The sequence below is a fragment of the Nicotiana tomentosiformis genome, unplaced genomic scaffold, assembly GCF_000390325.3.
Source record: "Nicotiana tomentosiformis unplaced genomic scaffold, ASM39032v3 Un00060, whole genome shotgun sequence".
Taxonomy (NCBI): domain Eukaryota; kingdom Viridiplantae; phylum Streptophyta; class Magnoliopsida; order Solanales; family Solanaceae; genus Nicotiana; species Nicotiana tomentosiformis.
In genome coordinates, this window is record NW_027174619.1 from 1,352 (window position 1) to 73,440 (window position 72,089).

Here is a 72,089-nt window from a genome sequence, read left to right on the forward strand (position 1 = left end):
TTTGATATCAGAGTCAGAATGCGATTCCGAGAGTTGGAACAACTCCGTTATGTTATTTGGGACTTTCCTGCACAATTTGACGCCATTCCGGGTTGGTTTGATAGGTCTCGGCACGAGTTTTAGGAGTTGGAAGATTTTGAAGTTCATAAGTTTGATTTATGGTGCGATTTGTATTTTTGTTGTAATTTGATGTTATTTGGAACCTCGAGCGTGTCCGTGTTATGATATGGGACTGGTTAGCAGGATTGGATGGGGTCCCGAGGGGCTCGGATGTGTTTCAGACCAAATTAGAGCTGTTTGGACTGCTGTTGCTGAAGTCTAGCTTCCTTTTTCGCGAACATGAAGAAAGTCTCGCGTTCGCGAAGAGGAGTTTAAGGGGATGATGATTTGTCCTTTGCGAACGTGAAGCTATGAACACGAACGTGAAGAAGGAGTAGGGAAAGCCATTGCGAACGCGACCCAGGTGACGCGAACGCGAAGAAGAAAAAGGAAGATAGTGGCCTCGAGTCATTTAGCGTTCGCGAACGCGAAGGAGTTTGTCAGCTGGTCATCGCGAACACGATGAGGAATTCACGAACGCGAAGAGGAAATTATGGGGCAGAAGTAGTTGACCTTCGCAAACGCGACACTTGTCACGTGAACGCGAAGAAAGATTTGAGGCAGCTGGATTTTGGCCTTCGCGAACGCGAAGAAAGTGTATCTGGGCAGAATTAAAAGTCCCAAATATGGTGGTTTGAGTTCATAACTCAAAATCAAATTGGGAGCTCGGTAGAAGGCGATTTTTGGAGAGATTCTTGCGTGGGTGTTTGGGGTAAGTGATTCTTATCCAGTTTTGATTAATTTCCATGATTATATCTTTGAATCAATCATTTAATTCGGATTTAATGGGAGAAAAAATCTTTAAAAAACGAAAATTTAAGATTTGGAGGTCGATTTGTTATTGGAATTCGATAATATTGGTATGGTTGAACTCGTATCGGAATGGGTGTTCGTATTTCATGAAAATGTTTTCGGGTTCCGAGAGGCGGGCCCGCGTTGACTTTTGTTGACTATTTGGAATTAATTTTTAAGTCGATGTATTATTATCTGGAATTTCTTTCGATGAATTTTAATGAAGTTATATAATTAATTTGGATAGATTTGAATGACCCGGAGGTCAATTCAAACAATAAGCCTATTTTGGAATATCGGCCTAACTTCAAAAAGGTAAGTGTCTTGCTTAACCTCGAGAGAGGGAAATTCCCTTTAGGCATTGAGTCTTATATGCCACTTGGGTAATTAAAATCTTGAGCATATTGTTTAGTAAATTGGATAATTGTTGGCACATATTTAATCATCTACTTGTCGTGCTTAAACCCTTGTTGTTGATTCTGTTGTTATATGACGATGTGATGTGATTGTTATTTGATAATTTATGAAGTTTCGTGAATTTGCTGGCTTGATAATTATTGAAATTTAATTTCATTTGAATTTTCCCCCTTTGCAAATAATTAATTAAATGAGCTTAAGAGGAGGTGTTTATATAATTATTGAAAATTTGATCTTTTATGAAGACTTTGCCTTATGTGGAGTAATTTCTATCTCTATTGATTATTTTTGGGTGTTGTACACATTGTGTGGATCATTTGGCTATTTGCTATGAAATTAATTGACTTGGTTGTAGCTTTGAAATTTGGTTGTGGCCATTGGGCAAATTGTGATATGAATTGATTTTTGTTATGTTATGATAAGTTCCCATGTAAATTGTTGTGTTGTGTGAGTTGTTATTTTGGGGAGATAAGGGTGGCATTTCACCGTGATATTATGTGGTTATAAGGGTGGCATTTCATTGTTGTGTTTGTTGGCTATTGATATTGTCTGGGCGGAGCGATAAGGGTGGCTATATGAGCGATAAGGGTGGCAATAAGAGCGATAAAGGTGGCTATTGATATTGTCTGGGCGGAGCGATAAGGGTGGCTAAAGGAGCGATAAGGGTGGAAATAAGAACGATAATGGTGGCTATTGTCAGGGACGATATGTGATGATGTGGGGTTGTGGTGTTGAAAATTTTCATGTGTTGTTGTAATTTTCTTGTGTTTATGTTTATACCTTGTTCAACTTGTCTTGTTGTTAGTAAATTGATAATAATCTGATTTATTTTGAAATTGGGAGCCTGTGGCTATTGCCAAGCGGTTTATAAAATGAAGTGTGTGCATGAGGTGCCTTGAATTTTTATATGAAATGTGGATATTTGGCACGTGAATTGTCCGTGCAGTTGTGATATGAAATGAGGGCACGAGGTGCTGGGCAAAAATGATGATTTAATTATGGGCACGAGGTGCCGTTAAAATATGAAAATGGGCCGAGACCCGTATTTACGAAAAATATGAAAATGTGCTGAGACCCGTATTTTGATGATTTTGAAAGGAGGTGTCACATGGTGACTTTTTAATTGAAAGAATTATATTCAAAATATTTATTTGGATGGATTTTTACTTAGAAAGTATTATATAAAAGAATTGTATTTTTAAAGATATTTATTTGAGGAAATTGTATTTGAAAAGATTTATATTTCAAAAATAATTACTTGAGAAAATTATATTTGAAAGAGAGTTATCTGGAAGAACTATGTGAAAGACATTTATTTGAAGGGCTTGATTTAATTGGGTGTAATTGTGTTTATTATTTGATGAGTGATATTAATGGTATTCCTATTGTCTGTTGTGCATATCACTGGTTGTTTTATCTTGCTTTTATTATTATTTGTTTCATATTATTTTTGTATATTATATTGCACAGGTTATTAGACTAGTGAGTGTCTTGACTGTACCTCGTCTCTACTTCATTGAGGTTAGTCTTGATACTTACTAGGCACTGCTGTGGTGTGCGCACTCTACACTTCTACACATTTGTTTGTGCAGAGCCAGGTATTGGAGTTATTGGACTTGAGAAGAATTAAAGCGGGATCGTAAGGATTCAAGGTAGAGCTGCTTAGTCATCGCAATCCCTTGGAATCTTTCCACTTCATTGTACTATTAATGTTTAATCAAACAGTATTGTATATTTGGTCCTCGTGATCATTTTATGTATTCGGTTAGAGTTCGTGACTCAGTACTACCAGTCTTCGGCGGTTATATATTGTAATTATTTTCGTTGTTAGTTTTGGTTACTTAATTAATTCAATAAATAAAATGGCTTCAAAAATGCAATGGAAATCAGCTTACCTAGTCTTAGAGACTAGGTGCCATCACAACTCCTGTGGTGAGATTTTGGGTCGTGACAAGTTGGTATCAGAGCTCTAGGTTCATAGTTTCTATGAGTCACGAATGAGTCTAGTAGAGTCTTGAGAATCGGTACGAAGACGTTTGTACTTATCTTCGAGAGGCTACAGAACTGTTAGGAAAATTTCATTTCTTTCATTCCTGTCGTGCAGAATTTGTTGAATTTGAAATTTGAACCTTTGTATCTCCATTCTCTCATAGATGGTGGTATTTTGGGTCGTGACAATGTATCATCGTATTTTGCTCAGTATCTGGATATGCCCCATGAGTCCTTAGTTTCATCTGTTCATGTATCTACACCAGTGGGCGATACTATTATTGTGGACCGTGTATATCGGTCGTGTGTAGTGACTATTGGGGGAATTGAGCCTAGATTTGTTATCTTATTGCTTAGTATGGTGGACTTTGATGTGATATTGGGTATGGATTGGCGGTCTCCATGACATTTTGTTCTAGATTGTCACGTTAAGACTATGACATTGGCGATGTCGGGGTTGCCAAGGATCGAGTGGAGGGGTTCTCTAGAATATATTCCCAGCAGAGTGATTTCATATTTGAAGGCCCATCGAAAGGTTGGGAAGGGTTATTTATCTTAGTTGGCCTCTGTGAGGGATGTTGGTGCTGATACTCCTGTTATTGATTCTGTTCCGGTGGTGTGAGAATTTGTAGATGTGTTTCATGCAGACCTGCCGGGCATGCCGCCCGACTGGGATATTGATTTTGGTATTGACTTGGTGCTGGGTACTCAGCCTATTTCTATTCCACCGTATCGTATGGCACCAATTGAGTTGAAGGAACTGAAGGAGCTGCTTCAAGAACTCCTTGATAAGTGTTTATTAGGCCTAGTGTATCACCTTGGGGTGCACCATCAAGAACAAGTATCATTTGACGCGTATTGATGATCTATTCAACCAGCTTCAGGGAGCGAGGGTGTTCACTAAGAATGACTTGAGGTCTGGGTATCACCAGTTGAATATTTGGGATGCGGATATTCTAAAGATAGCATTCAGGACCCGTTATGGTCATTATGAGTTCCTTGTGATGTCTTTTAGGATAACCAACGCCCCAACATCATTGATGCACCTGATGAACAACGTATTTCAGCCTTATCTTGACTCGTTTGTCATAGTGTTCATTGATGATATCCTGGTGTACTCTCGTAGCCAGGAGGAGCATGCCCAGCACTTGAGGCTTATGTTGCAGCGGTTGAGGGATGAGAAGCTTTATGCTAAGTTCTCCAAATGTGAGTTTTGGCTTAATTCAGTGGCATTGTTGGGGCACGTGGTGTCCAGTGAGGGGATTCAGGTGGATCCGAGGAAGATAGAGGTGGTTCAGAGTTGGTCCAGACCGTCTTCAGCTACGGAGATTCAGAGCTTTCTAGGCTTGTACGGTTACTATCGTCGCATCATGGAGGGTTTCTCGTCTGCTGCATCGCCTTTGACCAAATTGACCTAGAAGGGTGCTATTTTTAGATGGTCGGGTGAGTGTGAGGAGAGCTTTCAGAAGCTCGAGACTTCCTTAACCACAGCTCCAGTTCTAGTTCTACCTTCATCTTTTGGTTCTTATACAGTATATTGTGATGCTTCTTAAATCGGTATTGGTTGTATATTTATGCAGGGAGGTAGAGTAATTGCCTATGCTTCGCGTTAGTTGAAGCCTCATGAGAAGAACTACCTTGTCCATGATTTGGAGTTAGCTTCCATTGTTCATGCATTGAAGATTTGGAGGAATTATCTCTACGGTGTGTCTTATAAGGTGTTTATAAATCATCAGAGTCTCCAGCATTTGTTCAAATAGAAGGATCTGAATTTAAGGCAGCGGAGATGGTTGGATCTGCTAAAGAACTATGATATCACTATTCTGTATAATCCCGAGAAGGTCAATGTGGTGGCCGATGCCTTGAGTAGAAAGATAGTGATTATGTGTATCCTTTCTTTAATTCCTATTGGTGAGAGACCTCTTGCAATTGATGTTCAAGCCTTGGCCAACGAGTTCATGAGATTAGATGTCTCGGAGCCTAGACGGGTTCTAGCTCGTGTGGTTTCTTGGTCTTCTTTATATGATTGCATCAGAGAGCGCCAATATGATGACCCTCATTTGTTGTCCTTAAGGAAACGGTTCATCATGGTGATGCCAGAGATGTTACTATTGGGGATAATGGAGTATTGAGGATACAGGGTCGGATTTGTGTGCCTAATGTAGATGGGCTACGTTAGTTGATTTTTCAAAAGGCCCACAGTTCGCGATATTCCATTCATACGGGTGCCGCGAAGATATATCATGACACGGGGCAACATTATTGGTGGAGAAGAATGAAGAAGGATATAGTAGGGTTTGTAGCTCGGTGCCTCAACTGTCAGCATGTGAAGTATGAGCAGATCACCATGGATTTGGTAGTTGGACTCCCACGTACTTCGAGGAAGTTCGATGATATTAGGGTGATTATGGATCGGCTGACCAACTCCGCACACTTCATTGTAGTTGGGACTACTTATACTTCGGAGCGGTTGACTGAGATTTACATCCGAGAAATTGTTCTACTCCACGGTGATCCAGTGTCCATCATTTCAGATCGGGGCACGCAGTTCACATCACAGTTTTGGAGAGCCGTGCAGCGAGTGTTGGGTACCCAGGTAGAGTTGAGCACATCGTTTCACCCTCAGACGGACGGACAGTCCGAGCGCACTATTCGGATTTTGAAGGATATGCTACACGCTTGTGTCATTGTGTTTGGGGGTTCTTTGGATCAGTTTTTGCTACTCGGGGAGTTTGCCTACAACAACATCTACTAGTCGAGCATTCAGTGTCTCCTTCTGAGGCTTTGTATTGGAGACGATGTAGATCTCTGGTGGGTTGGTTTGAGCCCGGTAAGGCTAGGCTGTTGGGCACTGACTTGGTCTAGGATACTTTGGACAAGGTTAAGATGATTCAGGAGTGGCTTCGTACGATGCAGTCTAGATAGAAAATTTATACCGACAGGAAGGTCTGTGATGTTGCTTACATGGTCAGGGAGAAGGTACTGCTCAAGGTTTCACCCATGAAGTGTGTTGTGAGGTTCAAAAAGAAGGTCAAGTTAAGCCCTCGGTATATTGGGACGTTTGAGTTACTTTAGAGGATTAGGGAGGTGGATTACAAGCTTTCCTTGCCACCTAGTTTGTCGAGTGTGCATCCAGTATTTCATGTTTCTATGCTCTTAAAGTATATCAGCGATCCGTCTCATGTTTTGGATTTCAACAAGGTTTAGTTGGATGGCGATCTGACTTATGATGTAGAGCCGACCGTTATTTTGGAGTGGCAGGTTCGGATGTTGAAGGTGTAGTGGAGAGGTCAGCCAGATGAGGAGGCTACTTGGGATACCGAGCGAGATATATAGAGCATATACCCACACCAATTTGAGACTCTAGGTACATTTCTAGACCCGTTCGAGGACGAACGTTATTTTAATAGAGAGAGGATGTAACGACCCCACCGGTCATGTTGATCTTTGAGTAAACGATTCCGGAATGGAGTTTTGATGGTTATTTTAGATCCGTTAGGTGATTTTGGACTTAGGAGCGTGTCCGTATTGTGATTTGGTGGTATGTAGTGGAATTAGGCTTGAAATGGCAAAAATTAGAATTTTTGGAAAGTTTGAACAAGAGTGGACTTTGTGATATCAGGGTCGGATTCCGATCCCGGAAGTTGGAGTAGGTCTGTAATGTCAAATGTGACTTGTGTACAAAAGTTGGAGTCAATCGGATGTGATTTGATAGGTTTCGGCATCGTTTTTAGATATTGGAAGTGCAAAATACATTAGGCTTGAATCTATGTGTGATTCGTATTTTTGATATTGTTCTAGGTGATTTGAGGGATCGACTACGTTCGTATAATGTTTTAGGACTTATTGGTATGTTCATTTGAGATCTTGTGGGCCTCAGGTTGATTTCAGATGGTTATCGGATCAATTTGAAGTTAGAGGGAATGTTGAAGCTCACCAGCTTCTGGTGTAATCGCACATGCGGATTGGGGATTGCAGGTGTGTTCTCGCATAAGCTGCCAAGGAGGAAGTGAGCGTAGGTCACATGTGCGAGGTTATTTCTACACCTGCTTGGTCGCAAATGCGGCGTTAAGGGCGCAGATGCGAAGGGCTTGCAGGTGAGATAGAGAATTCTGCATTTGCAAAGATTCAGAAGCAGAGGCCCAGCTCCAGTGGTTCACCGTAGAAGCAGAATTTTGGTCGCTTCTGCGACACTGCAGTTGCGGTTAAGTGTCTGCAGAAGCGGAAAGGATGGACAAGAAGTTAAATACAAGGGTTCGCGATTTTGGCTTCATTTCAAACATTTCAAGCACGGTTTAGCCGATTTTTGAGAAGGTTTTCGAGGGAATTCTTGAGGTAAGTCCATTAGGCTCATTTTGTATCAATAAACTTGCTTCCCCATTGATTTTCCCACTTAGTTGGTTTGTATTTAAGGTGTAAATTGGGAGTTTGAGGTTAGGGTTTTGGACAGAAAGTTAAATACAAGGGTTCATGATTTTGGCTTCATTTCAAACATTTCTAGCACGGTTTAGCCTATTTTTTATTTTGATTAATTGCTTAGCATTTTCTTATGGAGTTGATTCCTTTAGCCCGTATTGATTTTATCGCATTATTTATGGCTAGATTCGAGGCATTCAGAGGCCATTTCGCGAGGCAAGGGTGTGTTAGAGTAGAGATTTTCTCAGATTGAGGTAAGTAACAGTTCTAAATTTTGTTCTAAGTGTACAAAACAACGTATTACGTTTTATGCATTTGGTTTTAAGGTAAAGAACATGCTAGGTGGCGGGCGTGTGGGGGTGCACCGTAGGAATTGTGACTTGGTCAAATTCCGTGGAACCGTGTAGTTGTTTAATATGTTGTTATCTGTACATTCTCCATGTAGTAGATAAATTGAATCACTAATTATGTTAGAAATCATATTTAGACTATGTGTTGGCACTGTAGGGACCCACAGAGACCGTGCACATGTTGAATTATCTGATAAACTACTATTTGGTACTCAATCACAGTTTTACCTGTTTATTATATCTCAGTCTCTATTGTTCCTTGTTGATACATTATATCATTTCTATTGGGATTGACTTGCATGACTACTGACAGCCCGAGACACTGGAGAGACTTATGACTGAGTGAGGCCGGGGGTCGGATTGTGAGATAGTAATACTATAGCACGTGATTTTTCCGTGTGGATCCAGATATTATATTGTAGCATGTGAGTTGTCCGTCCAGCACGTGAGTTGTCTGTACGGATCTAGATATTATACTATATCACATGTGTTGTCCGTGAAGAATGTAAGTTGTCCGTGTAGATTATAGCGCTTGGGCTGAAGGAGCCCCTCTGGAGTCTGCACACACCCCCAGTGAGCGCATGTACCTACTGAATACGAGTACCGAGTACTGAGTGTTGAGTGAATGGCAAGGCTGTGTGACTGTGGCCTTAAGATGATGCATTTGATTTCATTATTGTTGCACTTAATTACCATGTATCACTGTCTTGAAATTTCTGAAAGATATTACACTCTGTTCTACTTAAACTTGTCATAGAGTAATTGTTTGACCTAATTTATCGAACTTGAGAGTATGCCTACTTTCCTATGTTGAAATCTCTGTAATTGAACAATATTTGTGAATCTCGTCACTACTTTCAATTCCTTATTTAGTCTTGTTACTTACTGAGTTGGTTTTACTCACGCTACACCCTGTACCTTGTGTGCAGACCCAGGTGCATCGGGTCATGGCTGCTGCTGAGTTGTGGAGTTTGGATTCTCGGAGACTATCGAGGTAGCTGCTTGGAGTTTCACAGACCTTGTTTCTCCTTACCTATCTTTCCACTTATTGTATTTACTTTCAGATTATCACAGACAGTATTTTCCAGACTTGTGATGTGTAGATGCTCATGTACTCAGTGACACCCCGATGTTGGAAACTTCCATGTTGTATTTTGGTTTTCTATCCCGTTTATGAAAGCTTTTATTGTTTAAATTGCTTAAATTCGTTTTCTGTTAAAAAATATTGGAATATTTTTAAATATCGGCTTGGCTAGTACCACGATAGGCTCCATCACTATAGGTTAGAATTTAGGGTCGTGACACAACCCCGGGCCCGCTTGGTCAAAAGCCGAGGTTCGGACCTAAACCCAATTACCCATTCACCCCCAAGCTCGATTATGTAATTAGTTTCGAAATCCGACCTCAATTTGAGGTCTAAATCTCAATTTTACAAAGACCACCGTTTCTTCCCATATCCCTAATTTTCTACCATGAAAGAACATAGTTTAAGGTTAGAAATTAATGGGAGTTGATGTAAATGGAAGAAAACAAATAAAGTACACTAACCTATGAAAGGGTGATAAACTTTCTCCTCCAAATCGCCTCTAGGCCGAACCCTAATGAAAAGATGGTGAAGCATGGGTGAAATACCCCATTTTTGGAAGTTTATATGACTGAGCGTCAGATGTTTATCGTGTTCGCGAGACACCTGACGCGTTCACGATGTGCAAATCGCGAAGAAGGATTCATCAGACACTAGCAGAAGTAGAAAAAACCTAAAATTTTTTAGTTCAAATCATCCATAGCCTATCCGAAACTCACCCGAGCCCTCGCGGCTCCAAACCAAACATGCACGCAAGTCCAAAAATATCATACGAACTCGCTCACATTATCAAAATACCAAAATAACACCTAGAACTACGAATCGGACACCAAAACGAATGAAATTTGCATAGAAACTAAAGAACATGCAAATTTACAATAAGAAAACCAACACTGCATTCACATTTAATTCCACATTGGCTTGGGCGTAGTTCATGGAGTTTTGGTCAACCATACCGCAATTTACCAACAACTACATATTGCAAACATTCAATTGCGTTCATGTGCTCAACTTTAGATTCTGTAAACTTGACAAAGGGCTAACCATGTAACATAGTAGCACGTCGCATCCGGATAGGCTCGACAGTAGGATTGGGGTTTGACTGCACGGTACTGTTTTGCACTGCTGGTTGCAATACTTTACTGTAATCTAAGGGCTGTTGAGTGTTGTATGTGATCATATTAGTTGGGGTGATAGAGGGAGGAGGCTGACCAGCCGGAAAAGATGGCTGGCCGCCGGCCGGAACGGCCATGGCAGTGCGTAACGGAAAGATCGCCTTAAAAGTGGCGGTGTCACGACCCAAAGTACCCTCCGTTTGGGTATCGTGATGACAACTAGTCTTAGGGACTAGATAAACCTAACACTAATTGAAACAACAACATTACCTAAATAACATCCAACAATTTGAAATAGAAATCTCTTAAAATTTACAATTCCCAAAACCGGTAGTACAAGTCATAAACTCTACAGAGTTTGCTATAAATTTCTAAATATAACTGTTTAGAAATATAAATAACCAGTGCAAAACAAAAACTTGAAGGTGACTTCGAAGCCTGCGAACACAGCAACAGGTTTACCTTGACCTCCACAGCAACGACCCACATAGCTACTATATAATAAATACCTGGATCTGCACAAATATATGGAGAAGTGTAGAATGAGCACACCACAGCGGTGCCCAGTAAGTATCAAGACTAACCTCGGTGGAGTAGTGACGAGGAACATTCAAGACACCAATTGGTCAAATAAACTGAATAAGTATAAGTATAGGAACAACATAAATATGATATCTACATAAAGACTATGCAATATGGATCACAAAAATAGTAATTGCAATAAGAAAGGAAACAACAAGTATCGGCAGAATACCATAAAAATGACACAAAAAGAGTGAATGGAACACAACCTAGATCTGGAATCACAAATACATCTGGGACAAGTAATAACTCAGCAGCTACAACCGCTTTTACATCAGGTTTTAGTCAACAAACTCTATGAGGTACCGAACCTTGAACAAATCACAACTCACGGGTTTCAATACCAGAACCCTAACACTTGGCATCCTGTGCCCTCATAACAACTCATAACTGCACTGACGACTCACGTGCTAATAGAGCCATTTTCAAATAGAAGGCAAGTAAACAAGGGTGAAATCTATGCTCAACAATATCAAGAACACCTCTTATCCGATAAGAGTGCTTAACTACATGTATGCTTGTGCAAGTATCCTAACATACCAGCAAATAAGCATAAGAAAAAAGAACGGACAACGCGTGGAATATTTTCTCACAGCTTTCACAAGATAAAGTTCACACAGGTAAGTGTACCACTACACAAATATAAAAAAAACAAGAATGCCCCCAGGCCATCACAAATCAATCCCTAACACAACCCATATTGTCTCACCACGTGTGCAATAATAAAGTAACTGCCCGCCTTGTCTCGCCACACGTGCATAACATTGTTCCCACCTTGTCTTGCCACATGCGCAACCCACATATATATATCCCACCTTGACACGTCGCATGTGCAAATATCAATAGTAACAATAGCACGACAGAAACCTCGTGCAACCCCATAACAACAACCGCACGGCAGAAACCTCGTGCATCACAATAACCATAACCGCACAACAGAAACCTCGTGCATCACCACAACAAGTACAACGACAACAATGAAAATAATACAAAGTATGACAAGTAAATCAACTCAAGAACTTTAAATCACAAAGAAACGGTGAAACCAATTCATAAGGGATAACCACAGTAAAGGATGTTAGGCGTAAAGAGAACAGCTCAACAAGGGAAAACTAATATCTAGCAACGATCCCACAATATACATTTTAACAACAACAAAGCTAACATGAGTCAAATAATTCCAAATAAAACAAGTCGACTAAGATGTAGAGTATCTAACTTCTTTTAAGGTTGAGAAATTATGAAGGATATTCAACAATTCAATTAAGGATAAGCAGCGGAAAGATAATCATAACCTCAATTAAGAATGAACAATTATAGGATGAGATAACAATAATTCCAAATAAAGATAAGAGTTATGAAAGGATAGCATGGCAATAGAAGAGGTAAAATCTTCAGTTAAGTCAAATAATAGTCAAATAGGCAATAAGAGTGAATCCTGAAGAAATTAATTCAAATTAAAGCATGCAGAGGTGAAACTAGTAAATAGGAGCTTAATCATATCAAGAACAACTTCATACTTAGTGAATATAAGGGCCTAAGAACCCTTAAAGGACAACTTTCCACAAATAAGTTCGAGTACGCACTCGTCACCTCGCGTACATGAACTACAATCAACATAGAAGACTCAAATCCTAAGGGAAAATCCCCCACACAAGGTAAGGCAAGATACTTACCTCAAATAAGACAGACCGATACTCAAAAATGAACTTCTCGGGTGAAATGAGCTCCAGACGGCTCAAATCTAATCAAAACAACTTCAAAGCACAAATAAAACTCAAAAGAGACTATTCCAGATTATAAAGTCTCAATCTTTATCAAAATCTAAAAATCGGTCCAAACCAAAAGTCGACCCCCGGGCCCGCACCTCGGAACCCGACAAATTTTACAAAATCCGAACACCTATTCTGATGACCATACTAAAATCATCAAATTCCAATACCATTTCGTCCCTCAAATCGTGGTTTTTCATTTTGGAAATGTTCTTCAAAAACCAACATTTTTCTCAACTCAAAACACAAATTAAATGATAAAAACAAAGATAAAATCATGAAATATATTAAATTCTAGGTGAAGAACACTTACCTAGTCGATTTGCTTGATAAATCCACAAAGAATCGCTCAAAATCGAGCTCTACAACTCAAAATATGATGAAAATGGTCTAACCCTCGTTTTGAGAATATATTATGCTTGCCCAGGTGTTTGTACATCGTGATCGCGAAAAAATGATGCGATCGCGTAGAAGGAAAATGGCTACTGTCCAAAATGTGCTACGCGATCGCAGAAGGGCTTATGCAATCGCGTAATGAACGAACTATCTGCTACCCAAAGCGACACTTCGCGATTGCGAATTAGAAGATGCAATCACGTAGAAGGAGTAGACAGCTTCGGCGATCGCAAACAAGGTCCTGCGAACACGAAGAGTAACGAGTACCAGTGCTCAAGGCCAGGTTTCTACTATGCAAATGCGATGGAGGGGATGCGAACGCGAAGAAGAGGAAAGCAGACCTTCGCGATCGTGAATGGAATCACACGAACACGATGAACAATAACACATTCTACCCAAATTGTACTACTCGAACGCGGAAGAAGTGACGCGAACGCGATTAAGGAAACCAGATGGCAGAAAACAGCAGTCGAAAAATAGAAGAAATTGGCTCGTAGCCCATCTGAAACACACCCGAGGCCCCCGGGACCCCGTCTAAACACACAATCAAGTTCCATAACCTAACACGGACTCGCTCGAGGTCTCAACTCACATCAAACAACGTCAAAAATACGTATCGCACCACGAATCGAATTTATGAACTTTCAAAACTTCCAACTTCTAAAACTCACGCCAAAACCTATCAAACCAACCCGGAATGACGTTAAATTTTGCAGGCAAGTCCCAAATAACATAATGGAGCTGTTCCAACTCACTGAATTGTATTTTGATCCGGATATCAAAAAGTCCACTTCTGGTCCAAATTTCCAAAAATTCAACTTTCACCATTTCAAACCTAAATCAGCTACAGACTTCTGGAGTCGTCTTCACACTGTTCCAACTACGGTCAAAATCCTAAGACTTAAGCCTCCGTTTTAGGGACTAAGTATCCCAAATAACTCTGAATCACCTGGTAATTGAATTCAACCACACACACAAGTCAATACACATAATACGAAGCTGATCAGGGCCGTATGTGGCCGGACGAGACTTAAATTCTCAAAATGACCGGCCGGGTCGTTACAGGCGGATTCTGCCCTAGGGTTTCAGTGAGAACAAATTCCAGTGTGTAGTGATTGATGCAGTATTCGTATTTTTTTATATTTTTTTTAATGAAAGCGATAAACTTTGACATTTACAAATCCCCTATTATCAGAATTGAGCACGCTACTCAATAATGATAGTACATGATGTATCGTGGGTAGAATGAGTAAATGCATTTTAAAAACTAGCCAAGCTAAGCCTTCATTGATGAAGCCCATATGTGATCTTTTTTTGTTGCGCAAATGACCATCTTCAATTTGCAGAATTAGCTTCAAGTATAGTACCTTCCATTGTGTGTCCAGTAAGCTTATTACCAGATCTTCCATTGTATCTTCCCAGCTAGTGTAATCCAACAGTTCAGTCGAAAATGGTGTATTCTGCAGCATTTCAATTGATACTGCTTTGCTATATGTTTGGTGGCTCTTCCGTTCTTCGGGTGAGTAGTTGCGTTTGCCCATCCTTTCCCACCCAACTAGCCCTTCCTTTTGATGTAGCAAATTTTGTATAGTAGCTGCTTTGTCATCTTGTAATACCAAAACATACGTAGCCCCTATAGTAATTACTCTCCAGTACCTGTGCAAAAACAATGGAGTGCACTGTTCGCTGTGAATTGGTTGTGGCCTCTAGTAGTTATTTTCATTGACCATATTTTGGCATCCTATCATGATTGTTGTTGTGGAATTTCTTGGATGTGTTCTTTCCTTGCGTGTAATAGCATCAGCTATTCATAACATATTTAGTTCGCCAATAGCTTGTGATTGTACCGCCAGTTGATCGAGCATGTGAATCTGCATTGGGGACATCCTGTAGAGCAGTACAACACTGCAAGCCTAGTGAATTAATATTTCATCACAATGTTCATCCGCGACTGAGCAGAGTCTAAGGAACTTAGACTTCCTGTTACTAGGTAGCGTATTCCTCATAACCAGTTTATTCATTTGATTGCCAACCTATCCTTGTTTCTCTATGCCAAACATTGTTCTGGGTATCTTTGTATTGGAATGAACAATAACTATTAAAACCACCCTTTGATGTCGATACAAAATCAAGGAATGCATATCAGTAGCTTGCCCTACAAACCAGAGAACATGGTTAGTTAAAAAAATCACCAATCTGTTCTCCCTAAGTATTTGTGACTGGTGATGGGATATGTTTCCTCCAGTGACTTTCTACTTCATTATATTCCTTTACTCCTCCCCTCATAAATCCTCGCCACCTTTACGCTTAATTATGGACATTGCGACTTATCGTCATTCACAAACCTTCTTCCTTGTATGTCGAACTGGCAATATCCATGACACTCAATAATGCCAATGTCTAGTGCATAATTAGCCATATGGTCAGCCAGCTTGTTACCCTCTCTATAAATATGTGTGACCTTCCTATTACCAACTTCCAATAATAATAAAATCTCCTTAGAGCCACCACAATTGCCTCTGCCTCTGTTTCAATATTTGTAGTTTCATGGATATCCTTTCCAGCAGCATATATAAGATCTCCACTCTCATGTCTAAGACAAAAACCAATTGCGCTTCTCCCTGGTTTTCCCCTTTATGCACCATCTGTATTTACTTTGACCCATCACTCCATTGGTAGCTCCCATATGACTTTGTCTACCTTCAATCTAGGAGTGTAAATCTCCATCATACGTAACAGATCTGGCCACTTATGAGGAATACATTACAAAGCTGGCTTCCTGACCCTTACCAATGCTTGTAGTATAGAAGACACTTGATATATGACTCTGTTAATTGACACTGCCTCTCCAAACCTATAGTTATTCCTCCTCTTCCATAATTCCCACACTATACAAGCTGGCAAAGCTTGCATGATTGGCTTTAGTCTAGGGATTACCTGTGCATTCCAGCATTTGAGAATAGCTTGATGCAGCGTTAATCCTTCCATATGTATTCCTGCATGCCCAAGGAAATACTTCCACACTTTAGTAGCAGCAACTGACTTAAAGAATACATGAGGTAATGATTCTTTTTGCGGATGAGTGCAACACAACCATTTAGATGGCATAAAATAGCCCAATCTTCGCATAAAATCATCTGGAGGCAGTTTTGATTTCCAGACCATCCATATGAAATGCAACTTTGAAAGGCAGACCCTTCACCCATATCATCTTGTATGCTAAGCTTAGTTCCTTCCTCCTTCTCACATATTCCCAGGCTGTTTTTACAGTAAATTCACCTTGAGTTTCAAGCATTCAGTAAGGAACATGTAATACATCCTGAGTCACTGGAGGTTTAATTTTCTCGACAATATGCATAGCCAAGTCTTCAGGATGTATCTCCAGTAGCTTATCCTATTTCCAAGTTCCATCTTCCACCACATCATACACATTTTGTATCTCGTCATCAATCACAAAATCTGGAGGTGTTACAAAATATAAAGCTCCCAACCCCGTCCAGTTTTATACCAAAAAAGTGATGATCCCATTTTTGGTTGCCATAATATTTGATGCTCGATTATATCCCTACACTCCAACATTTTTCTCCAAATGTGTGACCCTTCTCTGTAAGGAACTACTATTGGATTTAGCTTCTTGCAATATCTCTGGCTTAGAAAGGAGCTCCAAAGGCTAGGAGTTGTTTTAAACTTCCACCATAATTTACAGAATAAGTCTTTAGAGACATCATGTGATGATCTAAATTCCACACCACCTTCTTCATATGGAAAACACAGAGTATGCCGAGAGGCCCAATGCCTACTCTTCCCCCCAACTGAACTGCTCCAAAATAATTGCGCAAAATATTTATGAATCTTCTTAACAACTGAATCAGGAGGATTTACGGTTGATAACAAGTGGATAGGCATACTTTGAAGTACATGTTTTTCCAACACTGCCCTACCCCCCAGTAGATAACAATTTTCCTTTTCAAGCTTGTAATTTGACCAACACCTTATTGATCAAACCATTGTAGAATTCCATCCTCCAACTGGAATGAAAAATTTGGACACCCAAGATAAGTGAAGGGGAAGTCATTCTTGGAAATTCCAGTAATCCTTTCCACCTTAGAAATAACCTCCAAACTAGCAGAATGATGCATGTATATAGCTGACTTTGTTTTGTTCACAAACTGACTAGATGCTATCTCGTATGGACTCAACACCTCCATCATCAATTGTAAAGATGTAGCATCATATGATAAGAAGATAATAGTATCATCTGCATAGGCTAGATGATTGATTTTAGAGTTCCACTTAGGTAATCCAAATCCGTAGATATATAAATTCAAATGAAATCCATTCAGACTTCTAGATAATGTCTCATCGGCAAGAATGAACAGTGTCGGCGATAGTGGATCCCCTTGTTTAACACCTCTTGTAGATTTGAGAAATCCATGAGATTGGCTATTGACGAGAACTGAGTACCAGTTGTTAGAAACAATTCCAAACACCAATCTAATGAATCTCTCACAAAACCCTATCTTCCGTAATACCGTAGTCAAGAATAACCATGAGAGCATATCATAAGCTTTCATCATATTAAGCTTAATGACTACATTAGGTCTTGCCTTTGATCGTAGCATGATGGCAGTGATGATATCTTGAATTAGAAGCACATTTTCAATAATACTTCTCCCTTTTACGAAGCCAGCTTATTCATCTGATATTAAGTTAGGAAGTAATCCAACCATTCTCGCATGAATCACTCTAGAGAAGATTTTGTTAATGAAGTTACTAAGGCTTATAAGCCTCGTATTTGAAAATATTATCACTTCCTTTTTCTTAGGTAAAAGCACCAAATTGGTATGTGTGATACATTTTGGTAAATCTTGACCATTAAAGAATGCCCTAACAATGTCAAAAATATCATCACCAATTATATCGCAGCATGACTGATAAAAAACACTTGTGAATCCATCCTGGCCTCCAGCACTCTGTCCATTTAGTCCAAGAACTGCTTGTTTTACCTCCTCCTTTGTAGGATATTTTATTAAGCATGAATTCTGCCCCATATTAACCATGTAAGGAACATGGTCAATAATGCCAAATGCTGAAGGAATAATATCTTCTCGAAACTATTCTGTGAAATAGTTGACAGCTTCTGCTATAATTTCGGCATCCTCCTCAATCCAGTTGCCAAGAATGTTTTGGATCCTTCTAATCTGCAATCTTTTCCTTCGACCAATGACTTGATCATGGAATAACTTAGTGTTCCTATCACCATCTTTAAACCATGTCATACCTAATTTTTGTTTCCAAAACACTTCCTCAAGTGCAAGATATCTAATCAAATCTGCTTGAACCTTGTTTAACCTCTCCCTATTCTGCTTTGTAGGATTAGCCTCAAATTGGGATTCATGCACCATAACTACTTCCTCTAAACTTTCAATCTTTTGAAATATATCTCCTTAAGTTGCTTTACTCCAAGTAGAGAAAGCTTTTTTCAACTTCTTTAGCTTGTAGTTGAACAAACTAAATGGATTTGCATTGAAATATGCGTGCCAATTCTCTCTTACTACCTCTTTGAACGACTCATCCTTGACCAAAAAATTAAGAAAACTAAAAGTCTTCTTTACTGGAATAGCCTCAATATCACACTCTAATAACATAGGGCTATAGTCTAGTCCAATCTTTAGAATCGGATCTCGAGGAGCATTTCGGATGTTGGAACCTAGTTCTATGGCTTGATGGATAAGAAAAAAGAAAGATCTTGAGTATAGCTCGAGATAATGTGCTCACGTGGGTTGTGGTGTAACAGATAGGTGCACGAGGTGTTAAACAGTGATTTTGGGAAACTCCGGAATGGTTCTTGGCACGTTCGAGGATGAATGTATGTTTAAGTGGTGGAGAAAGTAACGATTAGACCGATCATTTTGAGCTCTAGCACGTTGTTCAGCGGTTAGAGGTCTTGAGTAGCTTCATTTCATGTTTCATGACTTATATGCGTGGTCAGAATTGAATTTCGGGAAGTTCGAAGTTCGTTTTGAAAGAAAATTCTAAATTCGGAAACTTTAAGTTGGAAGAGTTGACCAATGTTTGAATTTTGAGTAAATGACCTCAGAATCAGGATTTGAAGGTTCCAAGAGGTTCGTATGATGATTTTGGACTTGGGCGTATGTCTGGGTTAAGTATCAGGTAGTACGGGATCATTTTGGCACGTTTTACGGAAAGTTGGCATTTTGAAAGTGTAAGTATTTCTTAAGTTTGATTTGAAGTGGACTTTGGTGTTATTGATGTCCATTTGAGGTTCTGAGCCTTGGAAAAGGTTCGTATCATGAGTTATAATTTGTACGTAAAGTTTGGAATCATTCCAGAATATTTAGGTATGAATCAGATGCGTTCGTCGATGTTTGAATGTTTGCAGTTTTAAAGAAAGGTTTCGATCATCGATTTGTAGTTTTGATGTTGTTTAGTGTAATTTGAGGCCTCGAGCAGGTTCGTGTCATGTTTTGGGACTGGTTGGTGTGATTGGACGGGCTCCCAGGGGCCTTGGGTCTGTTTCAGGATGGTTTCACACAAAGTTTGGGTGACTTGCAGCTGCTGGTTTCTGGTATCCTTGGCATGCTTCATGATCGCGAAGAGGGAGACGCGATCACGGAAGGTAAGTGGGAGCATATAATGATTTGTTATTCGCATTCACGAGCGAAGTAATGCGATCGTGTAGTGTCCTGGGCTTGAGCACCGCATTCGCGATTGAAGTTATGCATTTGCATAGTGTTGAAGTGGGGGTTGATGGAATTGGTCTTCGCGAAAGCAAAGTTATACCGCGTTCGCGATTGATGCATCGGTCGTGCCTTCAGACGCCATCGCGTAGGGCATTTTTGGCGGCAGATGTGGTATTGTTTTGCGATCGTGAGACTTTAGACCGCGATTGCGAAAGGAAACGTCTGGGTAGAATATATGTCACTCAATCGGGATTTTTGCTCATTTCACTCATTCCTCTCTTTCTTGGGCGATTTTTGGGGTGATTTGGAGCACTACTTGCTCAAGAGAATGAGGAAGGAAAGGAACAAGCCTTGTACTACCTCAGTCGAACTCTTATAGGAGCTGAATTGAACTATACACCTATTGAGAAAATGTGCTTAGCATTACTTTATGCAATAAAGAAGCTAAGGAATTATTTTGAAGCATACACCATCAAACTCATCTCTCGAGGAGATCCCGTGAAGTTCGTGATGACTCGACCTATTCTTTTTGGACGCCTAGCAAGATGGTCCATATTGTTTAACCTATATGAGATCACATACACACCTCAAAAGTCTGTGAAAGGACAAGCACTAGCCAATTTTCTAGCTGATCACCCTCTTCCGATAGAATGGGAGCTTTCTGATGAGTTTCTAGATAAAGACATTTTGTTCATTAAACAATTTCCACCATGGACAGTATTCTTTGATGGATTTGCATGTCGTAACGGTGCGGGGAAGGTGTTGTGTCTATCTCTCTAGAAAGAGAAGTCTTGCCATTCTTCTTTATTTTAGGTGAAACATGCTCCAACAACGCTGCATAGTACCAAGCTTTGATCGTCGCATAGTACCAAACTTTGATCTATGTAGATGTAGTGGAATAAATTCATTCTATTTTGGAGCTTTGAAGTCTGATTAAAAGCCCAAGGATTAAGTTGGAATCATGTTCGAGGATCAACGGATGATAGTGCACTTTAAGAATGAAATGAAGAATCAAGCAGGCATACTGCACCTTGTCCAATCAAATGCACATAACCTTTAGCTCATAAATCCGTTTGGAAAGCTATTTAAAAGGGAAAAAACTTTCATGTTTTATACTTTCCCAAATTCCCAACTGATACCACCCAGGTGTGCGACCAAGTGCGCGGCCGTGCATTGGGCATAATTTAAATGTGTGTTTTGCGCTCGTTAAATTTTGGCGTCGTTGTCGCGGATTGGAAATCAATGGTGTTTGAAGTAGTTTGTAGTGCTAATTCAAAAATTAGCTTTTTATTCTTCTATTTTATTTTTAGTTTGCTTGGTTAATTTCTCTTCAAGATGTTTTTTTGTTGAAAAAAACATGAAGAGCATATTGTTGTTATTGAACTCTAAATAATTTGAAGATGGAGTACAACCAGCCTAAGAAAACGGTTGAACAGTTAGCAGCTGAATATTATCAACGGTGTGCTACATGTTTTAAATGCGATGGAAATCATCTTTGGGTTTATTGTCAAGAAGGTAGGTTTTCTTTCTATGGTTCATCTTTTGAACACTCTCACTTTGTCTCTAGTCCGTACAGGCATGAGGATTCATATGGGTACAATTCTGACTCTGGCTGGGATGAATACCTTGATTATGATTGGACTGAAAGCGAAGTGAGACAACCACCTCCAGAGAAGAATGGTAGTTTAGAATAGCTTATGTATAAGTTCATAAATAAGGTGAAAGAGAAATTTATACACGATGATGAAGCCACTAACAACCTAACAATGCAAGTGAATCAATTAGTAAATAGATTTAGCTCGTTGCATTGTGATGGTGAATATATGGAGGAGATACCCGGTGAGAATGAGGTTACACGAGATGATGAACATCTACAAAGAGAGTTGTCCACTCTGCAAGAGGACTCTATTTCAACTGAAATGATTGAAAATGAGGCTTTGGTTGATTATAAAGCAATACAAGAAGACTTCAATTCCCCATACACGTATCCACAATTGCAATTTTTAGTAGAAGAAACTGAGGAACAAATGGTATTGGACTTACCAAAGGAATACTCACATGACCTTTCCTCTTCAGTTCTTACTCTAACCTTGATCATGTGGATTTTGTTTTTTGGGATCTACAGGAATATGCAGGGATTGATCTTGTAAATGAATGCAGAAACAAGTTAAGGATAATCCTACAAGAACAATCCTCCGCTCAAAATGAGGCCAAGAAAGAAAGAAAAAAGTGGTTTTTTCAAAAATTACTAAAGGACTTTGTCCTGACGAGCTCCATAAAGAACACCGAGGAGCAAAATCGAAAGATGCATTCAGAATTAGGGGTAGAGTTCACAAGTTCTCAGAAGCGGAAAACGTCCAGGATAGTTTGCTTTACCTCTTGCTTTTTATTTGTGTGTCATGGGGACCTGTCACAATTTAAAGTGTGTGGTTGGGGTGTAAATATATAAAGAATTATTTGTTTTTATTTCTTTTAATTGAAATTTTTAAAGTCGAATATATATACATATTCTTTTTTTTTCTTCGACTTAATCCCTCAAGAAACCTGTCGAATGACATCCATCGTCGGAAAAAATCAAAAATTTAAAATTTTCAATCAAATGAATTAGATAAACACACATAAAAATTTATACATTCTATACATATATACATCCCTACCCCACATTTTAAATTGTGTCATGTCCTTATGACACACAAATAAAAAGAAAAAGATAAGGACAACTTCCCTGAACATCTAGTCGGGGTTTGAATCAAAGTTAGGCTTTATCACTTGCGCCCGAACTAATGCACACATCCATGTAGACAGCTTCTTCTTGTCCTTCCTTGTATACACCCCACACTTATCTTGTTCACTCGCCGCAGTCTTCTCTTTCTCGCCCTTCACTTTCCACACAACACTAGCAGCTAGCTTCTCCCTCTTTACCCCAGTTTCTACATCCATCTCCAAAATCACAGTCTCCTCGCCTACTCTAAGCATGATTTTTCTCTCATGTATATCTAATATTGCTCTACCCGTTGTTAGGAATGGTCTTCCTAGGATGAGGGGGACCTCATTCTTCTCTTCCATATTAACCACTATGAAATCCAAAGGCAATACAAACTTATCTACCCGAACTAAGACAACTTTAACTATTCCCTGGGGTATTAGAGTCGTTTCGTCTGCCAGCTGCAAAGATATTGGTGCAGACCTTATCTCTCCAATCTCCTTCTCCAATTTCCTGTAAATTGATAGAGGCATTAAATGAATTGAGGCACCAGAATCACATAGAGACTTATCAAAATTAGTAGGCCTAAATACTAAGGTATGGTAACACTCCCTGGATCTCCACACTTTTGTAGGAGTTTGTTTTGAAATATTGCACTGCAATGCTTTGTGAGCTTGACAACTGAGGTCTCTTCTATTTTCCTCTTCTTTGTCAGTATCTCCTTCAATGACTTGGTATAAGCCGACATTTGTGAGAGCATTTTTGTGAATGGTAGGTTTACATTGACTTGTTTCAACACATCTAGAAATCTCTCAAACTGCTTGTCTAACTTTCCTCGACTCAACTTTTGGGGAAAAAGCAGCACACACATATGCTTGCTCTCATCATGTTCCGCTCTTCATCATTTTTCTTCCTTATTTTTCTCAGTTTTCATCGAGCCTTTATTCTTTTTATCAACATCACCCTTCAGCTACTTCTCACTTTGTTTTTCAAAGTTCATCTCATTTTGGATCGGGATGGGATCTTTTAACACTTGCCCACTTCTCAGAGTTATAGCCATCACAGTTTCTTTTGGATTTCTCTCAGTATCAGCGGGAAGTGTTCTTGGGCCTCTCTCCGACATTAGCCATCACAGTTTCTTTAATTAAGGGTCGATTTAGATTGAATTTTTGACCCCTATTGTCTTCGATAGTTTCCTCAGTAGCTCTATGGGCTGCCTCAGCAGCTATTCTTGTAGCTGTCTCTACCTCATTGTCATTGTTATTAGCCATGTGTTCTTGGGTTGTAGGTTGCCCCAAGAACCTTACGGTAAACTCTTTCTCCTTCCTCAGTTGCCGTAAGTGTTTTTTAAATTCCGGTTTGTAGGGTATTACTCTCAAGAAGATCGTGTCATACACCACAGACTTAACCTATTTCCTGTACATAAAGGAGAAACCCGTGAAGAACAAAATAAAAGTAAAAATAAAAATAAATTCCTGAATTAGCACTACATACTATTTCCAACACTATTAATTTCCAATCCCCGACAACAACACCAAAATTTTACGAGCGCAAAACACACACTTAAATTGTGCTCGCTAGTTAAAGATAGTATAGTATAATATCGTGTCCACAAAGATTGGATTTAAACATTATTATTGTAGTTTCTATCTAGATTGCTATTTAGGAGGATAAACAGTTGAGGCTTATATAATTAATAATCTAAAAACTACAGCTATTGACTAATGACAATCGCAACAAAGGTAAGAAAGGGAGTTATCAACGGGAGAAAATATGGGTTGATAGGATAGGTGCAAGATAATTCACTTCTAATGTTCAAGTGAGTCTCTCGAATACACTTAATTATCAGTACAAATGTTTAGTAGAAACTCCTCTCTCGATTAAGTCTCAACTCACAATATGAACCAATTTAAGCTCAGTGAAGATATGCAAGAATTCATAATGGTTGGTCTTTAGGAGAACCTCTTTCGATTATCCTCCTAACTAGTTTTAATCAAGGATTCAACTAGCCTCTTTTGATTACTTGGAAGAATCTATGAACTCAACCAACAATATAGTGCAAATATATCACAAATTATGCCTCTTTCGATTACAAGAACAAGTGAACAAAGATGCAACAATTAAATCTTCAAAAAATGATTCAAATATATAAAAATAGAGTTATAATCAACAAAAAACCATCAATACACCAAATCCGTCAAAACCCAAAAGTTTCTACTCCATAGGCATGGAGAAGTTCTTCACAAATGAAATAAAAGTAGAGAAAAACATAAATACAATCCAAAATCGGATCTTGAGTGAGGAAGGAATGATGAAATCCTTGTGCTTGTATTTTTCAAACTCCTCCTTAGCCTCCTTGGCCTCCCTAGGTCGAAAGCTATCCAAAAGGCCTTCTAAAATGGTATTTTAGGGTATTTAATCCACCCCAAAACAAAAATGGATGAAACTACCCGTTTCTTAGCAAAATAGGACTCTTCACGGATAGGAAATGCACAGTCGTGCACCTAAGGACTTGGTCGCGCACTTGGTCGCGCATTTTGCACACCGTTCTGTGCCAAGTGCGCGCCCAAGCGCGATCGCGCACTTGTCGCGCACCTGGGTGGTATCAGTTGGGAATTTGGGAAACTGTAAAACATGAAAGTTGTAGTGATTTTAAATAGCTTTCCAATGATATATTGTGAGATAAATGTTATGTGCAATTTACTGGACAATGCGCAATATGCCTGCTCGATTCTTCGTTGCGTTCTTAAAGTGCACTATCATCGGTTTATCCCCGAACACTATCCTAACTTACTTGGGCTTTTTTCAGACTTCAAAGCTCCGAAATAGCACGAATTCATTACACAACATCTACATAGATTGGAATCACTCGTACAAGGCATAAAACACACAATTAGTGCAAAATACTAGCCATTAAAGCTCCAACTCAATTAAAGTGCAGTAAACCAGAGTTCAATAAGTGACTAAAACACAAGATTATAGCCGACCATTAACACCCCACACTTAAACCATTGATCGTCCTCGAGCAATCAACCCACACTTTATATAGACACGACCTTTTTAAAAATCTCCCCTAAATCATTACACCAAGAATATTTAAAATAAACTAAGCACAATAGTGTAGCCTTTTCATTTCAAGAATTGACTCACAAGTACTACGCATTATTCAAAACTTACTCACTTACTCTAACATAGAGGTCTATGATATTACATTTTGTTCATGAATCAAGTGCTCTCACACAACAATGAAGAGTAGTTCCACACACAATAGACATCAAGAACAACTAGGAGCTCAAGATAGGCTTTCCCATAGTGTATTACTCAACTAATGGAGCTCATTCAGTCAAGGATCAAATAGTACTTTAATTGGTTGTAATATAGGTTGTGGGACGGGTAGGATAAATTCAGATATAAGAGTAACTACACCTCCCTAAGAACTTTCAATACAAATATTTAACATTTAAACTCCACACGTATGTCAAACCATAACTCCACCTTCACATCCGTATACGTCGACTCCCAACTTCTTTAAGCACAAATACATCAAGAGTTACCACTATTAATGAATATAAACTATTTGTTTTCTTCAATTTCTTTTTCGATTCAAGTGGCTCATACTTTTTCACAACAACGCACCTTTCTCCTTATTTCAATAGTTCCACTCAAAAGCCAAACCAACCACCCCATACTTCAAATTTTACATAGTTCATACCAATTTTAAGTGCTCATGAGAGGTAAATGGTTCAAATAGATGGTCAATTCAAACAAAAGGGTAAGGCTGGTAGTGTGGTTACCAAAGAAATGGGATTGCAGGCTCAACGGGGTTAACTACGATACATAACCATTTGGTGGGTAACATATATACTTGGCTAAAATAATGCCTATATCACTTCCAAGACCGAACAAATCTACTATTTCTCTTTGCAAATACACGGGGCAAGTTCTAGACATCAATTGCACTGCACATAATACACAAATCCTCACATACAAATGGCACATAACTCACTCAGGATCGGACTCATCAAGACAATCTAATCAAAGTAGTTAAGCAAAGATAAGTTCATACAATTTAAGGTACTTATACAAGAGTAAAAAACTGTGCATAAGCGTCAAAACTAAAGTACTTACTATTCTCAAAGCATAATAAAGTCAAGAGATATTGCTTTCATTTAAAATCATAGCATAAGATCTCCTACTCCTAAAAATATGACCAAGTGTTAGACCACCTCTAATCACATCACAAGTTGTACTTGTGCATATTTTTATCAATGGGAGAAAATATGGGTTGATAGGATATGTGCAAGATAATTGTTTGGGATCTAATTCTAGATAATTCACTTCTAATATTCAAGTGAGTCTCTCGAATTCACTTAGTTATCAATACAAATGTTTAGTAGAAACTCCTCTCTTGATTAAGTTTCAACCTCACAATATGAACCAATTTTATCTCGGTGAAGATATGCAAGAATTCGTAATGGATTGTTCTTTAGGAGAACCTCTTTCGATTATCCTCCTAACTAGGTTTAATCAAGGATTCAACTAGCATCTTTTTATTACTTAGAAGAATCTATGAACTCACCCAATAACATAGTGAAAATATATCACAAGTTATGCCTATTTAAATTACAAGAACAAGTGAGCATAGATGCAACAATTAAATCTTCCAAAAATAATTTAAATACATAAACATAGAGTTATAATCCACATACAACTATCAATACACCAAATCCATCAAAACCCAAATGGTTCTACTCCATAGACGTGGGGGATTTCTTCACAAATGAAACAAAAATAGAGGAAAACATAAATACAATCCAAACCTAGATCTTGAGTGAGGAAGGAAGGATGATATCCTTCTGCTCTAGCTTCTCCTTTTTGTCCTTAGCGTCCCTAGGTCGTAGGTATGTCAAAAGTGGTTATAAAATGGTGTTTTGGGGGTATTTAATCCGCCCCCAAAACAAAAAAGGATGAAACTACCCTTTTCTTAGCAAAATAGGACTCTTCTCGGACAGTACCTGCATGGTCGCACATTGTGCACACCGTTCTGTCCCAAGTGCGCGCCCAATGCACGATCACGCACACCTGGGTGGTATCAGTTCGGAATTTGGGAAATTGTAAACCAGAAGTTGTAGCCCTTTTAAATAGCCTTCCAACGATATATTGTGGAGCCCAAATGGATTTCTGAGAAAAACGTTATGTGTATTTCACTGGACAATGCGCAATATGCCTTCTCGATTCTTCGTTGCGTTCTTAAAGTGCACTATCATCCCTTGATCCTCGTACATGCTCCCAACTTAATCTTTGGGCTTTCACTCAGACTTCAAAGATCCAAAATAGCATTAATTCATTTCACAATATCTACATAGACCGGAATCACTCCTACAAGACATAAAACACACAATTAGTGCAAAACACTAGCGATTAAAGCTCCAACTCAATCAAAGTGCAGTAAATTAAAGTGCAATAAGCGACTAAAACAGAAGATTATAGCCTACCATAAACACCCCACACTTAAACCATTGTTCGTCCTCGAGTAATCAAACCACACTTTATATAGACACGACCTTTTTAAACAACTCCCCTAACTCATTATACCAAAAATATTTAAAATAGACTAAGCACAATAGTGTAACATTTTCACCTCAAGAATTGACTCACGAGTGCCACACATTATTCACCACTTAATCACTTACTTTAACATAGAGGTTCATGACATTACCTTTCCTTCACGAAGCAAGTGCTCTCACACAACAATCGAGAGTAGTTCCACACACAATAGACATCAAGAACAACTAGGACCTCAAGATAAAAAGAATTCACTCACTCTCGGAAAAACATTCATATGCCACAAAAGATTAACCATAGCGTATTACTCAACTAATCGAGCTCATTCAGTCAAATATCAAGTAGGACTTTAAATGGTTGAATATAGGTTGCGGGACGGGCATGATACATTTATATATAAGAGTGTATACACCTCCCTAAGCACTTTTAATACATATACTTAACCTTTAAGCCCCACACTTATGTCAAGACATAGCTCCACCTTTACTTCTGTATATGTCGACTCCCTACTTCTTTAAGAACATATACATCAAGAGTTACCACTATTAATGAATATAAACATTTTTTTTATTTTCTTTTTCGATTCAAGTGGCTCATACTTTTTCACAACAGTACACCTTTATCCTTATTTCAATAGTTCCACTCAAAAGACAAATCAACCACCCCACACTTCAACCTTAGCAAACTTCATACCACTTTCAAGTGCTCACGAGAGGTAAATGGTTCAAATAGATGGTCAATTCAAACAAAAGGGTAAGGCTTGTATTGTGGTTACCAAAGAAACATGACTACATGCTCAACGGGTTAACTACAATACATAACCATCTAGTGGGTAACATATATACCTGACTCAAAAAAGAAATGCCTATATCACTTCCAAGACCGAACAAATCTACTATTTCTCTTTGCAAACACACGGGGAAAGTTCTAGACATCAATTGTACGACAGAGAATACACAAAGCCTCGCACACACATGGCACATAACTCACTCAGGATCAGACTCATCAAGACACTGTAACCAAATTAATTAAGCAAAGTTAAGATCATACAATTTAAGGTACTTATACGAGAGTCAAAAACTGAGCATAAGCGTCACAACTAAAGACTAACTATTCTCAAGTCATAATAAAGTCAATAGATATTGCATTCATTTAAAATCACAGCACAAGATCTCCTACTCATAAAAACAAACTAATTACACGCGGTTCAAACAAAACTCTTGAAAAGAACCGCAGCACAAAGAAAAACCAAGAGGAAATTATTATACTACCTAAAGAAAATAATATGTATATATATATATATATTTGCAAGATATATTCCTTGGTAATAGTAAGAGATCTTGCCTTATGTAGACAACATCCTTTGATGCTCCATTGTATTGGAAGATGTCATTGATATTGTCAAAGTCCATCAAGTGAGTGCTAGGGTCTTCAGGATCAATAGATGTAGAATTTATATTATTAATTATATAAATCTCAAGTGTTGATCCTGAAGATCCTAATACTCACTTGATGGACTTCGACGATATCATGATAACCTTCTAATACAATGGAGTATCAAAGGAAGTTGTCTACTTAAGGGCATTTCCTTTTTCTCTGAAGGATGATGCGAAGAAATGGCTTCGCATCTTACCCGCAGGTTCTATAAGTACATAGAAAGATATGACCAAGAATTTTCTTGACAAATATTTTTAGGGTGCAAAACCAGGAAAGTTCATAGGAGAAATTCACAATTTATGTCAGAAGGAGATAGAAACGATTTTTGAAGCTTGGGAACGATTCAAGGAGATAGTCAGGAGTGTCAGTAGAATGGAATTGATTTGTCAGGAGTATCAAGGAGATAGCTAGAGGAGGTTGTCTTAATCCTTTATGAATTATCTGCACTTCGCAGCTTACCCGTAGGTTCTATAAGGACATGGGAAGATATGACCAAGAAGTTTCTTGAAAAATACTTTTCGGCTGCAAAAATAGGAAAGTTCAGAAGGGAAATTCACAATTTCTGCCAGAAGTAGATAAAAACAGTTGTTGAAGCTTGGGAACGATTCAAGGAGATAGTCATGAAGTGTCGGCACAATGCAATTGATTTGTGGATGCAACTCCAGGATGTTTGGGATCGATTGACACCGTATTCGCAACAAACTCTGAATATTGCATGTGGAGGTCCAATAATGAAGAAAACACCAGATGAGGTTGCCTTAATCCTTGATGAATTATCTGAGGATGCTAACCAGTGGCCAACTGAGAGTAATGACAAAAGAAAATCAGTTGGGGTTCACCAGGTGGATTCTAACACATCTATGCATGCCCAGCTAGACACTAAGGCTAAAGAGATAAGAAAGATGACATTATCTAAGGTACAAAGTGGGCCGCAAATAGCATGTGACTTTTATGGATTGGGAAACCTTACACATGAGTGCCAAGCATCGCCTAAGGAAGTCAACGCAGTGGAAAAATTTAATAGAGGAAGCTAGCCAGGTGCGCGGTCGTGCACTTGGGTGCGCAAGTGAAATAACAGAATTCCCAAAGTGCGCAGTCAGTGCGCGGTTGCACACGTGCGCTCGCAAGTGGTGCACGATCACCTGCCCAAGTCTGCGGTCGATCACATCCTGTCCGGAAAATTTCCCAGGCCTATTTTTGTAATTTTGGAGGCGAATCTTTTGGACCTATATGAAGCCCAACTCATCTAAAAAGAGGGGAGCTGAGGATTTTGGGGATTTTTGACCTACAGAAGATTGGAGTGCCACCCAGGGAGAAGACTCAATAATTCTTAAAGATTTCAATCTACAATCGGTGCAATACGAGAGTTTGTATCAAATCTTTATAATTGATGTTTGTTTTTGTTCTTAAACTTAGGGATTCGATTCTTAATACTTGCTAGAATTAATTGATGGACCTTGATTTGTATTGTGGAGTTATTTAGTATTTGCTTAATTGAAAGAGAAGTTTGATATTAAATTTATGCACATCTTATACTCTAGTTAAATTTCATGGTTCAATTAGGTAATCGAAGGAGCCTAATGGATTGTTGAGTGAACGAGAAAATAGGGAATATTTGTGAGAAATTCACCTTTAGATCATAAACATCATTTTTATTCTCGCAATTGTTTACCATGCTTCAATTGGGTTAATTACTGAACTAGTGTATAATTGAAGGAGGAATAGTAGCTTCACATGTAATCTGATAATCGGTTGAATTCGTAAGAATCAATCGTAGAGTGAACTAAATGAAGAATTGGATCTCGAGTGAGTTATCGTGCACCTATCTAGTCAATTACCCACATTTTCCTCATAAATATTTCTTCGTGCTTACATGCTCATTTTAGTGATAAATTATTATTTGCTTGAACTTCAATAGTTAATTGTAGTAATAGTTATCCAATCAAGTGCTAATTTTCCAGGATAGAAATCAATTGGAGATTATTCAAACAATGTTTAATTCCAATCCCTGTGGAGACGATAATTAATCTATATTATCCTTGACTAGCGAGCACAAATTAAGTGTGTATTTTGCGCTCGTCCAATTTTGGTGTTGTTGCCGGGGATTGGCAATCAATGGTCTTTGAAGTAGTTTGTAGTGCTAATTTAGGAATTAGCTTTTTATTTTTTTTCTTTTATTTTTAGTTTGTTTGGTTAACTTCTTTTCAAGATTTGTTTTTCTTGAAGAAATCTTAAAGAGCATATTCTTATTATTGAACTCTAAATGATGTGAAGATGGAGTACAACCAGCCTAAGAAAATGGTTGTAAAGTTAGCAACTGAATATTATCAATGGTGTGCTGCGTGTTTTAAATGTGGTGGAAATCATCTTTGGGTTGATTGTCGAGCAGGTGGCTATTCTTCTTATGGTTTATCTTTTTAACACCCTCACTTTGTCTCCAGTCTGTACAGGTATGAGAATTCATATGGGTATAATTCTGACTCTTGTTGGGATGAATACCCTGATTATGACTGGAATGAAAGCGAAGTGAGACAACCACCTCAAGAAGAGAATGGTAGTTTAGAAGAACTTACGTATAATTTCATAAATAAGGTGGAAGAGAAATTTATACAAGATGATGCAGCCACTAACAACCTAATAATGCAAGTGAATCAATTAGTAAATAGATGTAGCTCGTTGCATTGTGATGGTGAATATATGGAGGAGATACCCGGTGAGAATGAGGTTACCCGAGATGATGAACACCTACAAAGAGAGGTGTCCACTCTACAAGAGGACTCTGTTTCAACCGCAATGTTTGAATTTGTGGCTTTGATTTATTATGAAGCAATTCAAGAAGAGTTCAACCCCACATCCACCTATCCACAATTACAATTTCTAGCAGAAGCAAATGAGGAACAAATGGTCTTGGACTTACCAGAGGCGTACTCACATGACCTTTCCTCTTCATTTTATTACTCTAACCATAATCATATGGATTTTGTTTTTGGGGATCTACCGGAATATGCAGGGATTGATCTTGTAAACGAATGCAGAAAAACGTTAAGGATAATCCTACCAGAATAATCATCCGCTCAAAATGAGGTCAACAAAGAAAGAAAAGAGAGGGTCTTTCAAAAATTCCTAAATGTCTTTGGGCTGATGAGCTCCACAAAGAAATCCGAGGAGCGAAATCAAAAGATGCATTCAGAATTAGGGGTGTAGTTCACAAGTTCTCGGAAGTGGAAAAAGTCCTGGGGAGTTTTCTTTACCTCTTGCTCTTTATTTGTCTGTCATGGGGACATGCCACAATTTAAAGTGTCAGGTGGAGAAGTAAATATGTAAATAATTGTTTGTTTTTATTTGTTTTAATTGAAACTTTTAGAGTCGAATATATGTATATATATATATATATATATATATTCATTTTTTTATGTAGGTAGTATAATAATTCCTCCTTGGGTTTTCTTCGTGTCGCGATTCTTTTTCAAGAGTTTTGTTTGAACTGGATGTAGTTAGTTTTTTTTAAGGAGTAGGAAAACTTGTGCTGTGATTTTAAAGGAAAGCAATATCTCTTGACTTCATTATTCCTTGAGAATAATAAGTGTTTTAGTTGTGACGCTTAGGCTCATTTTTTGACTCTTGTATAAGCACCTTAAATTGTATGATCTTAACTTTGGTTAACTACTTTGCTTAGAGTGTCTTGATGAGTCTGATCCTGAGTGAGTTATGTGCCATGTGTGTGTGTGAGGTTTTCTGTATTATGTGCACTGCATTTGATGTCTATAACATGCTTCGTGTGTCCGCAAAGCGAAATAGTAGATGTTGAAATCGATATAGGCGTTTCTTTGTTGAGCCAGCTATATAGGTTACCCAACAAATTATTATGTATCGTAGTTAACCCCGTTGAGCCTGTAATCCTGTTTCTTTGGCAACCACATTACAAGCCTTATCCTTTTATTTGAATTGACCATCTATTTGAACCATTTACCTCTCGTGAGCACTTCAAATTGGTATGTACTTTGTAGAAGTTGAAGTGTGGGGTGGTTGGCTTGGCTTTTGAGTGAAACTATTGAAATAAGGAGAAAGGTGCACTATTGTGAAAATGTATGAGCCATTTGAATTGAAAAAGAAAATGAAGAAAAACAAATAGTTTATATTCATTGATAGTGTTAACTCTTGATGTATTTGTGCTTAAAGAAGTTGGGAGCTGACATATACAGATGTGAAGGTGGAGTTATGGTTTGACATAAGTGTGGGGTTTAATGGTCAAGTATATGTATTAAAAGTGCTTAGGGAGGTGTAGTTACTCTTATATCTAAATGTATCACATCCGTCCCGCAGCCTACATTACAACCAGTTAAGTCATACTTGATCCTTGATTGAATAAGTTCGATTAGTAGAGTAGTACACTACAGGCAAGCCTATGGTGCATCTTTTGGGGCATATGAATGTTGTTTCTTTTGCGTGAGTGAATTCGTTCTATCTTGAGTTCCTAATTATTCTTAACTTTTATTTTGTGTGGAACTACTCTCTATTGTTGGGTGAGGGCACTTGATTCATGAAGAAAAGGCATTGTCATCAACCTCTGTGTTAGGGTAAGTGAACGAGTTGTGAAAAATGCATGGTGCTGTTGAGTCAAATCTTGATGCTAGGATGTTACACTATTGTGCATAATCTATTTTAAATATTCTTGGTATGATGAATTATGAGAGTTGTTTAAAAAGGTCATATCTATGTGAAGTGTAGTTTGATTGCTCGACGACGAGCAATGGTTTAAGTGTGGGGTGTTGATGGTAGGTTATTATCCCGTATTTTAGTCGCTTATTGCACTCTAATTTGATTGGGGCACTAATACTAGGGAGCTTTAATCCCTAGTATTTTGCACTAATTTTGTGTTTTATGCCTTGTAGGAGTGATTCCGATCTATGTAGATGTAGTGGAATGAATTCATTCTATTTTGGAGCTTTAAAGTCTAAGTAAAAGCCCAAGGATTAAGTTGGGATCATGTTCGGGGATCAACAGATAATAGTGCACTTTAAGAACGAAATGAAGAATCGAGCAGGCATACTGCGCCTTGTCCACTAAAATGAACATACCTTTTAGCTCAGAAATCCGTTTGGGATTCACTATATATCGTTGGAAAGATATTTAAAAGTACTACAACTTTCATGTTTTACCCTTTCCCAAATTTCCAACTGATACCACCCAGGTGCGCGATCAAGTGCGCGTTCGCGCATTGGGCGCACACTTGGGACAGAATAGTGTGCAAAATGCGCGACCAAGTGCGCGAGCAATTCCTGAGGTTCGCGATAGCGCATGTCCAGTCCGGGAACAGTATTATTTTGATAAGTAAAGTGTAGTTTTGTCCATTTTTGTTATGGAGCGGATTAAATATCCCAAAATACCATTTTAGAACCACTTTTGACATACATTAGACATAGGGAAGATAAGGAGAAGAAGGTGAAGCAAGAGCACAATGATTTCATCCTTGGTCCATAGGTTCTCTTAAAGACCAATCCATTACGAATTCTTGCATATCTTCACTGAGCTTAAATTAGTTCATATTGTGAGGTTGAAACTTAATCGAGAGATGAGTTTCTACTACACATTTGTACTGATAACTATGTGAATTCGAGAGACTCACTTGAACATTAGAAGTGAATTATCTAGAGTTAGATCCCGAACAATTACCTTGCACCTATCCTATCAACCCGTATTTTCTCCCTTTGATAACTTTCTTTCTTACTTTTGTTGAGATTGTCATTAGTCAATAGCTTAGTGTAACACCCCATACATTCGGGCTAGGTGTGGATATGTTAAATGGGTATTAATTTGATATTTTAGACATATGAAGTCCTAGCGGGATGAGTGTGGGTGAAAATAGTTGTTTCAGAATCAAGATGGAGAGTGAGGTGCATAAGATTCGACAAAATCGACTAAGTTTACAAAAGCTTCGCCTTGATGTAGGAATTAGTGAAACAGTGTAAGGAATTTGGAAAACTAAAAATATGAAAGTTGTAGCCCTTTGAAATATCTTTCCAACAATATATTGTGGAGCCCGAACGGATCTTTGTGCAAAATGTTATGTGCGTTTTACAGAGTAGTGCGCAATATGCACGCCCAGGTGCGCGGGGGGCGCACCTGGGGGGTCATAGTAAAACCTTACTTCGTCCCCCATACCCCCAAAACACAAAAACTTTCTCTAGAAAGGGGAGCTCTCAAGAACCTAACTCCTCAAAGGTCCCTCCACCATCCAAGGTAAGTTCCAATGGTGATTCTAAGTTAATTCCAATTTCCCAAGACCTTATTAACATGGATAAACACTCCAAATCATTAGTTATTTGATTGGGGCATCATTGTTGAGAGAAGACACCCTAGAACGTGAATTCAAAAGAATTGAACGTCAAAAAGGTAATGTCTTCACCCTCTAATTGATTATACAATTGGATTAATGATTATAGACTCTGTGTTCATGAGATATGAGTTGATGGGTTTGATAGAAAAGCATGAAACATTATAGGTTTGGTTTGTTGATTGTTGATTATTTGTTATGGGTGTTGTTTATCTTTGATGAAGAAGAATGATTTTGATTATAAGAAATTTGAGATTTTAGAATTTATCTAGGAGCAAGAGAATGGCTTGTTGGGGTGTAGAAACACCATTAATAAGGGCTATGACGCTTTATGCCACCAGGGTTATGTCTCACGATGCAGGTAATGATTTACAGGTTGACGATTCAGAGCACTAGGATTCTCGTACCAGCTATTTGGTAATCCCCAAATCTTTCGGGGCATTATCATTACCTTACAGTCTTCAGTATTATCAGACAGTCAGTGTTTTCAGTTCTTCATTAGAGGCTTCATAGACTAGAGTAATAGTTAGACAGAGTCATAGGCATTTAAGGTTATGCAATGTTGCTACATATATGTTTCAGACTTATATTAGTGATTTCGCATTTGATTTATATAATTTACACTTTTAGTATATCAGCATGTGTTAGTTTATCTTCCGCATTCAGTATGTTATGATATCACATGTTGATTCAGCTAGCCAGTTGGTTCGCTCGGTCAGATATAGTCAGGCACCGAGTGTCGTATTACGTCCAGGCCCAGGTTCGGGGCGCGACAAAGTTTGGTATCAGAGCACTAGATTCAAGAGTCGTAGGGAGTCTATGAAGTCATGTCTAGTGGAGTTTCCTTTATATGTGTGTGCCGACCATTCATATAAATGGTTAACTACCAAGACATCAAGTATTGTCTCATTTCTTTCTACTCTAGAATGTGCCATGAATCTTAGAGCAATAGGTAACCTTATCTTCCTATCGAATTCCAGACGTATCGAATAACCAAGCGACGGGCTAGAAAAATCCAAGGTTCTAGAGAGGATGATTTCCTATTGGGGTATAATTATGGAGTACAGGTTAGTAACAAATGAGACTTGAGAGGATGTTGGAAATGGGACGCAATGGATAGTAGTACATATCAGAGCATAACCTTACTAGAAAGTATGAAAGCAGATATAATGTTTTATAGTCAACAGTTTACCTCAGTTACTAGTTATATAGTCTTTCAATTTGCAAGTTTATGGTCATTCAGTATGCTAGTTATCAGTTATTCAGTTACCAGATCTCCAATTTTCAATGTATCAAAATTCTAGTGACTGGTGAGTATACAGTGATGCCTATGGGTGCTAAAAGCATATGTAAGTAATGGTGATTATAGAAAAATCTTCACATATTTTAGGTCTGGATTAAGACCAAGACTCACCGGATGGCGGAATAAGTTATTTATCAGATGATGGTATACTTTGAAGGATATGTTTGTGTATGGTAGTGTATTCGTATGTGTTTTACCTCCCAGAACAACTTCATTTAATCCTTGGAAATGGAGCCACAAGTTGGATGATGATAGTTCAGATGTCAGACTCTAACATTGGTCACTATAGTTTTGGACAGAAAAGAACCTAAGGGCAAAGTACCTAGCAGTCAGGAACGATTGTTATTATCAGAATTGTATTTTTCGTATGACTCATCTATATGACTAAGAAGACATGATGTAAGAAATGAGAACCAAGAGCAGCCGATATTGAATTTCAAGGAATGATTTTAAGTTGTTTATATTTATTCAAATCAGAATTAGAAAGTACTATGTTAGTGAATTTGTATAAGAAGTGGTTATTATTTTGACATAAAAGATATGACAAATTTCCCTTCAAATGATGTGACTATGTGTTTAGGCCGGAGGTTTATAGTCTGAAGTGATTTTGAAATGTATAGAAAGTTTGGGGGTTAGATATTCCAATTTCGTTTAAGACATATGAGAGTTCCCTACGTGTGATCCATGTACATAATTTAGAAAAAAAAGGATAGTATGTGATCGTAGAATAGGGTCGGATGGTAGGGAAAGTTAGGAATAACCTTATGCTTCACTTTAGTTATTCAAAGAAGAACAAGAAAATATGATGCTAGCATGTGGTTAGTAAAAGAATAGTAAGTAAGTTTTGAGTAGATACAGTGAATTAGCAATTTCATCAAAGCTAGTAGAGGTACAATTTGATTCACTTAGACAGGTTAACTCTAATGAATGCATGACAGTTTGAAATACCGAACGTAACTTTAAGAGTTTAAGTTAAACCCGAAGTATAGTGATAGTGGGAAAACAAAATTAGCTAGGCAGTAAGAGAGCCAACTACATAAGAATAGCGTTTAAGAATTATCGAAAAATGATCTCCCCAAGATTCACAATGTGAGTAGAGTTAGATCATTAAGATTGTGTATGATAGTTGTGAATACATTAGCTTTCCATTTATGTAGGTAATATAGTTTTTCATAGTAAGAAGTATTACTCAGACGTAAGTCAGAAGGTGAGTCTTCATTGACGTAAAGTGCAAAGAATTGTTGAAGATAAGAAAAGTTGTTCGGATCCTAACAAAAGAGAAGAATCCGCAAGTACAAGACCTTAACCTTTGGTCTAAGAGGGAAGATATGAAAATCGTCAGTAAGTCCAGTTGGAGATTTGAAACACGCATAGATAACATGGGATACAAAAAAATTAAAATAAAAAGAGAACTATAAAATCATGCCAATTATGTATCACGAGGGTAGAGCCATCGCATGAGACTGTAATATTCAGAGTATAGACTTAGCTCACAATAATTCTATAAGTGTTTTTAGGAAGTATCTTAAAAATATAATCAACTATGGGAAGTACATCTCATGATTGAGGCAGACAATAGATATATAGTGAAAGAAGTTCACCGCTTAGCATGTCTAGGAGTTCAACTTTTGGACTCCGAAGATGGTGGCGTTATTCCTCAGAACAGGACTTGTTCCTCCTTAGTAGCCTAAGTGAAGGAGAAACGGTTTGATGACCCCTACTTATTACAGTAAAAAGAGGGATTCACAAGCATAAAATGATACCTTTTGAATAAGGGGAAGATGATGGTACTTTGAGGTACCGAGATGGACTATGTGTTCCAAAAATAGGTAGACTTAGAGAGGGGGATCATATTAGAAGCCCATAATTCCAGGTATTCTACCCACCAAGGTCCCCCAAAGATGTAAAATGATCTCAAGGTGGTTTATTGGTGAACCAACATGAAAAAGAATGTCACGGACTTTGTGGCCAAGTGTCCGAATTATTAGTAAGTGAAAGTCGAGCAGTAGGAAACCTAGTGTTTTACCACAGAACACACATACTCTTGAGTGGAGATTGTAAGTATGGACTTTATAACAGTATTATCTCACTCATTTTAAAAGCACGATATGATTGGGTGATTGTAGGTCGGCTTACCAAGTTGGCTTACCTCTTGCCAATGAAGACTACAGATTCAGTAGAGGATTATGCCAAGTTGTATATCCAAGAAATCATCAGAGTGCATGGGACACCATTGTCCATCATTTTATATCATGGTTCTCAATTTACAATGAATTTTTAGAAGTCCTTTCAAAAAGGATTATGCACAAGTTTTCCATCCTCGGAAAGATGGGCAAGCATAGCGCATTATTCAAACACTTGAGGATATCCTTGATTTTAAAGGTAATTGGGATGTTCAAATACCTCTCATTGAGTTTTCTAAAAATAAAACCTATCATTCTAGTATCAAGATGGCACCGTGCGAGACTCTGTATGTGCTAAGGTGTAGATCGCCAATTGGTTGGTTCAAAGTTGGTAAAGAAGAGTTGTTGGGACCAAATTTGGTCTATCAGACTATGGAGAAAGTTAAGTTTATTCAAGAGCATTTGAAGACGGCTCAGAGCTGCAAAAAGTCCTATTCTAACGTGCGGCATAGAGACCTAGAGTTTCAAGTTGATGATTGGGTGTTTCTGAAAGTTTTGCCTATGAAAGGCTTTATGAGATTTAGTAAGACGGGATAGCTTAGTCCCTGCTATATTGGGCCATATAGAATCTTGTGAAGGATCGGTCAATTAGCTTATGAGTTAGAGCTGCCACCAGAATTTGCGGCTATACAACCACTATTTCACGTATCATGCTATAGCATTCAAGTTTCTAGTACTTAGTTACTCATGTCAGTCCAGTACTCAAATACTCATGTCACTACAATACTCAGCTACTCAAGTCAGTACAATACTTAGATATTCATGCCAGCTTAGTACTCAGATTACTCAAATATTCGTGTCAGTTCAATATTCATATATATTTGTTAGTTCAGTATTCACGTATCCATGGTAGACCAACATTCAATCAATGCATTAGTCATTTAGTTCAATATCTCAACAATTCAGTAGTCATGTTTTCATTCATTTTAGTATGCAAGTGTTAATAAAAGTTCATGTTTCCACCAGACCCGTTTAAGGTCCGAAGTTAGCAGAAGTTACAATCAGGACAATCATTCGAGGATAAATGATCCCAAGGGGGAGAAAATGTAACACCCCGTATATTCAGACTAGGTGTGGATATGTTAAATGGGTATTAATTTAATATTTTAGACATATGAAGTCCTAGTGGGATGTGTATGGGAGAAAATAGTTATTTCAGAATCAAGATGGAGAGTGAGGTGCATAAGATCGACAAAATCAACTAAATTTACAAAAGATCCGTCTTACATCACCATTTAGTGAACATGTGTAAGTAGTTTGGGAAACCTAAAAAGATGAAAATTGTATCCCTTTAAAATATCTTTCGAACGATATATTGTGGAGCCCGAATAGATCTCTGTGTAAAAGTAATGTGCGTTTTACAAAGCAGTGCACAATATGCGCCCCCAAGTGCGCGCTCGGAGGGTCACGTGCACAGCCGCGCACTTGAGGGAGTGATACTGCCATTTTGTGTGGTCAGGTGTGCGATCAGGCCTCCAGGTGCACGAGGGGCACACCTGGGGGGGGGGGTTCATGTTAAAGCCCTACTTCGTCCCCCACACCCCCAAAACACAAAAACTTGCTCTAGAAAGGGGAGCTCTCAAGAACCTAACTCCTTAAATGTCCCTCCACCATCCAAGGTAAGTTCTAATGGTTGTTCTAAGTTAATTCAATTCCCCAACACCTTATTAACATGGGTAAGCACCCCAAATCATTAGTTATTCGATTGGGGCATCATTGTTGAGACAAGAAACCCTAGAACGCGAATTCAAGAGGATTGAACTTCAAAAAGGTAATGTCTTTACCCTCTAATTGATTATACCATTGGATTAATGATTATAGACTCTATGTTCATGAGTTATGAGTTGATGGTTTTGATAGAAAATCATAAAAATATTATAGGTTTGGTTTGTTGATTGTTGATTATTGGTTAAGGGTCATGTTTATTTTTGGTGAAGAAGAATGATTTTGATTATAAGAAATGTGAGATTTTAGAATTTATCTAGGAGCAAGAGAATGGCTTGTTGGGTGTAGAAACACCATTCATAAGGGCTATGAAAGTTTATGCCACCAAGTGTTTGATAAAATGCCTAAGTGACCAAAACATGACTATTGTTGCTAATTAGGAATACCTTTGACTTGTATTGATATAGATTAAAGTTGAAAGGGTTGGCGAATGTTGTATTATTCTCAAGAGCAGGAAGTTAAGGTATGTGAGGCTAATTCTCTATGTTTGGGAATGTTAATGTTTCTCCCTACACTGTGTTTCTTTTACCATGTTACTAATTGCCTCAGAAATATAGTTAAGTCTAGTTCCTTGAATAGTTGCGGAACTTCTATTCTCTATCTTCGTAACTCGTTCATGACTTTCATTCTGAACGTTGTGAAATCAATGCATAATCAATAAAGACGTGGGTTTGATGCCCTTGAGTCTCATTCTAGATTGCTCAGCATGTCATAAATAGTGGAAGTTTTAGTTTTCATAATCAGTTCATGAATACATGTCTCAGTCTAGTTCTATTCAACATTCGAGTATTATGCAACTCAATATGATTCAGTATTTCAGTATCATGTATTGCAGTATGATTCTCAGTTCCTAATTTTAAATCCCTGAATGTTGAACCCCTGTATTTGAGCATGAGGCCACAGTTAATGTTTTATGCATATTTGGGCCTAAGGCAACATTTATGTTGTATGCATCTTAGAACCTGAGGCTGCAGTTATGTATACGTATACTTGGGCCCGAGGCCGCAATTTGTGCACATATATATGGGGCCTGAGGCCACAGTTTATTTATTCAGATAAACAGGTGGTTCATCATTTAGAAGAGGGACTATTCATATCCTTACTTCCTTTGTTAAGTTCAGTTATCAATTCAGATATCAGTTACTAGTTATCATTATCATTTTAGTTATCAGTTATTACTTATCATTATCATTTCAGTTATCAGTTATCGGTTATCAGTTATCAGTTATCAGTTATTAGTTATTATTTTAGTTTCAGTTTCAATAGTTATCATTTTAGTTATCAATTATCAATACTAAGTCATCAGCTTAGTTTTAGTTTTAGTATTTATAATTCTTTCTTTCAGTTGCTTTACATACTAGTGCAATTCAAATGTACTGACGTCACTTTTTTCCACGGGCCTACATTTCACGATACATGTAATGATTTACAAGTTGACAATTTAGAGCGCTAGGATTATCGTACCAACTATTTGGTGATCCCCAATTCTTTCGGGGTATTATCATTACCTTACAGTCTTTAGTATTTTCATACATTCAGTATTTTCAGTGTTTCATTAGATTTTTCATAGACTAGAGTGACCGGTAGACAGAGTCCCAGGAATTTAAGATTAAGCAATGTTGCTACATATATGTTTCAGACTTATATTAGTGATTCCGCATTTGATTTATATCATCTAGACTTTTAGTATATCATCATGTGTTAGTTTATATTCCGCATTCAGTATGTTATGATATCACATGTTGATTCAGCCAGCCAGTTGGTTCGCTCGGTCACATGTAGTCAGGCACCGAGTGTCGTGTTACGTCCATGCCCAGGTTTGGGGCGTGACATTTAGGTTCTTATTTAGTTTCAATTCTCAATTGTATAAATCTCCATTTAGGGTTTAGTTTTAATTCTTAATTATACTATACTATCTTTGACTAGCGAGTCTAATTTAAGTGTGTATTTTGCGCTCGTCAACAATGATGATGGCACTTGGAGAGAATGAGTCAATAAAGGTATATGTGTGATCATCGATGGGTTATTCCTAGACTTCTTGGTCTTCAAATAAACGAAAGACATCATACTTCTATTCGAGTGATTGAACGAGAAGATTGGAGGCAGCCACTAATGGAGTACCTTGAACATGGAAAGTTACCTGAGGATCCGCGACAAAGAACAAACATCAAACAAAGGGCACCACGATTCATCTTCTATAAGCGGACAATGTTTCGCTACTCTTTTGAAGGACTATTCTTGCGATGTCTGGCGAAAGAAGAAGCCCGCCAAGTGACGGAGGAAGCACATTCTGGATCATGTGGAGCGCACCAATCTGGTCCTAAGCTCCATTTTCACATCAAGAGGATGGGCTACTACTAGACGACAATGGTGACAGGTTGCATGGAGCATGCCAAAAGATGTCAAGTATGTCAATTTCATGCCAACTACATCCACCAACCTCGAGATACTCTTCATCCAACTCTAGCTTCATGGCCTTTTGATGTATGGGGACTGACCACTTCGAAAGTCATCAAAGGGACAGATTTATATATTGGCTGCCACATGCTACTTCTCTAGATGGGTTGAAGTTCTTCCACTCAAGGAAGTGAAAAAGGAAACTGTTGTCGATTTTTTCAAGTGAAAAAGGAAACATGCCACATGCTAGTTCTCTAGATGCTACTTCTCTAGATGGGTTGACAACAAGCTCGTAAGGGGTCTATGCGAGAAGTTCGGTTTCAAGCAACATAAATATTCAATGTATAATGCACCCGCCAATGGCCTTGTTGAAGCTTTTAATAAGATGTTTGGTAACCATTTGAAGAAACTTGGTGCAAAGAACAAGAAAGACTGGCATGAGAAAATCGGCGAAGCTTTGTGGGAATATCGGACAACCTTCAGACTTGCTACACAAGAAACTCCTTACTCTTTGGTGTATGGCATAGAAGCAGTCCTTCCACTGGAGCAACAAATTCCATCTTTGCGAATCACATTCCAAGAAGGACTCACGTTCGAAGAGAATTCTCAACTTCGCCTAGCAGAGTTAGAGGCATTGGATGAGACGATATTGGAAGAGCAATAAGAATTGAATGTCTATCAAATTCGACCAGCTAGAGCCTTCAACAAGAAAGTGCGGCCATAATAATTCCAAGTGGGAGACTTGGTCCTAGCTGTTCAAAGACCCACAATCCTTAACAAAAGCATGGACGACAAGTTTACCTCAAAATACGATGGGCCATATGTTGTGAAGGAATCCTATTCAAGTGGTGCATACAAAATTATTGATAAGGATGGTCTTAGAGTGTGTCCGATCAATGAAAAAGTTTTGTAGTAGTACTTCCCATGAAAGTGTAATGACCCGGCCAGTCTTTTTGAGAATTAGAGCCCCGATCCCCTAATAACTGTTATCCCCACATTTGTTTCTACTATTGGGACTTGCCGGAGTGATTTGTTATGTAATTCAGAGAGTTTGGGACACTTAGTCCCTAGTTGAGAGTTTAAACCTTAGAGTCTGGACCGTAGTCGATATTATGTGAAGACGGATCCAGAATGGAATTCCGTAGACTCCGTTAGCTCCGTTGAGTGATTTTGGGGTTATGAGCGCGTCCAGAATATGTTTTGGGGGTTTGTAGTAGATTTAGGCTTGAATTAGCGAAAGTCTGTTTTTGTCGAATTCGACCGATAGTGGAAATTTTGATATCGAGATCAGAATGGAATTCTGAAAGTGTATGTAGGTTTGTAATTACATTTGTGACATATGTGTAAAATGTTAGGTCATTCCGACTAGATTTGATGTGGTTCGGCGTCGGTTGTAGAATTTGGAAAACATTAATTCTTAGGCTTGAATCCGTGCTTAATTCATGATTTTGGTGTTGTTCGATGTGGTTTGAAGGCTCGACTAAGTTCGTATGGTATTTTAGGATTGGTTGGCATGTTTTGTTGAGGTCCCGGGGGCCTCGGGTATGTTTCGGATGCTTAAAAGGTGAAATCTTGGACTTAGAGGAATGTTTGATTTTTTTTTGCTGGCTTTGGTGTTTTCGCACCTCCGGTGAGGACTCCGCAGGTGAGGCCTCGAAGAAGCGAGGATTGAAGCACAGATGCGAGAAGTCGAGAGTTGGCCTGGGGTCCAGTATAAACTTATATAACCCGATGCCATACCGGCCATTTCATCTTGCGTTGCATATTTAAATTGGGACTACAGACGTATTTCGGGAGATCCCCCTGTACTGCATATTTACTTTGGGACTATAGACGTATTTCCAAAGATCCCCCAGCACTTTATATTTACTTTGGGACTGTGGACGTATTCCGGGAGATCCCCTTTTACTGCATATTCATTTGAAACTACTGACATATTCCGGGAGATCCCTCTGTACTGCATATTTACTTTGGGACTATGGACGTATTCTGCTAGATCCCCCAGCACTGCATATTTACTTTGGGACTACAGACTTATTCTGGGAGATCCCCATGTACTGCATATTTACTTTGGGACTACAAACGTATTTCAGAAGATCCCCCAGCACTGCATATTTACTTTAGGACTACAGACGTTTTCCAGGAGACCCCCCCATGTACTGCATATTCATTTGAAACTATGGGATGGTATCCTGAGAGATTCCCCACTGTGTTTAACTTGTTCTGAGCCGAGGGCTCCCTTAACTGTTAAATTTTTGAGAATTTCTTTAATTGTGTTACCGTAAATTTTACTTATATCTTTTACTGTTTAATTTATTATATTTACTCCGGTATGGCCTTGACCTGAACTCATCATTATTCGACCGACGGTAGGCTTGGCACTTACTAGGTACCATTGTAGGTTACTCATGCCCTTTCCTGCATATGTTTTTGTGTGCAGATGCTGGTACAAGCTATCAATCTTGGGGTTAGCGCGTGTTGCTGATTCTAGGAGACTTCAAGGTACTTCTGCTTGCGTCCGCAGATCTTCGGAGTCCCCTTATACTCTCTTGCTTAGAGACTTTCTTTATTATCTTCAGACTTTTGTATAGAGCTTCATAGATTATAGCAGCTTGTGACTTAGTCATATTCCGGGTCTTGGGAAATTATTTTGTATATGCCAAGTGGTACTACTTTTGGCTATTCATAATATGCTGTATATCTTTAAGATGTTGTGTTTTGTTTACCTTTTTTGTAATATTAGGTTTACCTAGTCGTAAATACTAGGTGCCATCACGACAACTTACGGAGAGTTAGTTTTGGTCGTGACAAGTTGGTCAGCCCCTTTCATTCCAGTGTTGACTACATACTCTTTAGAGAGATTGGTCGAGATTTATATTACAGAGATTGTCCGCCTTCATGGTATTCCAGTATCCATCATTTCAGACAGAGGTGCACAGTTCACATCACGGTTTTGGAGAGCCGTACAGCAGGAGTTGGGTACTAGGGTGGAGTTGACACAACCTTTCACCCTTAGATGGACGGGCAGTCTGAGCGCACGATTCAGATTCTTGAGGATCTGCTTCGTGCCTGTGTGATGGAGTTCAGAGGGTCATGTAACCAATACTTTCCACTTGCAGAGTTTGCCTACAACAATAGTTACCAGTCCAGTATTCAGATGGCACCGTTTGAGGCTTTGTATGGTAGGCGGTGCCGGTCCCCAATGGGATGGTTTGAGCCGGGCGAGGCCCGATTGTTGGGTACAGATTTGGTCCAGGATGCCTTGGATAAGGTGAAGGTGATTCAGGAGAGAATTCGCACAGCCCAATCCAGGCAGAAGCGTTATGCAGACCGTAAGGTTCGTGATTTGGCATTTATGGCTGGTGAGCTGGTCTTGCTTCGGGTATCGCCTATGAAAAGCATCATGAGGTGAAGGAAGAAGTGAAAGCTGAGCCCGAGGTTCATTGGTCATTTTGAGATATTGTGGCGAGTTGGGGAAGTTTCTTATAAGCTTGACTTGCCTTCCAGCCTAGCAGGATTTCACCCGGTATTCCATGTGTCTATGCTTCGGAAGTATCACAGTGATCCGACTCATGTATTGGATTTCAGCTCAGTCCAGTTGGACAAAGATCTATCTTATGTTAATAAGACAGTAGCCATTTTGGAAAAGCAAGTCAGAAAACTTAGGTCAAAGATTATTTCTTCAGTAAAGGTCCAGTGGAGGAGTCATCCGGTCGAGGAGGTGACTTGGGAGATCGAGCAGGATATGCGCAGCCAGTACCCTCATCTTTTCACAGTTTCAGGTATGTCTTTATACCCGTTCGAGGACGAACGATATTTTTAAGAGGTGGAGGATGTAACGACTCGGCCGGTCATTTTGAGAATTAGAGCCCCAATCCCCTAATAACTGTTTTCCCCACGTTGTTTCTGCTATTGGGACTTGCCGGAGTGATTGGTTATGAAATTCAGAGAGTTTGCGACACTTTGTCCATAGTTGTGAGTTTAAGCTTTAGAGTTTGGACTGTAGTCGAAACTGTGTGAAGACGGATTCAGAATGGAATTCTGTTGACTCTGTTAGCTCCGTTGAGTGATTTTGGGGTTAGGAGCGCGTCCCGAATGTGTTTTGGAGGTCTGTAGAATATTTAGGCTTGAATTGGCGAAAGTCAGGTTTTCGTCGATTTCGGCCGATAGTGGAAATTTTATATCGAGCTAGGAATGGAATTTTGAAAGTGGATGTAGGTTTGTAATTTGAGGTCATTGAATTGGCCATTTTTGACCTACGTGTAAAATTTGAGGTCATTCGGACTAGATTTGATGTGGTTCAGCGTCAGTTGTAGAATTTGGAAAACATTAATTCTTAGGCTTGAATTCGTGCTTAATTCATGATTTTGGTGTTGTTCAATGTGGTTTGATGGCTGGACTAAGTTCGTATGGTATTTTAGGATTGGTTAGCATGTTTTGTTGAGGTCCCGGGGACCTCGGGTATGTTTCAGATGCTTAAAAGGTGAAAGCTTGGACTTAGAGGAATTTCTGATTTTTTGCTGGCTCTGGTGTTTTCGTACCTGCGGTGAGGACTCTGCAGGTGAGGCCTCGAAGAATTGAGGATTGAAGCACAGATGCGAGAAGTCGAGAGTTGGCCTGGGGTCGCAGGTACGAGGAAGTGTCGCATTTGCGATGCCCGCAAATGCGCAAGGTTGTTCGCAAATGCGCAAGATGCGCAGAAGTGGAAGGGATGTCTACAAGCGCGAATGCTCAGGTGCGACCCTTTCGTCATAGGTGCAAAGGAAGAGGGGGCAAGTGAGTTGCGCAGATGCACATGTTTTTTGCACAAGTGCATCCGCAAGTGCGAGCCCAGGTTCTGCAGGTGCGAAAATACCCGTGCAGTGATTAAAACCGAAGGGCTTCGTGATTTTTATCATTTTTGGCTTTGCAAACTCGAGTTAGGGCGATATTTGACAGAAATTTTGAGGCATTTATTTAGATACGTTCCTTGTGCTTATTTTTGGTCAATAATCTTGCCTTGCCATGTATTTTCCCACCTAGTTAATCTGTATTTAAGGTGGAAATTGAAAGTTGGAGGCTAGAGATTTGAAAGTTTGAATTGTGGATTGGAGGACCATTTGTTGTCGGATTTTAGTGAATTTGATATGGTTAGACTCGTGATTGAATGAGCTTTCTAGTTTCATGATTTTTGTCGGGTTTCGAAATGTGGGCCCGGGGGCGGGTTTGAGCCAATTTCGGGTTTTGGCCTAATTTTTATAGTTTTTCTTGTGGGATTCATTCCATTAGCGCGTATTGATGGTATTGTACTATTTTGAATAGATTCAGGCCATTTGGAGTTAGATACTCGTGGCAAGAACGTGATATCGAGTTGATTTGAGTGGTTCGAGGTAGGTGGCTTGCATAACCATGTGTTGGGGACTTCCCCCTTAGGATATCTTTATATTATTTGGTGTATGGGCGCCGTGTACGTGAGGTGACGAGTACGTAGACGGGCTATTATTGCAAAAATCCTGTTTCTCCTTTCTAAATCATAAATTGTTTTTCCTTATTAAATTAAACTAATACGTTTAATTGTGAAACTTAGATTAGAGAAACATGCTTACGTGTTTTAACAGCCTAATCGACATTCTGTGCGTCATGTTTCGTAAGTCCTTATTTGCCTTATGTCCAGTATAAAGTTTATAACTCGATTTCATACCTGCCATTTCATCTTGCGTTTCATATTTAAATTGTGACGACGGACGTATTCCGGGAGATCCCCCTTGTATAGCATATTTACTTTTGGACAATGGACGTATTCCGGGAGATCTCCCTGTACTGCATATTTACTGTGGGACTATGAACGTATTCCGGGAGATCCCCCTGTACTGCATATTTACTTTGGGACTACAGACGTATTTCAGGAGATCCCCCTAAACTGCATCTTTACTTTGGGATGAAAGACATATTCCGGTAGATCCCCCAGCACTGCATAATTACTTTGGGACTACCGACGTATTCCGGGAGATCCCCTTGTACTGCATATTTACTTTGGGACTACTGACGTATTTCGGGAGATCCCCCGGCACTGCATATTTACTTCGGGACTACATATGTATTTCGGGAGATCCCCCTGTACTGCATATTCATTTGAAACTACGGGACGGTATCCCCAGAGATTTCCCACTGTGTTTAGCTTTTTCTGAGCCGAGGGATCCCTTAACTGTTAAATTTTCAAGAATTTCTTTAACTGTGTTATCGTAAATTTTACTTATATCTTTTACTGTTTAATTTATTATATTTACTCCGGTAGGGCATTAACCTGACCTCGTCACTACTCGATCGATGTTAAGCTTGGCACTTACTAGGTACCATTGTGGTGTACTCATGCACTTTCCTGCACATGTTTTCATGTGCAGATCGTGGTACGAGCTATCAGTCTTGGGGTTAGCGCGTGCTGCTAATTCTAGGAGACTTCAAGGTACTTTTGCTTGCGTCCTCAGATCTTCGGAGTCCCCTTCTACTCCCTCGCTTAGAGACTTTCTTTATTATCTTCAGACTTTTGTATAGAGATATGTAGATTATAGCAGCTTGTGACTTAGTGATAATCCGGGTCTTGGAAAATTATTTTGTATATGCCGAGTTGTACTACTTTTGGCTATTCACAATATGCTATTTATCTTTAAGATGTTGTGATTTCTTTACATTTTTCGTAATATTAGGCTTACCTAGTCGTAAAAACTAGGTGCCATCACGACACCTTACAGAGGGTTAATTTGGGTCGTGACAGAAAGTCACATACGCTCGTCGACACACAAGCCTAAACTGGAAGTCATGACACTCCTTGATGCATTAGCCTACACTGCACGTCTCTACACTCCTGGCCCGCATAAGCCTAAACTGTGTACGAACCACCAAAAACAAGGTTCACCAGGTTGAAAACCTCGAAAGAGGCAGCTTTGACAAAATTTAGGAGCCAAAAAACATCCGCTATGTTGAAAACCTCGCAAGAGGTGGCCTAGGAAAGAATTAGGACATACAAAAATAAAAATAAAAAACTCACCCATCTGAATTACGCTATGAATTGATCCTCTTCCCAGAGGTATGTAGGAAGCTTAGAGTTTCATTCTATGTTCAGTCGCATGAGTTATAAAAAGAAGAGTTGGCATCATGGAATCATCATATTAATTCTTTCAAATGAATATGTATATGTAATTAAGGGGAAAAGGGCAATTTGGCTTCAAAGTATAAAAGACATTTTATTGCTTCAATATTGAAAGAGTTATGTACATCAATGATAAATGCAGAATAAGACATCATCATATACAAGGAATCTAAAGTCATGTAAATGATCGAAAGATAAGCATGGTTGCCAACTCATTCGTGACTTCTCAATATGATTATCATCCTTGATGGCGTGCCCATGGCATTTAACAAATTCCATAGTCCCTTAACTACACGTATTGTTGTTGAGTCATCGGCGCAATGGTCTACTTCTTCTGTTTAAAGTTATCATCTCAAAAGTTCTATCATTATCTGAGAACCTCGAGTAAGCGTAATGGATATCAAAAGTTCGAGTACACGCAACTTTTGGAAAATGAATACTTTCACATAATGATCTCTCTACGTAGAAATAATTAGCTTAGTATAGTTGCACCTGAAGCTATTTAACTAGTACTTTTCTAGAAGGTGTATATAAGTTGTTAGTTAATAGTTAAGTGTAAAATGTCGGTTAGTTTATTAAAATAGGGTGTACAATATATTTCATTTTTACCAGTTAAGCAAATGAGCTGAACTTTCTCTCTCTATCTCTTCTCTTCTTCTTCTCTCTTCATCTCTGCTCTCGATCCTTATGAGATGCTCAGATATGGCGGACCTAGGGCTTGATTTTAACACTCTACATCAAGTTTGTCTTTTGCACGGAGATTTTACTCGTTACTTGTTGCTCGAAATATCAAAATATCCATATCTTGTGTACCTTCTTGGTCTAACATTAGAACCTTTTGAGCTCCTTCGCGACTCTTCAAAAGGAATAAATGAAAAGATAAGACTTGTGAAGCATGATAGCTAAAGGTATTACATGCAAGATAATGAGGTCAATTTCAAAACAAATTGTAGGACAACTCAGAGAGAATGGAACCTTGATATTCGACATGGTTATAGTTCTTCACGTCTAAATGTCGTAGGATTGAGTCATTTATAGACCAGACACCCCCAGCCCAAGCTAGAAATTGTTTTCGGATGCACAAAGCTGGAAAACGAGCTCAACAGGCATCTGGATTAACTTTGGAAAACTACGGCACTTCTAAAATCTGTTGTGCCCCTAAAATTATACATATTGTATATCTGAATGTCTGGTTTCCAAAAACACAAACCGATTGTGAATTTGAGGTGCCTAGCTCGAGATACGATTTTGTTTGCCCAAATTACGCATATTTGGAAGGTTATTGCAGCTAGGTCGACTTTAAGAATTTTCTATTGATATTTCAAAAAGATTTTTGCTATGAAATTCTTATACATTGTAGATCTCTGAGTTTACTTTCTAGTGGCGCAGACAGATTGCAGTTCTGATACTCCTAGCTCAAGTTATGATTTTTTCGACAAAGGTGCACAGAGCTGAAAAGTTAGCTGGGCAGACGTGTGGAGCAACTTTGAAAAATTGTACCGGTCTACCTAGAGAGTGTTTACCCTAAAATTTGATATGTTGAAGCTCTGAATGTTCAGGTTTCAATGATATAACTCATTTATGATCCAGACACGTGTAGCTTAGGGTAGGAACTTTTCAGCAAGAGTGCGCAAGTCTGAAAAGCAAGTGCGGCAGACGTTAGGAGCAAATTCAAACTACTGTTGCGGGTAATCCCAAAGGATTTCGTCCATGATATCTTTTAGTGTTGCAGAAATTGTAGTTTTCTTTCCAATGGCATAGATGGCGTGCGATTCTGACACTCGTAGATCGAGATATGAATTTTTCCATGAGTGCGCACAAAGCTGAATAGCGAGTTCGGCAGACAGATGGGTCAATTTTAGAAAATTGTTGCGGATATTATGCTAGGAATCGGTATACGGTAAAAACCGCTCTCTCCCTTTGTGTGATTAATCTAGACATGAATATGATAGGTTAAGGTTCTACCTCGTATTATATCGAACCATGATGCAAAATTAGATCGTCGAGCTCGTGACCCAAAGACCGATCAAGATCAAGATCGAGTAAGATCGAGACCGAGCAAGATCGAGGGAAACTTACCGAGTCAAATAACGGACAACCGAAATATCCACGATCGATCAAGGATCACAGCGGAAATCTCGGCACATATCAAGGAGAGGCCGAGTAATTAGCAAATTATAAGATATTTTAACTTGTATAGAATTGTACCAAGAGTAGGACACCCTTAATATATAAAAGGGGGTTTGATCATTTGTAATGGAGATCATATCAACGGAACATAAAGCAATATACTGACACTTTATAACATCTTTGGTTCGAAGGTGGTCAAACTCGAGGGCCAAGGCAATTCGATACGCGTGGTTTGCATTTATTTTTCAATTGTCAATTTCAATATTAATCTGTCTTCTTAATTTATGTCAGGTTATATCACATATCCTTAAAACTGCGTATAAATTCAATTGTTATCAATTTTTTTAGCGTAAACAGTTTCGTGCCCACCGTGGGGTTAAGGATAATAGTGATTATTTGGTGCAAACTTTCATAACACACACTATTTTACACTTGTTATTTGGAGTGTTTTTTATTCCAGTACCAACATGTCGAACTCAGAATCGGCACCCCTTCACATTGACAATGATTGCAGCCACCACGGCGAGAATGACAACATAGCACCAGGGAACGACGTACCTCTGGTCGATCTCAATGGAGTTCGTGCTATAGATCCGGTTGACGTCAGTTTGCATGTAGCCATCAACACAAATTTAGCCATCTTTCCCGAGGGCTGTGTCCGTAGGGATGTCCGATTAGCCTCTCAAAGCACCCATGGCAGCAAAGAGGGTGGGATCAGCCTGCGAGTAATCTTTGAAATGTTTCATTCTCAACAGGCAGCGATAGCCCAGCTCCAAAATACGAATCGCCGACCGGACAGGATCGAGACCCAGCCATTCCAGGAAGTTGTCCACATGTTTGAATTAGCTTCAAGGAAATCGAACGAGAAAGAATCGGGGACCTACCCTGCAATCATGAAGATGCTCGAAGAGTTGACAAAACGAATTGAGTTGGGGGAAAAGAAGGTAGACGCAAACGATAAGAATGTAGAAACTTACAACTCTACGGTCGATCAAATCCCGAGGGCACAATCAATATTGAAGGGTCTGGACTCTAAAAAGTTCGTGCAAAAGCCTTCCCCCCAGATCGCGACTCCCAATCTGATTCCCAAGATATTTTGAATGCTCGAAATTCCTAAATATAACGGAACGACTGACCCGAACGAGCATGTCACATCTTACACATGTGCTATCAAAGGGAATGATCTAGAGGTTGACGAGATCGAATCAGTCTTGCTAAAGAAATTTGGAGAGACCGTGTCAAAGTGCCTATGATATGGTACCACAATTTGCCACCTAATTATATTGACTCATTTTCTATACTTGCAGATTCTTTCATAAAGGCACACGCCGGAGCCATCAAGGTTGAAACTAGGAAATCGGACCTTTTCAAGGTAAGGCAGAAGGACAATGAAATGCTTAGAGAATTTATGTCTCGATTCCAAATAGAACGGATGGACCTGCCACTAGTCGCCGACGATTGGGCAGTTCAACCTTTCACTCAAAGACACAATGTTCGAAGCTCGGTGGTTTCGTAGCAGTTGAAGCAGAAGTTGATAAAATACCCGATTGTCACTTGGGCCAATGTACATAATAGGTATCAATCAAAGATCAGGGTCGAAGATTACCAACCCCGGGCTCCTTCCGGGTCCATTTATCCTATCAGACCCATCGACAAAATTAAGAGGGTTATTGACCGAGAACTGAGGTCGAACAGATAACGATATCATCCATATAATGGAGATCACAGGAGCGGCAAAACTGGGCGGAATCCTGTACGAAATGAAAGAAGAAGTGATCGAGGTCAGAACTCTCTAAGTATGTGTGTGGATTACAAAGATTTAAATAAGGCATGAACCAAACACCCTTTCTCGTTGCCTAACATCATTCACATGATTGACGCCACGACCGTCCACGAGATCCTCAGTTTTCTTGATGCCTATTAGGGGTATAACCAAATACAAATGAACCCGAATGATCAAGAAAAGACCTATTTCATCACTAAGTATGGAACATACTATTATAATGTAATGCCATTTGGGTTCAAAAATGCTGGTGCAACTTACCAACGCATAGTAAACCGAATGTTCGAATAATAAATAGGGAAATCTATGGAATTTTACATAGATGATTTGTTGGTTAAGTCCCGGCAAGCAGAGGACCATTTAAAGCATTTGCAGGAAATATTCAGTATACTGAAGAAATACAACATGAAGCTGAATCCGGAAAAATGCGCGTTCGGAGTCGGATCGGGTAAATTTCTTGGGTTCATGGTATCCAACTGGGGAATGGAGATCAACCCCGACAAGATCAAATCCGTCGAGGATATTACGGTAGTGGAAAATGTGAAGGCTATATAAAGGCTAACCGGGCGCATAAATGCCATAGGACAGTTCATCTCGAGGTCTTTCAACAAAAGTCATCGATATTTCCCATTGTTGAAGAAGAAAAACAACTTCACATGGATCTCAGAATGCTAACGGGCCTTAGAAGAACCCAAGAGGTACCTATTGAGCCCGCCACTTCTTCACACATCGAAGGCAGACGAATAACTATACTTGTATTTGGCAGTATCAGAGATAACGGTAAGTGGAGTCCTCGTTTGGGAAGCACAAGGTACACAATTTCTGATTTATTATGTTAGTCAGAGCTTAGGTGAGGTCGAAACTAGATATCCTCACTTGGAAAAACCGGCGCTCGCTTTGATAAGTGCCTCAAGGAAACTAAAATCGTACTTTCAGTGCCACATTATATGTGTTGTGACAACTAACCCATTGCAAAATATAATGCATAAGCCCGAACTCTCTTGGCAGATTTCGTGGTCGACTTCATGTCGACCCTAATACCGAGGTCGAAAAAGAGTTACTGGTAAGCTCGGGGAAATCATTGGGAATCTGGACCCTCTTTACGGATGGTGCATCGAACGTAAAGGGGTTCGGACTTGGCATCGTACTGAAGCCACTCACATGCAACATAGTTAGGAATTCCATTAGAACCGTGAAATTGATTAACAACGAGGCCGGATACGAGGCCATGATTGCAGGTCTCGAACTAGAAAAAAGCTTAGGGGCGGAGATGATCAAAGCTAAGCGCGACTCCATCCTTGTGGTAAATCAAGTTAACGGAACATTCAAAGTCAGAGAAGAACGGATGCAAAGGTACCTGGCTAAGCTACAAGCAACATTACATCGATTCAAAAAGTGGACATTACAGCACGTACCTCGAGTTCAGAATCGTGAGGCCGATGCACTTGAAAACTTAGGCTTTTCGATCGAGGGCGATGAGCTATAATCGGGGGCAGTCGTACATCTCACGAGATCAATAGTAGAGGAAGGTTACTCCGAAATAAACTCTACAAGCCTAACTTGGGATTGGAGGAATAAATACATAGAATATTTGAGGACCAACAAAGTATCCGCAGATCGTGAAGAGTCTAGGGCCCTGCGCACAAAAGGTAGCTCGATTTTGCTTGCCCGAGGACAGAACCTTGTTGAGAAGAATGTTTGATGGCCCACTAGCTATATGTACTGGACTGGGAGATACCGAGTAAGTTTCGAGGGAAGTCCACGAAGGCACCTGCGGGAGCCACTTAGGCGCCGAATCATTGGTTCAAAAGGTAATCAAAGCCGGCTATTACTGGATTGATATGGAAAAAGATGCGAAGGAGTTCGTACAAAAATGTGATAAATGTCAAAGGCATGCTCCGATGATTCATCAACCCAAAGAACTGCTACATTCGGTCTTGTCGCCATGGCCATCCATGAAGTAGGGAATGGACACTGTTGGCCCTCTTCCATTTGCAGCAGGTAAAGCTCAATTTATCTTATTTATGACTGACTATTTTTCTAAGTAGGTTGAAGCCCAGGCGTATGAGAAAATCAAGGAGAAGGAGGTCATTGTGAGCACTTAAGTTTTGACTATATTTGAATTTTTATCACCTTCTACTATGTAAATACTTTCAGAAATTTAATATATATATATATATTTTTAGCTTTGTTACACTTTTTTTTATATATAGGGTAAATATTAATAATAATTTAAAAGGTCAATTATTACTATTAGTATTATTTTTATTTTTATTTTAAAATAAATTAAATTAAAAACCCGAAAAAAAAATTAAATATTATTTTTTAAAATTTCGGATGGGAATAAAAAATAGGAAAAGTAAAAATATAGAATTAAAAAAGTAAAAGTAGGTGAAAATTATTTAATAAAAAGGTAAAAGAATGTGGAAATTTTAAAAAAAATAAAAAGTAAAAGAAAGTTGGAATTAAAAAAATAAAATTAAAGGTAGCTGAAATATTTTTTTTAAAAAAAAGTAAAAGTAAGTGTAAATTAAAAAAGAAAAGTAAAGTAAGTGGAAATTGAGAAAGTAAAAGAAAATTTTTCTTTAAATAGAAGAGAAATGTGAGGAGAAAAAAAGGGGGAGAGAAAGAAAAAAAAAGAGGGAGGAGGAAATTGAGAAAAAAATATTTTCTTCTTCTAGGATAAGAGAATTTCTACTCGTGTCACTCTTTTTCATCTTTCTTTCGAAAATAACAGCAGCTTCACCACCCAAATATCACCCTGAAACCCATAAAAGGCGAGCCAAGTCCCAACCTCGCTCTCCCGTTTGCTTGAGGTTTAAGAAGTCTTGTTCGAGGTCCATTTTCAGCAGGTGCTCGTTCATTCGAATCCGGTTCCGTCGAGGCTGTTCGAACTCCTTTTGACATCATGTTCCCCTTCGCGTTGTAGCCAACACTTTCCTTCTGTAATTCAAACTTGGAGATTTGTTTTTTTTCAAAGGTCCGTTTCTTTTCCATTTCAGTAATGTTTATTGCCATGCTTCAGTCATATCTCTTTGAATTGTAGTTCTTTGTTGACTTTATTTGGCATGAACTTTTATCATAATATTCCGTGTTAGTTATTTTCTATGATTAGTTGGTGTTTTAATTTTCATTATTAGTTGGTTTGATTGTTGAGCATTTTGGGAATAAAGGTATATTTATTTTTGATTTATATGAATCTAAAGTCATGTGTAGTAGTAGCAAGGCACATATTCTCTGTTTAAATTTGAGATAGAATAATTTGTACATGTTAAAGCAAAGATATCTTGGTGAGCACTTTTTGTATAGTTGGATCACGAGTGTTAATTAGATTTAAAGGGAGTTGGGTTTGTTTAATGAAGTATGTACTACTGAAAATGGCTAATGGACTAATGGAGTAGCTTGGTGACCTAGTAGCTGGGCCTGCCTTTTAGTTGATTTTAAAGGGTCAATTGTACTATGATCAATTTTAATTTATCTGGTCCAAAATAGTTTATATCATGCCTAATTTAATAAGAGCAAAAGCTGACCCATTTTTCACAATTGATTTCCATAGCTCTTGACCTTACAAAGATCTCAAACTCATAAGGAAAAACAAATCATGAACACATACTAGTTACTTTAGGCACGATTAATAAGTCATCGTGACTATGGGTACGGTTTCTGTGGCATAGTCATGATACATAATCCCAACTCAAGTGCGCGCTTCACGCAACTTGACCAGAACTTCAAATAATTAAAACAAACATGTTGTAAATCGCAGGTGCGTTGCACATGGTGCGATTTGCAATATGTAGAAAAATAACGAGTGCGCGACATCGCGACTTGTTCAAATAAATTCCATAAATATTAAAAGCGGTAAAAGACAAAATGCACAATAGGTTTAAAACATGTAATACATCAAATAATCATGTCAAGTATTATTTGTTAAGTGACTGTGCTAAAACTACGGAACTCGGGAGAGCCTCACACCTTCTCCCGGGTTAACAGAATTTCTTACCCGGTCTTCTGTGTCCATAAATAGAGTCAATCTTCTCGATTTGGAATTTTAAAACTAACCGGTGACTTGGGACACCATAATAATTATCCCAAGTAGCGACTTTGAATTAAATAAATGATCTGATTTTGATTAATGTCACTTTAATTGGAAAAACTCCAACTACCCCTATCACTCCAGGAAAAAGGAGGTATGATAGCCCTGGCGACCCTGTTGAGGAACCGAACCCAGAATCTCTGGTTCAGGGTTTAGAATTCGAGCTTAGAATAACTGTTATACTTGGCTCTTATTTATTATCTGATTCTTTACGTGTTTGAGCCTAATGTGCTAAATGACACTTTTTACTGCTACGAAACCCTCCTTCTCTCTAAATCTTCTATATCTTCTGGGAAGCGTGGGATTCGCGTGACTTCTTTTCTGTTAGAGTCATATCCTAATTTTAGAACGAGGTGCGGACAAGTTGCAAAGCCGGTGAAACTTTTGTATTCCCGGTACACTACCCTACTCACCCCTGACCCCAGATCGAGTACTCCGCTCGGGTAAGCCAAGTCTAGAAGAATACACCCAAGATTCAAACTTAGAATGACATAACCTCATGCCGGATCCCTAATAGGTACATTTGTTTGCATAACGTGCATTTGACTTTGGGGACTCAACACAGGGGTTGGGTCCGACTAGGACAGGTGTACCCAAAAATTTAAAAACCATTATGATGCATTTTACGTGTTGCTTGTGTATTTATTTTCTTCGGCTTGTATGTTGACCGGTTTCTAGAATAGGGAAAGAAAATCAAGAAAAACCAACAGTGAGGTACGAAAGAAAAATGCCAGGTTCTGATAATCCAGGTATTCAAAATATCCTGAAACTCTATCGAATTTTTGAAAAAAAACAATAAGTCATATTTTCGTACGCGTCAAAACTGACCAAACTACGCAGGTCTGATTCTCACCGGATGTGAGATACGTAGGCAAACTTCATTGGTTCCGGCCCCCAATTTTCAAAAATCCAAAAATGTTTTCCTTTAATTCATACTCTAGAAGTCTTTCCTTAGAAAAAATCCAAATAAAAAAAAATAAAACCAAAAATATTTTCTTTCTTTTTAGATGTCTTTTATTTGAAAAAGAAAAACCATATCAAAATCCAAAAATATTTTTTTTCTTTAGAAGGATTTCTCCGGAATAAAAACAAATCGAAATTCAAGAAAAACATTCTTTCTTCTTTATAAGTCTTTCTTTCAAAAATTTAAAAACAATTAAAAAAAAGAGTTAGTTTATTTCCTTTATTCCAGAACTATGTAATAATCTAATTCATGCAACGTCATGATACGCAAGCAATCACTATCAAATTCAATCATAGCCATTAAATAAACCAAATCAAAAAAATAAAAAATAAAAGAGAATCCCTAGAATGAATCAGTTCACCTTATTGGTGAATCATATTCAAGTTTGCTTCAAATGCTAATCGGGCTAGGTTTGCTGAATCCTACTCGCACTAAGTTGATGCTAGATGTGAATAACACTCTGGAGCAATGGAACATGATACAGAGCTGTTGGACCCTCAAAAGTGCAATTGAATAATTAATGTTCCAGCATTGAAAGCCACAGTAGATATTGCCGCGACAGAAGAGAAACCTAAAAACGGGCGCCAAACCTGAAAAGTTCTATGTCAGATAGGAGTCTCGGTAGCCGGTCTCGCTATCTTTTCTACGTCTGGATTATTTTTGGGTGTAATCCTGATGGTTTACTTCACTGCTTTGCTTCCTGATGTAAACCCTTCTATCTTTAAAATTCAAAAGAAAAGAAAATCAATAAAATAAATTAAAAATCAAATCACACTAATATGTCGTTGTCTAGGAATGTCTTCTTTCTTAATCTTGTCACTTTTCTTATTCTCTTTTCAGTTATGTTAATGTATATTTTAATGATATGACATGCTTGCAGACTTCATGCCCAGATCCTAAAATGCTATCATACATCGAAATAATGAATCAATAAGCAGAATGTGTTGAAGATAAGGCATGTGAGAAAATAAACAAAGAATTGGAACAGTAGGCCTAGTCCAAGTCCGAATGAAATCGGAATAAGTTGAAATTCCCTCTCTTTAGATCATTGTTGAAGCCAAGAGTGAGCATAAAGATTGGGTCCAAAATCGATTGGAATAATTAACACTAAATAATGAAAAATGATTGACTGCAGTTTGCCACTGGTAATTGTACCAACAAAGAATGGCTCATATCTATGATAATTAGGGATTTTGACCCCTTATTTGCTCTCTTTTACTTGCGTTCTAGCCTAAAATTTCTTAAAGGTATTCCCGAGAACTAATGAAATGTGCTTTCTTGGAGGAATATTGGGAAACGAGACACACAAGTGAAAATCAACTCAAGAAGGAGTAAAGGTGGACAAGAACCAAAATAAGTCAAAAAGGGCTATAGTGCGGACCGCACAATACTGTGTGCGGCCGCAAACCCTGAAGATGCACTGATAAGATTTCTTGACAGAGTGCGGACCACACAATTATTGTGCGGCCGCACAAGACTAGATTCATAGAACATAAGTTTGGGAGCTTAAAGATGTGCGGACCGCACTATTATTGTGGCCGTAGGATGCCAAAATGCGGCTTCACTCATAAATGTGCAGTCCACAGAGTGAAGCTCTGATCCAGTCCAAGCGCAAGGGTGCGACCGCACTCAGAATTATGCGGTCCGCACAATTAGAGGAATTGCGGCCGCATCTCACTTTTGTGCGACCGCAGAAAGACATTCCCACCAGTCAGCCTCAAAGTGCGGACCACACACAGAATTGTGTGGCCGCACATCTTTCGCAGGGGCAATTTTGTCAGATATTTTCAGGTGGGTATAAATAGATCTTTTTGTCATTTTTAGGAGGTTTTGTTGCACCTGAATACTTAGAGCCTATTTTATTTACTGTATTGGGCAACTTTGTACTAGTTTAGCATTTAAACATTAGATTTTCTTTCCTTAATCAATTATTATGCATTTTATCTTAGTTTCTTCTTTAATTTCTTCATTTTCCATGAGTAGCTAAACCCTTAGCTAGGGTTATGACCCAACCGTAGTATGGGTAATTAATGGGTGATTGATCTAGGGCTTATTTGTGATTGGATATATGGATTTTAGCCTAGTTCTTGCTTGAATTTGAGAGTTGATGGTTGTAAACATTAATTCATGCCTAATTGACTTAGTCTATACTTGAGAAAGTGAGACTAAGTCTAGGAATACTTGGCTAACAAGAAATTGGGGTGAACTCAAAAAATTGATAGCCCCAATTAAAGGGTCGAATCTAAAGATAGTAAGACCCGACTTGAGCATTTATCACTTGTTTCGTGAGATACCCATTTGGACTTGAGAAAGCTGAATTGGACAAAATCACTCAAATTGCCGAGAGGTATAGAGTGAGTAATTACGTGTGATTGCTATATTGTATCCCGATCAGCCAAACATTCCCTAAGTCTATGAATCTGTTAGGTAACCAAGTTGGCAGAAGTTGCTACCCTAGATCTTTTATAACTTAAAAACAACCAAAACCAAAAACATTGTCTCTTAGATTTACAACTAGAAGCATTAGCGTAAAAGTAGAAGTAGAACCAACATTTGAAAATGTGGAAGTGTAATCTTAGGCACGTTATACATTCACACTAGGTATATACCTAATCCCACATCAAGCTCGCTGTGGAATTGACCCCGACTCGCTTTGGGTTTTTATTATTGTATCGGCCGCCTTCCAACCTAAAGTAGTGGTATGAGTTTAGGCGACATTAATTTTTGGCGCCGTTGCCGGGGAGCTAAAAACAGATTTAGCTATATATTTGGTTTTGTGTATGACTTGTCTTCTTTCCTTCTGAGTTACTAACTTTTATTGTGAATCGATTGTAGGTACAAAATAATGGCTCTCAACAATGATCCTCTCGGAAACATGCCTTCGGGGGATGTGGACGTGAAAGATGACCCAGTTGAAGAGATTCCTTTTGAACCTTGAGCAAGTAGACGAGGCCGATAGCCTCAAGACAACATTCCCGTTCCTCCCCTAAATCCACCAAGAGCGGCTCCACACCGGTTTTTTGCCGAATGAAGGGTACGCAAGTGCCATAGTCCCGCTCCGCATTAGGGCAAGCAATTTTCAAATCACAAATGTTATGCTTACACAACTTGAGCAACGGGAAATCTTTACCGGGGCTCTGAATCAAAATGCGTACAAGCACTTGAAAGGATTTGTGCACACCTGCTGGGGTAGTAAGCACACCAACATTTCAGAGGATGCTTTAAGGTTGTGACTATTTCCTCTTTCTCTATGGGTGAAAGCCTTAGACTGGTTAGAATAATTGCCAAACCATTCTATCCATAAATGGGATGAATTGGCAGAAACATTCATTGCCAAGTTCTTTTCTCCCGGGCACATGGCTACTCTTAGAGACGAGATTCTACCATTCAAACAAGAATTCAATGAGTTGTTGCACGAGATATAGGAGAGGTACCGCACTGTGGTGAAAGAGTGCCCGAATAATGACATGACCGAGTCTATTATTCAACAAACCTTATACAAGGGGATCAATACTACCAATCAATGCGTGGTGAACCAACTTGCTGGTGAAACTTTCATAACAACACCATATGCTGAAGCTTGTGAAATCTTTAGATGAAATGGCGTATACTTCATCAGCATGGCAAAGTAGAGCAAATGTTCCTCAAGGTGATCCAAATGTGATTTACCTACACAAAGAATTTCATGATGATGGGCAAGAAATTTCCGAGTTGACCACTACAATGAATCAATTCGCCAAAGCTCAACTTCAACAGGTTCAAGGTCCTAAGCAAGTAAATGCAATGAAAGGTGTCAATATGATGGTGAACAAGCGAAGGCAAAAGGGTAAACAATTGAAAAACCGTGTAGAACAATTTGTGCAAGATGATAGTGGGTTCGGCCAAGACGAATCATATAATTTGCAAGAGGAAGAAGTGCAATATGTGAATAATTACCAAGGGCAAAGGAAAGACTCTCAATGCCCGAATCAACAATGGCGATCTCAAGGAAATCAAGAAAATTGGAACAATCAAAACCACCAAGGAAATTGGAGTGGTGGTACCAACATTCAAGGTAATTGAAACAATAGCAATAATCAAGGCAATTGGAACAATTAAGGTAACCAAGGCAATTGGGGTGGCAACAATCAAGTATATTGGGGAGGCAACGACCAAGGGGTAAGAACAGTAACCAAGGGAATCGGGGGCCTGGCTCTCAAAGGCCCCCGATGTATCAACAACCAAACAACTCGCCTCTTTATCCATCTCAAGGTTCTAGTTCTTCAAACAATGAGATGGGATGGATTGAAAATATATTCAAACAAATGATGGAGAAAACTGTCGACTCTGATGCTTAATTGCCCTCTCACAACACTTCAATCCATAATTTGGTAGTTCAATTGGAGCAAATCTCGCTAGCTCTAAACACCCATCCTAAGCGGGAACTACCTAGTGATACAGTGTTAAATCCGCAGGGTGGGAACAACACGGGACATGCCATGGCCGTAACAACAAGGAGTGGAAGAGGTAGAGATGCAACCACCTCAGATCAAAGAAGAATTGTGGATGATGATGTAGTGGTTCAATAAGATCAGATTCCAAGCAATGTGGTTCAATCTAATGAAGAAGTGAAAATTAATATTGATGAGAGTTCGGAGAAGTCCCAAGAAGAAGTGAACCCATCTAGGGAACACGTGACTGACATACCGGAACCAGTAGTGCCAAAGGCCAAGGCACCAATGCCAAGTCCTCCTCCTCCATACCCTCAAAAGCTTACCTAGCACAAGAGTGAGAAACAATTCAAGAAGTTTATTGACATAATGAAGAGCTTATCCATTAATGTTCCATTGGTTGAGGCATTGGAACAAATGCCCGGTTATGCAAAGTTCATGAAAGATTTGGTGACAAAGAAAAGATCAATGAATTGTGAGACTATCAAGATGACACATCAAGTGAGTGCTATTGTGCACTCAATGGCTCCGAAATTGGAACATCCCGGCACTTTCACAATCCCTTGCACTATTATAAGCGCCGACTTTTCCAAAGCTTTATGAGATCTAGGGGCGAGTATCAACTTGATGCCCTACTCGGTGTTCAAAACATGGGGAATTGGGCAACCAAGACCCACATCTATGAGGCTACAAATGGTATATCGTACTATGAAAGAGACCATTGGGTATTATTGATGATGTGTTGGTTCGTGTTGATAAGTTCATCCTCCCGGTGGACTTTGTGATCCTTGAGTACAAAGTGGATTATGAGGTGTCTATTATCTTGGGTAGACCTTTCCTTGCTATGGGGAAGGATCTTTTTGATGTAGAAGCCGGTGAGCTCACCTTTCGGGTGGGCGATGAAAAGGTGATTTTCCATGTGTGCAAATCTATTAGGTAACCGAATAGCAACAAACCTTGTTCGTTTGTCGACTTAGTGACCGAGGTGATTTTTGATCATGCTAGGTCCATGATGAATGTCGATGATACTTTGGAGGCCTTATTACTTAATCATGATGATGATGAAAAGGATGACTATGTGAAATGTGTAAATGCATTACAAGGAATGGGGTCATATACTTATGAACCTCGAAAATTGTCCTTAGAACTTGAGAACCGAAAGACTCCTACAACAAAGCCCTCAATCGAGGAGCCTCCCACTTTGGAGTTAAAGGCATTGCCTTCACATCTCAGGTATGAGTTTCTTGGCCCATGTTCTACTTTACCTGTTATTCTTTCCTTTTGCTTGACTGACGTGCAAGTAGATTATAGTTTCGCGATGATTGAAAAGAAGAAGAAGAAGGCTATATGATGGATAATGTCGGATATTCGGGGTATAAGCCCCGCCTTTTGCATGCACAAGATTATTTTAGATGAGGATGCCAAACCCTCCATTAAACACCAAATAAAGTTAAATGAAGCAATGCAAGAGGTGGTAAAGAGGGAGATCATAAAGTGGTTGGATGCCGGGGTAGTTTACCCCATTTCAAATAGCTCGTGGACCTCTCCGGTGCAATGTTTTCCAAAGAAAGGGGGCATGATTGTGGTCACCAATGACAAGAACGAGTTGATTCCTACAAGAATGGTAACCGGGTGGAGAGGTTGCATGGACTATCGGAAGCTCAACAAAGTCACTCGAAAAGATCATTTTCCGCTTCCATTTCTTGATCAAATGCTTGACAGGTTGGCCAGACGAGTTGTTTATTGTTTCCTTGATGGATATTCCGGCTACAATTAAATTATCATTGTATCTGAGGACCAAGAAAATACTACTTTCACTTGTCCCCATAGTACTTTTGCATTCTCGTGGATGCCATTTGGCTTATGCAATGCACCAACGACCTTTCAACTGTGTATGATGGCCATCTTCACTGACATAGTGGAGGATTTTCTTAACGTATTTACGGATGATTTCTCCATGGTTGAGAATTCCTTCAATGATTGCTTGAACAACTTGGACAAGTTCTTGGCAAAATATGAGGAGACAAACGTGGTTTTGAATTAGGAGAAATGTCACTTCATAGTCGAAGAAGGCATAGTCCTCGGCCACAAAATTTCAAAGCATGGTATTGAGGGCGACAAGGCTAAAATTGAGGTGATCTCCAAACTCTCTCCCCCTAAATCCGTGAAGGGAGTGAGGAGGAGTTACATGGATCAAGCGGAGTTCTATCGCCAATTCAGCAAGGACTTTTGTAAGGTGGTGAATCCCTTGTGTAAACTTTTGGAGAAGGATGCCAAGTTCTATTTCAACGAGGATTGAATGAAGGCATTAAAATTGCTCAAGTTCAAGTTAACTACTACTCTTATTATCACTGCACCAAACTGGAGCTTTCCTTTTGAGCTCATGTGTGACGCAAGTGATGTGGCGGTCGGAGCAGCTTTGGGGCAGCATATCAACAAAATCTTCCATCCAGTCTATTATGCTAGTAAGACCATGAATGATGCCCAAGTCAACTACACAGTGACCGAAAAAGGGCTCCTTGCTATTATTTTTGCTATGGAGAAGTTCCACCCGTACTTAATGGGTACAAATGTGATTGTTCACACCGACCATGCGGTGCTTCGATATTTGATAAGCAAGAAAGATTCTAAAACAAGACTAATGAGGTGGGTGATTCTTTTGCAAGAGTTTGATCTAGAGATTCAAGACCACAAAGGTAGTGAAAACCAAGTGGCGAACCACTTGTCACATTTGGAGGAGAAAGGGAGGCCGCATGATGACCTTAAGATAAATGATTCATTTCCCTACGAGCAACTCCGAGACATTTCTATGACCGAGATTCCATGGTTCGCCGACTTTGCCAATTATCTTGTGAGTGGCATTGTACGAAATGAGTTATCTTCAAACCAAAGGAAGAATCTCAATCGGGATTGCCTTGACTATTATTGGGATGAACCTTATCTCTTCCGGATTTGTACCGATGGTGTGATTCGACGATGTGTACCGGAGGAGGAACAAATGTAAATTCTTAAGGCTTGCCACTCTTTGCCATATGGTGGCCACCATGGTGGAGCTATAATGGAAACAAAAGTGTTGAGTTGTGGATTCTAGTGGCCTACTATTTTCAAGGACTCTAGTGATCTCGTCAAGCGTTGTGATGAATGCCAAAAATCCGGTGGGATTTCTAAGAAAAACGAGATGCCCCTCACCACCATCTTGGAGATTGAAATTTTTGATGTGTGGGGCATTGATTTCATCGGTCCGTTCGTGAGCTATCACGGGAATACTTACATATTGGTAGATGTGGATTATTTGTCAAAGTGGGTTGAAGTTGTGGCTTTGACCAACAATGAAACTCGGAGTGTGGTGGCATTTTTGAAAAAGAACATCTTCACAAGGTTTAGTACTCCAAGGGCCAATATTAGTGATGGGGGATCGCACTTTTGCAACAAATATTTTAATACCTTACTTACAAAGTATGGTGTTACTCATAAAGTGTCGACCCCCTATCATCAGCAAGCAATCGGGCAAGTTGAAGTTTCCAACTAGGCGATCAAGAGTATTTTATCAAAGACCGTGAATGCCAACCGCAGTGATTGGTCAAAGAAACTTGATGATGCTCTTTGGGCTTATAGGACAGCTTACATGTCACGACCCAACTGGAGGGTCATGACTAGTACCCGGGCCATACTTGCCGAGCACCAACGTACATTTTATCTAACCTTCCTTATTATCTTTAAGGGCCGACAAGATCAAAATAAATAGTAGACATGGATCATGAACATCCAACAATGAAAGATAATGTCATGAACATACATAACATGGGACGACAAGACTGTCAAGAACTATATATAAGGTACGAGCTATCATGATGCTAAGAAAGACTATACAACAAAAATCAGCCGAAAAGGCATTCTAAACCATACATAAGTCGACACCTGTCTATGAGCCTCTAAAGGAACATAAGTGCTACAACATTGCCGGAACAGGGCCCCGACATACCCATAATATCTATAACAAAAATGCATGCCAAGACCACGGCAAGTCCGGAGAAGGGATCTTGCCAATAACCGCTGAACTGGACAGCCTACTGTGGTGGGGGAGCTACGTCTACCTGTCTATAAGGACCTGCAGCATGACATGCAGCGTCCACAAATAAAAAGGACGTCAGTACGAATAAAGTACTGAGTATGTGAGGCAAGAAAGCAAAAGCAAGAACAGTAATGTAAACAGGGATAGAGAATATACAACCTGTGACATCTGGGTACCTCTGAGGGCTACTGACGTGAAATACATGATACATACATATATATACATAAACTTTTAAAACATACGCCTTTGTGGGCATCACCATCATCATATCGTACTCGGCCATAATAAGCTCGGTAAAATGTACCCGGCCATCATAGGGCTCGGTAGAATCGTACCCGGCCACGTGGAGCTCGGAAAAACCCAACTGATCAGTGGTTGCACAATAGGTTCCATACCCGGCCGACTATAGCGCAACTCGGTAGAGTAAAACCCAACTGATGGACTCATTGGAATCACATTTTGAACCTTTTGGAGTGACGAAAGGTCGGTATCCTTCGTAAATGTTATTAGGATTAACTCTTCATCAAGAATCTTATAAGAATAAGGAACTACCAACAACATTGATAATATAAGAATAAGAGAAGTAACAGCAATATCAATTGTTTCATAAGAAGGTCAGCAATGTAAGTACTGCTAGCTTCTAAGAGTAGAGTATCTTTGGGAGCTCGTTCATTATATTATATACAATCGGAGTCGTGCAAAAGAATGAAGGGGATAGACTCAAATACCTTGTATATACTGCCCAACCTCAAGCTATGCAAATGTCACGACTCCTTAGTCTACAATAAGATAAATGACACTATCATTATCGTTTAAGCATCGTAACTATTATGTATCGATCACAACCTATTTTACGATGAAACGGACAGCACCTCCCCTATTTATATGACTTCCCACAAGTCAATACAATCACCAAACAGCCCAAACAACATCATTAATAATCATATTGAGCCTCCAAAACAGTCCACCAACCAACAACATTACAACCGAGCCTTTCGATATATATTTCACAAGTTCTAGCTTCAATGACTGAGCTGCAACTTGGATAATCTTAAATATATATAGAGTAAGAGGTTCCTTACCTTTAAACAGAAATAAAAACTCCAATTTGACCTTAATTTTCCACGAAATATCCCTTCAATTCTGCCACAAGAACAAGGAAGCGAAACTAGCAATTAATTCGGGTTTGTCGGCACTAGAATTACTTTAGAAGACTTGAAATCACCTAGGGTTGATATTAAAAACTTGAAGGTGTATTTACAGAACATAAAGCGCTTAAAACAACCTCCCACACGAGCTGGAACAACACAAAAATCCGCAACAACAAGAAGAACAAGAAACTTACTAGCGCCACGGGATTCCCGACATTTGATCATGAGAGAACCTTGAGAGAGTGTTTTTAGGGTTCTAAGGTCTGAATATACTGAAAATAATGACTTAAAACGGGGTTGAGGTATCTTATATATATCCATATGTCATAAACCGCCTTTGTGGGCCCCATAGAGAGCAGCTTGGCGCACTCTCGCGAAAATGCAAATATCTCTCTATTCTGAGATCGTATCGATGAACGGTTTAATGAGTTGCAAAATAGACTCGTAGATATTCAATTTGATAGGTAGATCACCCCATAATTCCAAGCACATTGGTAGAAAAATGCAGTAACATTTGACCTAATGTTTAAGTAAAATTATAAACCTAAGTTGCGACAACTTTTATCGACTTTTGTTTCATAACTCGCTTGACTTCAAGACTTATGATACGGCTATTATATGATTCAAATACATTAAAACAAGACCTCTTGGGACAGTTAATCACCTCTAGTGTTACCCGAAAATACAGGTTACAACATCCTCGATTCGTTTAACTTCAAATACTTGTTAACCACTCTTATACACCCTTGTATCGTTTAAGACCAATAGGATTAACTTATTATCATCTCAAAGATAATATCTTATTGGATTTATGTCAACTAACTTACGGCGTGATCTATGGTATGCAAATTTGGGTTGTAACACCCTCTCCCCCTTAGGAACATTCGTCCTCGAATGTAAGGGTTTATGGGGTGTCTAACTCATCGTGGATTCCTGAGCTATATTATGGATATGTAAATTATCTGCATATTACCATTTTGTATTTAAAAAAAGAGTATTCACAAGCTATTGCTTACCTCATAGAGCCGTTCCACCTTATAATGCGTCCTTCTTTCCCCCGGCATCCTCGTTATCTTCACTCTGGAATAGGTAAGGGTATTTAGACTTCATCTCCTCTTCTGCTTCCCATGTCATTTCTTCTATATTCTTGTTCCTCCATAATACTTTCACGGAAGCTACATCCTTTGTTCTTAGCTTGCGGACTTGTCGATCTAATATAGCCACTCGCACTTCATCCTATGATAGATCCTTTGTAACTGGTACATCTTTGATAGGGACGACCCGAGAAGGGTCTCCAATACATTTCCTCAACATAGATACATGGAATACCGGGTGGACAAATTCCAATTCAGATGGCAATTCTAACTCGTAAGAAACCTGTCTAATTCGTCGAAGAATTTTGTACGGCCCAATATACCGCGGACTCAACTTACCCTTCTTCCCAAAACGCATAACACCCTTCATCGGCGAGATCTTCAGGAAAACCCAATCACCAACCTCAAATTCCAGATCACGACGTCAGACATCAGAATAAGACTTTTGCCTGCTTTGTGCCGTCCTCAGTCGATCTTGTATCACTTTCACCTTCTCAATGGCTTGGTGAATCAAATCTGGCCCATATAATTCTGTCTCACCGACTTCGAACCATCCAACTGGTGATCTATATCTCCTCCCGTACAGTGCCTCATACGGGGCCATTTTAATACTGGAATGGTAGCTATTATTGTAGGCAAATTCTATAAGTGCCAGATGGTCATCCCAATTCCCCTTGAAATCTAGAACACATGCTCGTAGCATATCTTCAAGCGTCTGGATGGTACGTTCAGCCTGTCCGTCAGTCTGCGGATGGAATGCAGTGCTGAGATTTACTTGTGTGCCTAAACCCTTCTGAAAAGACCTCCAAAAGTTAGCCGTAAATTGAGCTCCTCGGTCTGATATAATAGATACTGGCACACCATGAAGCCTAACAATCTCCTTGATATACAACTTCGCATAATCTTCAGCCGTGTAAGTTGTCTTAACTGGTAGAAAATGGGCACATTTTGTAAGTCGATGAACTATCACCCAGATGGAGTGAAACTTATGATAAGAGCGAGGTAATCCAATAATGAAGTCCATAATCACCTCCCATTTCCAGGTCGGAAACTCTATATTCTGAATCAATCCACTTGGTTTCTGATGCTCGATCTTTACTTGTTGACAATTAGGACACTGGGCTACAAATTCTGCAATAGACTTCTTCATGTTATCCCACCAATACTACTCTTTAACGTCATGATACATCTTTGTCGAGCCAGGATGGATAGAATATCGGGACTGATGAATCTCAATCATAATCTTCTCTCGCAACCCTGCCACACTAGGCACACATAATCGGCGCTGGTATCTCAATGTCCCATCTCCTCCGATCTTGAAAGTTGTAATCTTACACTGCTGAATTCCCTCTCTCAATCTTACTAAGGTAGGATCTTCATATTGCCGTGCTTTTACCTCGGCTACCAAAGATGATTCTGCTGTATTCTGTACAGTAACACCTCCGTCATCAGAGTCCAACAATCTGATTCTCATATTGGCCAGCTGGTGAAGCTCTTTGGTCAACCCTTGTCTACCTGCCTCAATATGTATTAAGCTTCCCATTGACTTACGGCTGAGAGCATCTGCCACAACATTAGCTTTACTGGATGGTACAATATCTCGACATCATAGTCTTTCAGTAATTCAAGCCACCTACGCTGCCTCAAATTCAACTCCTTCTGCTTGAAGATGTATTGTAAACTCTTGTGATCTGTGTAGATGTCAACATGGATGCCGTATAAGTAGTGCCGCCATATCTTCAAAGCATATATTACTGCAGCCAATTCCAAATCATGAGTCGGGTAATTCTTTTCATGCTTCTTCAATTGTCTTGATGCATAAGCAATCACCTTCCCACGTTGCATCAATACGCACCCCAAACCTATACCTGAGGCATCACAG

The 72,089-nt window shown here is 39.1% G+C and overlaps 2 protein-coding genes and 1 non-coding gene across 3 annotated transcripts; 1 reads left to right on the forward strand and 2 right to left on the reverse strand.

The window, feature by feature from the left end:
- Window positions 1–22,449: 22,449 nt before the first annotated feature.
- LOC138903857 (uncharacterized) lies at window positions 22,450–23,168 on the reverse strand. Its single transcript, XM_070192429.1, has 2 exons — window positions 23,047–23,168; window positions 22,450–22,933 (listed from the first exon to the last, which is right to left on the reverse strand). Exons 1-2 carry the CDS (start codon window positions 23,166–23,168, stop codon window positions 22,450–22,452), a joined length of 606 nt encoding a protein of 201 aa, XP_070048530.1.
- Window positions 23,169–29,958: 6,790 nt separating this feature from the next.
- LOC117276571 (small nucleolar RNA R71) lies at window positions 29,959–30,065 on the reverse strand. Its single transcript, XR_004506832.1, has one exon. It is a non-coding gene; the product is annotated as a small nucleolar RNA R71 (small nucleolar RNA).
- A 13,639-nt stretch (window positions 30,066–43,704) lies between these two features.
- LOC138903858 (uncharacterized) lies at window positions 43,705–44,028 on the forward strand. Its single transcript, XM_070192430.1, has one exon. The coding sequence runs from the start codon at window positions 43,705–43,707 to the stop codon at window positions 44,026–44,028; it is 324 nt and encodes a 107-aa protein (XP_070048531.1).
- The last annotated feature ends 28,061 nt before the right edge of the window (window positions 44,029–72,089 follow it).

What these genes read in the sequence shown, in the direction of transcription:
- LOC138903858 (XM_070192430.1), top strand. Translation starts at nt 43,705, where the DNA reads ATGTATAATGCACCCGCCAATGGCCTTGTTGAAGCTTTTAATAAGATG.
- LOC138903857 (XM_070192429.1), bottom strand. Translation starts at nt 23,168, where the DNA reads ATGTCGGCTTATACCAAGTCATTGAAGGAGATACTGACAAAGAAGAGG. An exon ending in CAAAACAAACTCCTACAAAA is followed by an intron (nt 22,934 to 23,046) that starts GTGTGGAGATCC and finishes ATCAATTTACAG; the next exon opens with GAAATTGGAGAAGGAGATTG.